The sequence below is a fragment of the Papio anubis genome, chromosome 8 (genome assembly GCF_008728515.1).
Source record: "Papio anubis isolate 15944 chromosome 8, Panubis1.0, whole genome shotgun sequence".
Taxonomy (NCBI): Eukaryota; Metazoa; Chordata; class Mammalia; order Primates; family Cercopithecidae; genus Papio; species Papio anubis.
This window is the reverse complement of record NC_044983.1, coordinates 138279293-138349418: the sequence shown is the minus strand read 5'-3', so window position 1 is coordinate 138349418 and position 70126 is coordinate 138279293. Positions and strand designations below refer to the sequence as shown.

At 54.0% G+C, this 70126-nt stretch overlaps 1 protein-coding gene and 1 long non-coding RNA gene across 11 annotated transcripts; both read left to right on the top strand.

Annotated features, from left to right (window-relative positions):
* The first annotated feature begins 29867 nt into the window (after positions 1-29867).
* Positions 29868-32656, top strand: LY6H (lymphocyte antigen 6 family member H). Of its 10 annotated transcripts, XM_017962402.2 has the most exons (6): positions 29868-30028; positions 30309-30378; positions 30864-30991; positions 31104-31337; positions 31649-31768; positions 32087-32656. In XM_017962402.2, coding segments are annotated over exons 2-6 (720 nt in total). In that variant the 5' UTR covers positions 29868-30028; positions 30309-30376; the 3' UTR covers positions 32323-32656. The 10 variants fall into 10 exon arrangements, with proteins under 10 accessions (XP_017817891.2, XP_003903281.1, XP_003903280.1 ...); XM_003903232.3 differs by lacking the exon at positions 31104-31337; XM_017962401.2 differs by lacking the exon at positions 29868-30028 and having other exon boundaries at positions 30246-30378.
* Positions 32657-45301: 12645 nt separating this feature from the next.
* LOC103887208 lies at positions 45302-50059 on the top strand. Its single transcript, XR_651202.4, has 2 exons — positions 45302-46117; positions 49741-50059. It is a non-coding gene; the product is annotated as an uncharacterized LOC103887208 (long non-coding RNA).
* Positions 50060-70126: the final 20067 nt, after the last annotated feature.

Below are 70126 nucleotides of genomic sequence, written 5' to 3'. Positions count from 1 at the left end.
TGCCCAGATCTCCTGTTGAATTGTAATCCCCAATGTTGGTGGAGGAGCCTGGTGGGAGGTGACTGGATCATGGAGGCAGAGCTCCTCCCTGCTGTTCCCGTGGTAGTGAGCGAGTGCTCCCCAGAGCTGGTTGTTTGAAAGTGTGTGGCACCTTCCCCCTCGTTCTGTCCTCCTCCTCCTCTCTCTCTTCCTCCCTCTGGCCACGTAAGCTGTGCCTGCTTCCCCTTCACCTTCTGCCGTGATCGTAAGTTTCCTGAGGCCTCCCTGGTCCTGCTTCCTGTACAGTCTGTGGAAATGTGAGTCAATTAGACTTCTTTTCTTTATAAATTACCCAGTCTTGTGGGTTTTTTTTTTTAAGACAGTTTCACTTTGTTGCCCAGACTGTGGGGTGCAGCGGCATGATCATAGCTCCCTGCAACCTCTGCCTCCTGTGTTCAAGTGATTCTCGTGCCTCAGCCTCCTGAGTTGCTGGGACTACAGCCGCCCATCACCATGGCTGGCTTTTTTTTTTTTTTTTTGTATGTTTTAGTAGAGACAGGGTTTCACCGTGTTGCCCAGGCTGGTCTTGAACTCCTGAACTCAGGCAGTCTGCCTGCCTCGGCCTCCCAAAGTGCTAGGATTACAGGCGTGAGCCACCGTGCCAGCCTCAGGTAATTCTTTATAGCTCTGCACGAATGGATGAATATACCAGGTTTTTCTAACTTCCTTTCATTATGAATTCATGACTCACCTATGTTCAGTATGGTTTAATAAACTGCAGTCATTATTTTTTCTAAGACATTTTATTTATTTAGACAAATAAAAATTGTGTATATTGTGTACAACAAGTGGCTTTGAAATATGTGTACATTGTGGAATGGTAAATTGAGCAAATTAACACATACATTACCTCATATAGTTAGCATTTGAAGCGAGAACATTTACAACTACTCTCAGCAATTTTCAAGAATACGGACTGTTTTTATTAATGGTAGTCACCATTAATAAATAGACAATGGAGCTCTTGAACTTACTATACTGACTTTTGATGCTCAAATGCTCCCATCTGCAATGGGCTGAGTGGTGCCCACAAGGTATGTCCGCGTCCTGGCCCTGGGCACCTGTGACTGAGCTCATTCGGAAAAAGGCCTTTGTGCTTAAGTTAAGGGTCTGGGGGTGAGGTCATCCTAGATTTGGGGTGGTCCCAAATCCAAGGGCAAGTGTCGGTAGAAGAGAAAGGACGAGGAGGCCACGTGAAGACACAGGAAGGATCGGAGGATGCGGCCACGGCCACAGCAGCCATGGCCACAGCGGCCCACTGCCTAAGAGCCACGAGATGCTGGGAGAAGCCAGGAAGGATTTCCCCACAGAGCCTTCTGGTTGTTTGAAGCTGGGCGTTGGTGATACGTTTGTGATAATCGGTTACAGCAGTGGCAGGAAACAAACACAGGGCGACACTCACCGTGAGAGGAGGGAGGCAGGGACCTGGGAGGGTTCCTGTACTCCCCCACCCTGGATAGGCACCAGAGTGCTGTCCTACTCACACCCAGACCTGGTGAGGAGGTGGTGGCCCAGGGACAGCCGCAGGTGGCAGGTGTGACAGGGAGAGGAGAACAGCCACCCTGCCAGCCTCCCGGAGGCTTTTCTTACCTCCTTACAGAAACATTTCCAAAATAAGGAGTGTGCTGCCCCCAAGCTAGAGAGGAGCAGAGCTGGGCTGGGGTGGGAGGAAGGGGAGAGGCTCACCCAGGCCCATCAGGACCTGCACAGGGATGGAGGGCTCTGTGCTCGGGGGCCGGCCACACGTCCCCTTCATGCAGGGCATCCCCCAAGGCCAAGGCCTGAATACATCTGTTCTGCAGCAGCCAGTACAGCCTCCAGTTCTGCACAAACCTCATCATCAACCATAACTAGGAAGCCAGTGGGAGAGGGTCGGTGGCTTCAGACCCCTGCCAGCCCCGGCACTGCCACCTCCTCCCCCAGCCACACTCAGGGGCTCAGGATGCACCTCCCCCACTGGGCCCACCTTTCTGTCCCTTCCCACCCCCCAGGAGGAGCTGCAGGGCTGGGGTCCACACCCTACCCTCCTGCCCTGGGCAGCCATGCACAAGAGAGAAGGCGGCGGGGACAAACCCTGAAGTCTGTCCAGAGGTGGGTGTGGGTGGGAGCACTCTCCAAAGGCCCTGACTGGGGAGCTTAGGGAAGATAGCCCTCCGCTTCTCCTCTGCTCTCCTCCCCCAGTGCCAGGGACCTGGCACCAGGATGAGGGTTATGAGGCCTGAGACCCCCACTGAAGTGGTGTGCGTAACATGGTCAGACAGGGGACAGGTGAGGGTGCCTGCTCCCCGAGGGAGCTGGCCAGTGATATCATCCCTGTGGGGCCTGAGATGCCTGGAGACCCTCAGCAGACACCGACAAACACCCGGGGCCAAACATGGGGCACCCAGCAGAGATGGGGAGAGGCGGCATCTGTGGGGAGAGTCCACGGGGATGGGGGTGGGGAGAGCCCATGGCAGGGAGGGGTGGGAGTGGGGAGAGCCCACGGGGGTGGGGGTGGGGAGGAGTCCTCGGCTGAGGTTATGGGGAGAGCCCAGGGGGGTGGGGATGGCCTGAGGGTGGTCCTAGCCCGAGGGTCACATCTTAGCCCATTTGGGTGCTATAACAAAACCCCCCTAGACTGGGGAATTTATAGACAGCAGATATTTAGTACTCACGGTTCTGGAGGCCAGAAAATCCAAGATCACGGCACTGGAAGTTCAAGAGCAAAAGGCTCAGCAGCTGCAGTGTCTGGTGAGGGCCTGTTCCTGATTGACTGATGGGCTGTTCCTGATTGACTGATGGGCTGTTCCTGATTGATGGGCTGTTTCTGATTGACTGATGCACTGTTCCTGATTGACTGATGCGCTGTTCCTGATTGACTGATGCGCTGTTCCTGATTGATGGGCTGTTCCTGATTGATGGGCTGTTCCTGATTGACTGATAGGTTGTTCCTGATTGACTGATGGGCTGTTCCTGATTGACTGATGGGCTGTTCCTGATTGACTGATGCGCTGTTCCTGATTGACTGATGTCCTGATCCCATCGTGGGGCAGAACCTTCCTGGCTAACCACCTCCTGAAGGCCCACTCTTGATACTTTCACACTGGGGATTAAGTTTCAACTTGAATTTTGGGTGGGAACCAATTTTCAGACCACAGCAGGGAGAGGCAGGACACAGCAGGGAGAGGCAGGAAGGCAGGGCTTGGCTTCTGGAGAGGAGACCAGGCCAGGCCCAGCCGCCTGCAGGAGCCATCAGGGCTCCAGGAGGTCTGTCTGTCTCTCCTCCTCCCCAGGGCCACCGCCTGGTCCTGGCCTAACAGCCTCTCACCTGGAACTTGGCCAGGGTGCCCCTCCCCGTGCTGGGCTCCTGACCCCTGCACCCATTCTCCTGCAGCAGTGGAATGGCCTCAGCAGCTGTGCGGGTGGCCTGGCCACTTCCCTGTTTAAACCCTTTGGGGGCTTCCCACTGTGTTCTCAAAGCCAGAGTCCTTCATGGCCCTGCCCCAGCCCCGCCCTCCTTGCCGGTCTCCAACTCAGGCCCCTTCCTGCCCCAGGGTCCTTGCTGCTCCATGCGGCCGGACTGTCTCCCCTCTGTCTGCACCTGGCCCACTCCCACCCATCCTGAGCTCCCGCCTTAGCTGAGGATTTCCTAGGAAAGCCATCCTGCCCCGCACCCCGGGCTTTCTGCTCGCAGCACCCGTGCTGTCTCCGGAGCAGCCACGCCAGTGTGGGGAAGCCACACCAGTGCGGGGAAGCAGTGAGCGGCATGGGCGCTTAGTGCCAGCTCCGGAGCCCTGGGGTCCCAGGCCGGGTCTGAGTCTGCCCGGGGGGCTCGGCGGCTGGTGCTGTCTGCGTTCGTTCACCCTGAGTGGAGGCAGGGGTGAGCCTGAGCGTATCTCCAGGCACCACAGCCAATGTGCCTGAGCATGGGTGCGGGGGATATCCTGGGGTTCATAATTTTGGGGGTTTGATAAACATTTAAACCCATGTTTGAACATTTACACCGACGGCACTGGGTTATGTACACTGACCCTCCACTCACTGCCCCCAGTGGTTCTGTCACATCAGCACAGTCACAAGGTCTCCCACACAGAGGGGCATCCAGGACTCCCTCCCCAAACCTCTTCCTGGTGCCCAACAGAAGCCCAGTGGGCCAAGTGTCCTCCTGAGACTTGGAACAGCAAGATCCCCTGCAGGACAGAGGATGTGGACTTCAGCAAGCTGGGCCACTTGAGGCCTGGGGGCTTGGGGTCCTGGCTCTGGGGTCGAATTGGGGGGGTCTCATCTGTCCATCCCCCCATGACCCAGCCTGCCCCCTCTCCTCCACTCTTTGCCAGAGACCATATCTCTCATCTTAGAGCCACCTTCCACCTCACGCCACCCTTGAAGCTGCCTCATCTCCCACCTTCCCTCACCGCAGGCAGCCCCTCTCCCCAGAGGGCTCACTTCCCTGCCAACCCAGTGCCCACCGGCCTGCATCCTCCATCTCCCATTCACTCTGTGAATAGCTTCTGAGGGTCTCCTCTTGGCCAGCACTGCAGCTGGGCGAAGGGTGGGGTGGGGCTGAGGTGTCATTATGAAGACTCAGGTCAGGTGCTACCTCCAGTAGGACAGGCTTCTGGGCAGATCCCCAGGAACCGCTCCCTTCCCTTGGGGAGCCCTTAACACCCGTATCTCTTGTCATCCTCTCTCCTCCCAGCATCTCCACCCCCTCTTTATTTCTCTGTCCTCAGTTTTCAGCTCAGGGTCCAGCACAGCAGGTGACAGAGACTATTTGTGGGTGTACCTACCACTATCTTGTCAAACTACACCTGGACTTCAGGGGTTCAGAGCTCCCCTGAATGCAGTCTTCGTCCAGGGCCAGAATCTCAGGCTTTGGGGTCGCCTATGGAACATCAGTGCTTCCCGAACACAGGTCTGTCCCAGGGCCCAGAAAAGGAAGAAGTAATGGTGCATTGGCTCTGGGACGGGGCTCCACCCTCCATGGGGCTCTCACCCAGGCTCTGTGGGGATCTGACAAGCGCCAGGGAAGGTGGGTCCCTTGGCCTCATCTTTCTCTCCAGGCCCTCACATGGCTACTCATGGGTGTCCCCCACTCCCATGTTCTCATTAGGGTATCCGTTCTCACGTATGCACTCAGGAGGCGTTGCCTGTGATCAGCCCTGGGAATCCGAGACCACTTCCCTGTGGACAGTATGGCCAGGCACTTGCCTCCTGCATCAGAGCCGGAAAAGCTGAACCCTGAGAGGAACGACGGACGGGGACACCCTGCGGAGGACTGGAGTCCCAGACAGATGATGGTGCAACACAGCCAGACCCCAGCCAGGGCTGACACTGTGACACACATACACACATGCAAACACACACAGAGACACACATGCAAACACAGAAACACACACGTGCATACACAGAAACACACACATGCAAACATACATGCACACAGACATATACAGAAACACACACAAACATACACAGAAACACACACACAAACACAGAAACACACATGCAAACATACACTCACACACACACACAGAAACACACACACAAGCAAACATACACTCACACAGAAACACACACATGCAAACTAACATACATGCACAAACACACAGAAACACATAAACATACAAACATACACGCACACAAACACACACACAAACATACATGCACACACAGAAACACATGAACACACAAACATACACACAAACACAGAAACGCACACATGCAAACACACACAGAAACACACATGCAAACATATATGCACACACACATGCAAACATACACAAACACACACATGCGTGCACACACACATACACACAAACATACATGCACACACAAGCAGCTTAGGATTTTGTGGTTTGATGTCTGCGCTATGTGAAACTCCTTGTGAGGGGGTGACTAGTGGGCAGTGGGAGGGCACAGACCAGCTGGGACCCCTGGGTTGGCCCTTCAGTGCCCACTGCACCCGTTAGCCTCTGTGCTCGGGCTCAGGGGCCAGGCTCCGTTGCCAGTAGCTGCAGGTGTTGGGGTTAGGGTTAGGGTACAAATCCTTTCTTACTGCTCTCAATTGGTTCCCAGTCCTTTGTTCCAGGGTAGAGATGCTGAGGTAGGGAAGGGTGGGGTGAGGTTTGGGGTGGAGTGGGTGCGACATGCTGGTCAGTTGCATAAGAGGGGGGAAGACGGGACAGGGCAAGCGGGGGCAGGGTTTGGAGGAGAACCAGGTGTTGGGGCGGGACAGGCAGGTGTGGGCGCAGAGCAGGCTCTCCACGGAGTGCAGGAGGTGGCGCCTGCCAGGTCGCCAGGCGTGTCCGGAGCGGAGAAGTCCCCGGGTGTAAGCGGTCCTTTCAGCGCGGGCAGAGGAGGCATGGCCGGGACGCTGGACCAGCCGTGCGGCAGGGGGAGAGGGTCTTCCGACGGAGAAGCGAGCCCTGGCGCGTGCTGGAGGAGGGAGGACCCGGCGGGAGCAGGACCGCGGTGCGAGGTGCGGGCGCAGAGGTGCGCTCCAGGGAGGGCTCCCGACGCCCAGGCCGGAGCCGGGGAGGAAGCCTCGGAGAAGACAGGCGAGCAGGGACCGAGCGCGGAGTCGGCTCCCTGACGGGTCAGTCCTGGTCCCCGCGAGCTGGAGAGGAGGTGTCCCCCCAGGCAGGGGTTAGAGCAGGTGAGAAGAGGCCGCCCCTCTGCCCCACAGTGGGGAGCGCGTCCCCAAGGGCCTCCACCGTAATTTCCCTTCCTGGGGCGCCTGGGAGAGGCGGGCGGGTTATGCAGGGCTGGATATGCAGGTTCACGAGGAAAAAGAAAATCCAGGCAGCAAAGGGCTGAGGCTTGGTCTGGAAGAGGGAAGGAGGCAGGAGGGAGTGGACAGGGGAGGGCAGGGGTCTCCTGAGCACCGAGTGGGCGCTGGGTGGGCCTTCTCTCTGTTCTGAAACTTCCCACTTCCGGCCAGGTCCTTTCTCCAGAATCACCCTCACCTCCTGACTCACTGAGAGCACAAGCATCGCTCAGGGCTCCTGGGCCTACTCCGGCTCAGCCCCGGGGACAGGCTTGGAGGCAGAGATGTGGGGGCCACGGGAGCACCGACAGGTGGGGGAAAAGGGCCTGGAGGGGAGAGGGAGAGGGAGGGAGGGACCAGAGGGAGATGTTGGCTGGGTCCACACCCACCGTAGGGCGTCCACATGCACTGTGTGGGAGGCTGTCTACACTGGTGGGAGCCGGTGGAACAGACGCCCCTGTCCTCAGTGTGAAGGGAGTGGTCAGGATGACAGGGCACAAGGATGAACAAGGAAAGGTGCTGGCTGAGCAGACACAGGAGCCAGGAGGACCTGGGATTTTGAGCAATGGGAGGGAGGTGATAGGAATTATTTGAAGGGGCATCGTGGAGCCCAGACAGGCAGAAAGCATCTAAAGATTTAAACCCCACTCCAGCAGCAGCTACATCATATATAAAAGGATGAATAAAGCCAAGTGTATACAGCCTACAAGAAACACACCTATCACATCACCCAGAGAGACAGTTAAGCACCCAGTGCCAACCAGAAAGCTGATGTGGCTGCATTTCCAGCGGGCAAAGCACTTTGGAGGTAAATGTAATTACTGGAGATGAAGAAGGGAATTTCACAGTAAGTCCAATTCAGCAGGAAGATGCTGGCCTTAAATGCATACACTGGAGAAGAAGGCTGAAAATTAATTAGCTATGCATCCATCTCAGACAGTTAGAGAAAGAGCAATATAAATCTGAAGAAAGAATGAAACACAGATGATCACAGAGCTTAATGAAATGGAAAACAAACTTAGAGTGCACAGCAGCTTGACTGATGCTGCAGCTGGTTCTTTGCACAGCCCAGGGACCCCCTGGTTGGAGGAGCGGAGGTCAGGAGAGCGCGGGCTTGGGTGAACTTGGTTCAGCTGGTTGCTGATGGCACTGGGGCCTCAGGATCTTTCCATTTCTCTGCTCTATCTCCTGTCATATCGGCTTCATCTCAAACCTGGATCCTGAAGGGCTGCCAAGGGCAGCTCTGCTTCTCTGTGGGTGTGTGGGGGCCGCTTCCCAGAGATCCTGTACGCCCCATCCCAGGGCTGCTCACTCCTCATTGGGCCGAGGGTGTATGAACCCACTGAACCGTAAGCCAAGGCCAGGGAGAGGCCCTCGATGATCTCAGACCTGAGCCCACTTCCCCCACAGCCCAGGCCCCCGTGGGGATAGTGGGTCCTTAAGAGGAGGGAGATGGATGTGTGGGGGCACAACCTCGGTATTTCTAAATATTAGTAGTACTTCTCAGTGATTCGGCCTAATTTCAAGTCAGCCTCTGTCGTGCCGGGTGGCAAACTTAACCACAGTCAATTCCCTGGGACGCACATATGCTTCTGGGATGGCCCGCCCAGACCTTGACACACCTGCCTGGCCAGTCTCCAGTGAGGTCCAGGTGGCCTCGGCCCAGACCCCTCTGCAGTGCGACAGGTCACAGCCAGACCACTGCTCTGTCCATGGAGCCCGCCTCAGGCTGGGCCCCTGCTATCCTCCCACGTCCTCGGATGGAGCAATCTGGCTGGACAGAATAGTGGGCGGTGAGACCAGGGGACATGGGTACTGCACAGCATGAAGGCTTGCCGTGCGCAGTGGCTCCATGCCTCGACTCCCCGGAAACTCCTGTCCCCTTCTCATCCAGTGCTCTCCATCCTGGCCAGGAGTGTGGGGACTGAGCCCCAGCACTGAATTGGGGGTTCCAGGGTAGGGACCCTCACCTGCAAAGCAGCCCTTGGCTGAGGGGTTGCAGGTGAGGTGGGACCTGGGTCCAGTGCCCATGCCCCTCTGCACAGGGCACCTGCACCCCCAAGTATGGCCCCTGCCACCCCGGATATCTGGGATGGGCCATGGTTGATCTGTCCACCCCACTGAGCACCTACCCTTGCAGAAGACAATGCAGGCGTGGCCCAAGCCGCCCGTCACACCCCCTCCTGCTCTGAAGGTGGGTCCAGGCTCTCTTCATGCCTGGGCCTCGGCCGGCCACAGGGCTGTCCCACCTGCCAGGGATGTGTGGGGGAGCCCCGTGGGTCTGGCCCCGCTCCTGACCCGGAAGCTCGCATACGGGGCTGGCTTCTGCTCATGGGGCGCCAGCTCAGGTGACAGGCGATGTCACCTCCCGAGCCCCAGGTGAACCCTCGGGGGCCTTCCTCCACCGCCCACCCACAGGCCCCACTGTGAGGCAAGGCTGAGCGTCACCTCCCACCTGGCCCTCTCGGCCAGCTCACTCAGCCTCTGGGTATGGCGGGGCTGCCAGTCCCTGCAGGAAATCTGACCTCTGGAAGAACAGAAGACCACAGGGAGACCCAGACCAGACCTCCCAACACCTGCTCCCCCAAACCGCCGCTTGGCCCCCAGGGCTCCCTCACAAGCTCAGCCCTCCCCACACCATTTCTCCTTGGAAGGGTCCTAGTGCCCCGGACCTGGCACCTGCAGTGTCTGTCAGGGAGCCCCTGAGTCCAGCCCCCTCCTCCACAGACATGGACTGAGCTCAGCTGTGTGCAGGCCGGTACTGAACACGCACACCCGGGGAGCCGGAGCTGGGGGCGGAGTGCGATGTCACAGGAGCAAATGCAGAGCCTGGGGCCAGGAGGTGGGAGATGGGGAGGGGGCTCAGGGAACTAGGGATGCTTTGCTTCAGGGGAAGAAGCTGCAGACTGCAGACCCAGGCCAAGGCTGTCCAGGCTCCCAGGCCCGACTAAGGCTGGAGAGGCAGGGCTGAGGAGGGGCAGGAACTTGAGGGTCTGGGGGCCCCCATAGCTCAGTGGGTGAACAGGAGCCCCCAGGGCAGTCCCTGAAACTTCACCAGCCACCCTTCCTCATCTGCAGAGGAGCCTTTGACCCAAGAGTCTGCAGACCATACACACATGCACACATTCACACACACACTCATATGCACATACACGTGCACACACACACACACACATGCTCACATGCACACATGCACACACATGCTCACATGCACACACACTTGTGCACACACACACGCACATGCACACAGAGAGACACATGCACACACACGCACACACATGCACATACATGCACACACGCACACATGCACACACGCACACACACAGACGCTCCCTTTGGTAGTAGTGAGACGGGGAGGTGACCCAGTCCAAACATGTCACAGAGCCTGCAGCACTTCTGGGAAGAGCATCAGAGGCCAAGGACGCCAAACAAAGGGAAGAGCCTCAGTCCCCAGGGTGTCCCTAACCTGCAGCATGTACACGTGCAGCGAGCTGTGCCCTCCACAGGAAGGGAGCCCTGTGTGACTGATGCGAGTGGGAGGGGAGACAAGCATGCTGAGGGTAACAGCAACAAAGGAGGAAAGGGGGAGACAGAGACACACAGACACACACACACAGAGACACACACACAAACATACAGAGAGACACACACAGAGACACAGAGACAGACACACACAGAGACATACACACACAGAGACACACAGACACAGAGAGACACACACACAGAGACACAGAGAGAGACATACACAGAGAGACAGACAATGACAGAGAGACACAGAGAGACACACACACATAGAGACAGAGACACACACACAGACACACACACAGATGCACACAGAAACACACAGACACACACACACACAGAGACACACACAGACACAGAGACACACACACAGAGACACACAGAAAGACACACAGAGAGAGACATACACACAGAGACAGAGACACGCACAGACACACACACACACAGAGACACACACAGACACACACACACAAAGACACACACAGTGAGAGACACACACAGACACACACAGAGACACACACAAACACACAGACACACACAAAGAGAGACACAGAGAGACACATACAGAGAGAGACACACACAGAGAAAGACAGAGAAAGGGAGGGAGGGAAAAAGGAAAGAAGGAAGAAAGGAGGTCAAAAGACAAATGACAAGCTGGGAGGGAAATGGAAGCTTACGAGCCAAAGGGCTGATTTCTGTGCATACAAAAAGAGTTCCTAAAAATCTAAGGGAAAATTAGAAAAATTTAGAAAACTTATGAACAGTTTACAGAAAAATCCTTACAAATATCTCTTTAACTCCACAAAAAGAGGCTCAACCACCTTCATAGTCAGAAAAATGCCAATTAAAATTGCACTGAGATGTCTTTTCTCGTCCCTCATATCGGCAAAATCCAGCAGTCTCGGCGGGTCAGCAGGCCTGCCCTGGGGTGAGGCTGTGAAGAAACGTCCACGCAGGCATGGCTGCGGGAGTGGAGAAGAATCTGTCAGTGCCCTGCAAGATTGTGTCTGGGTTAGCCTTCTGCCCACTCCCAGGATTCCATCCCAGAGGCACAGCCCCAACACACAAAATGACGCAGTGCGGAGCTTCTCGATGGGGCGCTATTGGAAATAGCTGGGGTTGGGAGCCTCCCCACTGCCCATCACTGCATGGCTGTCCCAGTGCACGGGTGCACATCCCCCGGGGTACCACGCAGCTGTCGGAAAGAGTGGCACGGTCCCTAAGCACTGATAGGAAGCCTTCTCCAGGCTGCATGAATCCACGTGAAAATCTAGGGAAGAACGGCGCTGTGGGGATCCGTGGGGATCCGTGGGGATCTGTGGGCATCCGTGGGGATCTGTGGGCATCCGTGGAGATCTGTGGGGATCCGTGGGTATCCGTGGGGATCTGTGGGGATCTGTGGGGATCTGTGGGTATCCGTGGGGATCTGTGGAGATCTGTGGGGATCTGTGGGGATTTGTGGGTATCCGTGGAGATCTGTGGGGATCTGTGGGGATCTGTGGAGATCTGTGGGGATCTGTGGGTATCCGTGGGGATCCGTGGGGATCTGTGGGCATCCGTGGGGATCCGTGGGTATCCGTGGGTATCCGTGGAGATCCGTGGGGATCCATGGAGATCCGTGGGGATCCGTGGGGATCCGTGGGGATGCCACCTTTTGTGTAAGGGGAAGAATGTAAATACAAACAACTCTTTTATATATTTGCAAAAAAGAAACAATGACAAGATTAACTTTATAGGTGAAAGGAGAGAACAGGGTGGGGGTAGGGGGACAGGAAAAAAGAAAGAGACTTCTCAGAATGCACTTTCTCAAAAAGTCAACATCAAAGCCTTGGTTTTGTAACGGTGTGTCTGTAGTTTTCTGCATGCAATAAAAATACTAAATAAAAATCCCCAGAAACTGGGAACAAATGGAAACAAAGGAACCTCAAACTGTACATCAAGTTGGTAAATTAATTTTACAGACAAGATAATTATTCTAGCATCCTCAGAACACTGCACTTTGAAGATACATCCTGGTGGGACACACTCCAAGGACGAAAGGAACTGCAAAGAAGTCTTCTTCTTAGTTCATTGCCTTCTTCTTTGTAACAATGCTAGCCTTTTTATTTTGAAACTATTATGTCATAGAATAAAGTGAGTATGTGAATATTCTTAAAAACAAAGTTTTTTCAGCATAAAAATGAAGAGATACAGGTTTAAAAAATCAAGTTAAATAAAAGCCCTGAAATCCTAGTTTTGAATTGGAAAGAGGGCGAGCATGTGATTTGTTTCCTTTTTTAGAAAGGATACTCAGCCTGGGCAACATGGTGAGACACCATGTCTACTAAAAAAAGCCAGTGTGGTGGCACACCTGTGGTTCCAGCTACTACTGCTGCTGCTGCTGCTGCTGCTGGTGACGGGGCAGGAGTTGTGGGAGCTGAGGTGGGAGAATCACTTGAGCATGGGAAGTCAAGCCTGCAGTGAACTGTGAGGGTGCCACTGCACTCCGGTTTGGGTGATAGAGGGAGACCCCGATTCAAAAAATAATAAAGAAAAGGAGACTTATGTCCTAACTTTGCTAACTGCAGAGACATAGAGGCAACGCAAACCCCATAGCAGTGAGCACACCTGTGTCTACATTATGGGATCTAAGTACCATCACCACTGAAAGAACAGAGCTGCAGAGGAATTGAGGCAGGACAGTAGGGAATTAGGGCAACCAAGGGCTAAGGCAGAAGCAAGGGAACAGCAGGTGCAGCCAGTTCTAGGCAGGACGAGACAGCATACAGGCCACATCCTCACTCCTGTGATGACAAGACGGAAGTTTCCACCTCAGCCTCTGATTGACTGTGGGTCAAGTCTCCAGCCTCTGACTGGTCACAGGCCAATCCTTCATACGTTGTAACCCGCTGGAGGCCTCTAAAGGGCACCTAGCGGTATTACTGTAGTAGGACGAGCCGCAGACAAAACCTCTCAGACACCGAGTTGTAGAAGGAAGGGCTTTATTCAGCTGGGAGCATCGGCAAGCTACTGCCTTAAAATCCGAGCTCCCCGAGTGCACAGTTTCTGTCCCTTTTAAGGGCTCACAACACTAAAGATTTCACGTGAAAGGGTGGTGATTGATTGAGCAATCTAGGGGATACGTGACAGGGGTTTCATGCACTCGTGGTTGGAGAGAAACAGAACAGGGCAGGGAGTTTCACAATGTCCTTCTATACAATGTCAGGAACATTGGTTTCTAAGTCATGGGTTGATTTTTAACTACTGGGTTTAGGCCAGGCAGACCCAGGCCTGGTTCCGGGCCTGGCGCCGGGTTGCCTGTCTTTGGTTTTACTTTATTGTTTTTTTCTTAAAACAGGTACTGAGTATAAAACAATATAAAACAATATGAGAGGGTCTCTCTCTTTCCTCATTACCAAATTCTTTCAGCTTCCTAAGAACCCTAAAAGACGTTGCAGTCAGGGCTCTTGAGCCGCTTGCCCGAGCCGCTCCCGCTCTGTGGAGTGCACTTTTGCTTCAGTGAATCTGCACTTTTCATTGTTGTTGTTGTTGTTGTTGTTGTTTTGATGCTTCATTCTTTTGCTGCTTTGTTTGTGCCTTTTGTTTAATTCTTTGTACAAAGAACCTGGACAGCATATAGTCAAGAGTTTCTATCTGGTAACATATTTTGGAGAGCCAGCCAGGAGGTAAGCCCCATGGTCTGGGGTTTAGATTTCCTTTCCTTCTTCTTGTTTATCTTTCTTTTGTCAAAGCCGCCATTTGCGGGAATGGGTTAGGCAGTTAAAAGCCACTAGGGTGCCTGCCGCTTGAAGTCTCTAGTAACCGGATAACTCGGTCATGGAACAGGAGACCTAGGTCCTGCTGAGAGCAAGACAAATCCATGCAACGGTCAGATTTGTGTATGTGCAGCAATAATGTCTTTGAGATGATTTAATTCTTCATCTTCTACTTTCTGCCCTTGCCTTGCTAATGCTTTGTGGGGACCAGGGACTGCAAAATTGTTGCATTTGAGCCCCCGTTACCATCTGCGTGCCCCTTTTGTTTATGCACAGAGAGTACAGAAAAGGACGAGCTTAGGGAAAACCCCATGTCTTGGTGGTTCCTATTTAAACATTATTTCTCCTGCTCAGACCGCAAAGTAAATTACCAGCCACGGGGATTCACATACCACTCTCTGGTGTCACTGGCTACAAGAAACACCCCACCAGCTTTAATGTTATTAATAATAGGATTTTTGAGTTTCATCCTGGAACAAATGAAGAGTTGGAAGTAAAGGGCTCTACCATAACCCTATGGAGAATGCAGGAAGATACGGTCCTTCTAAATTGGTGGGACGTGAAAAGCCAGGGATTACATCCAGGAACAAAGGGAATCACAGTGGGCCATTGGCTGTGGAGAGAAAACATCCCAAGTGGCATTGGTGCACACCTGAGGTCAGAGACGTCTGACACGGTAAGACTGGACCCTGAAGCAGGGGCCCCTAGGATCCAAGGCTAAACCTGAGACTTCCCCAGGGGGACGCCCCAGGCAGAAATTTCGGGTCCACAGATAAACCCTCCTTAGGGTCTCGTTTCTCTTCCAGACCGCTGTGGGACCCACCCCATCTATTCCACCTGATTCCCTGCCTGGCTGCACCCTCAACCATTGGAATCAATTTGACCCAGACAATCTGAGAAGAAAATGCTTGAGGTTTTTATTGTAATACTGTTTGGCCACAATGTCGGCGAGACAGTCAGGCGCAATGGCCAGAACACTGAAGGCTTCATCGTAATACTAACCTACAATTATACTTATTTTGCAAAAGGCAGGGTAGATGGTCAGAAATGCCATACAGTGAAGCCTTTGTGGCTTTGCATCAGAATCCTTCGACCTCCCAGTAAAGCTACGGGGGCTAGGAGGGCCAGCTGGCGCCTCGGAAGAAAAGTCCTAAGACCGAGCCAGACCTTGGCGATGACCCCCTCCTACGAGGCTCCTTGTCTCTCAGAGGGAACGATGGCCACCCCCAGATGACCCTTTGCCAGCTCCAACTACGCCAGGCCAGCCAGAGGAACAAACTACACCAAGCCCCTAACGCACCAGCAGTGGAACCCCCGACTCAGCAGCTCCCCGGCCAGCTGTCGCCTCCCAGGGAAGCCACGGGGACAGGAGGGCCACAGCTTGAGTGCAATCCCATTTCTCATGACCGACAGGCGACAATGTAAAGAAAAGCTGGGAAGGGACTCTGAGGACCCTGGCAGCTTTGCAGGCGGTTTCCAAATGCTGGCTCTGGCTTTTGATCAATCATGGAGAAAGGTCCATTCGTTCTGACAACCGGCTGCACCCCTATGGAAAAGGACAGGGTTTTCGAGGCTGCCCGCCGCGAGGCAGATGATATGCTGGCCTGAAATCCCCAGGGCAATCACCTGGGCCCAGATGTGGTGCCCACCACCAGCCCTGATTGGGATCCAGCAAAGTCTCTTGACACACTCCTTGGAGGAATGAAAAAGGAGATAACCAAGACTGTCGATTCCTATGAGGTTATAAAGTGTCTCTTAAAGGAATAGTCCCCTGGTTCCGGTTACCCCAGAGCCTCCAAAGTGATAAATAACCCAAGGGGTTGCTAAGGCTCTCGGAATCAAATACTGTTTACATTCAGCATGGAGGCCTCCATCCTTCAGGGAAGTAGAAAGGGCTAACCAAACTCTAAACCAGGCGTTAGCTTAGTTATGTCAGGAAACATCAGAAACGGGTCAGCTTACTGCCCGTAGCCCTCTTAAGACTCTGTAACTCCCTGAAAGCAAAAAAAAAAAAAAAAAAAAAAAAAAAATGAGCCCATATGAAATGCTATATGGGAGGCTGTTTCTAACTTATAATCTAATTAACGATCCAGAACGGCTGGGTTAATATACTACATCGTTACCCTGGTGCAATTTCAGCAGGGATTATGAAAGTTTGGAATTCAAAGGCTCCCCATGCCAGGAACTAGCCAGAAACCCAAAATCAGGCCAGGAGATAAGGTACCTGTTAAAACATGGAAACAGCCAGGTGCAGTGGCTCACGCCTGTCATTCCATCACTTTGGAGGTTGAAGCAGGCAGATCACCTGATGTCAGGAGTTTGAGACCAGCCTGGCCAACATGGCGAGCCCTGTCTCTACTAAAAATACAAAAATGAGCTGGGCATGGTGGTGCACGCCTGTAATCCCAACTATTTGGGAGGCTGAAAGAGGAGAATTGCTTAAACCCGGGAGATGGAGGTTGTGGTGAGCTGAGATTGCTCCACTGCACTCCAGCCTGGGCGAGGGCGAGAGCGAGACTCTGTCTCAAAACAAACAAACAGAAAAAAAACCAAAACCAAAAACAATCAATCAAACAAAGAAAAAACAAGGAAAGACAGTCATCCGCTCAACAACTACAACCCAAATGGAAGGGACTGTTTTCAGTGGTGTTGGCCACGCCTTCGGAGGTCAAAGTACTAGGATTAAGTAGCTGGATCCATCTTTCCAAGGTCAAGCCTGCAACACCTGGAGCTCTGGACCTGGAACCTGAGGCTCCCACCAGCCACTGCACCCATGAACCTGTGGAAGACGTGCAGTACCTGTTTAAAAGACAGACAAAAGATAAGTAAATGCTCACCAACACTCCCTGGTGCCTTTGTTGCACAGTTACTGTAAGCTGGATACTTGTAGTCACTTTTATGATTTTACAACTTAATTGCCTTCATCTGAATGGATGGAATCACTTCCTTTGTAATAATAAAACAAATGGTTTTTCTGTTTTAAAAAAAGCCACAAAAGACCCCAAATGAAGCCAGTCTGGGAAATCAGCATCATCTTAACTTTTTGGCATTTGCCTGCCATACCTTAATGGCTCTCAAGGACACTGGCCTGTCAGCAAGTGTAGAAAATGATGTACACGGTGGTCCATTTTCAAAATAAAATGCCCCAGATAGGCTTGGGTCTGCAAACTACAGAAGAACAAGGTACACTATGCCCCTGACTCAATAGCCAGCAGCTGCTGGTCGGGGCCCCTTAGCTGCCCTCACCCTAACCAAAGAGCTGAGTTTAGACTAGCTTGTAAAATAGCTAACTTTATTCTCTTCAGCTTGCCTGACTACCTGGGTCATCATTCAAATACTTGAAGAGCCCCCCAGATGACTGTAATGCATTGTGGGCTGTAACAAAATGCAGCAACACAACCTTAAAGAAAACACCTAAAACCCCAACCCAACGACTAATAGGCAACGTCCGGGAAGCTCGTGACCCCATAGTACTCAGTCTATGAGGAACCGGGGGAGAGACCTAAGCACTAGAGACAAATTGCTTGTTGTAACTGTACTGAGTGTGCCTGTCTACCAGACACCCAATCTTGCAAGACTGCTTTTTTTTTTTTTTTGAGACGGAGTCTGGCTCTGTCACCTAGGCTGGAGTGCAGTGGCGCGATCACTGCTCACTGCAAGCTCCGCCTGCCGGGTTCACGCCATTTTCCTGCCTCAGCCTCCCCAGTAGCTGGGACTACAGGCGCCCGCCACCACGCCCGGCTAATTTTTTGTATTTTTAGTAGAGACGGGGTTTCACCGTGTTAGCCAGGATAGTCTCGATCTCCTGACCTTGTGATTCGCCTGCCCCGGCCTCCCACAGTGCTGGAATGACAGGCGTGAGCCACTCTCACTTTCGCTGTTCTTCGTGCCTCTAAGTCCATTCTTTGGATTTTGACAGGTAAGCATGTTTCTCACAGCAAGGGAAATAATTAACCATACTGTTGGTTTATTAAACATAACCTTGTTGGCTTTGCATGACTACCAAAAGCCTGGGATATGCCAGACCTGTGTCCTCCTTGTTGGGTTTAGCGGGATCAGCTGCAGGAGGAGGAGACTTGGAATCCGGCATAAGGGGCCTCAGGAGACTGTGATGTCCCTTGGACAGCAGAGGGCCTCACCAGACTTCAGCAACAGCTGGACTCCTGGCTGCCGTCGTCTTACAAAATCAAAGAGCCTTAGATGGAGGAACTTGCTTGTATTGGCAAGGAGGAAATTGCTTATATTTAAAGGAAGAATGTTGTTTTTGCATCAGCCAGTCTGGTTTAGTATAAGAAAATACTAAAAATATAATTTCCCAGGCAAATAAAATGGAGTCTTTGGGAACTCCCACAGAACCTTGGCAACACTGGTTGCTATCTGCATTACTTCCTTTGGTAGTACCAGTTATTGCCATAGTTTTGGCCTTAACTTCTGGTCTAACTTTGTTTAAATTGTTAACTGATTTTTTTTGCTCTTTCATTTTCAGCAATTCCATGTTTGTATGATACTTGTGCGAGGGTTTCAGCCACTTTGGGAACAAAATCCAAAATTGGGCCAAAATACCCAACCATTGTGACCGGGTCAAGTCAGCTACACCCTTTACAAGCAAGTACAAGGCTGCTGCGTCCACGGAGACCCACCTAACTACCTAGGGACAGACAGCCAGAACCCCAGTAGGCAGGGACAGGGAAAAAAAAAAAAAGATTTCTGGGGATGGTGTCTCTCGGTTGGAAATGAGGCAGGAGAATAGGGAATTAGGGTCACCATGGGTTAAGGCAGAAGTGAAAGAGCAGCAGGTGCAGCCAGTTCCAGGTGAGACGAGGCAGCACACGGGCCACATCTGCTCCTGGGATGACGAGACAGAAATCTCCACTTCAGCCTCTGACCGACCAACAGCAGCGCAGGCCAATCCTTCGTGAGACGTAACCTGCTGGAGGCCTCAAAAGGGCACCTAGGGGTGTTACCAAATTCTTTTAGCCTCATAAGAACCCTAAAGAACACTGCAGTCGGGCTCCTGAGCCGCTTGCCTGAGCCCCGAGCTCCCATCTGTGGAGTGCACTTCCGCCTCAATGAATCTGCACTTTCGTTGCTTCTTTTGATGCTTCGTTCTTTCATTGTTTTGTTTGTGTGTTTTGTTCAATTCTTTGTTCAACGTGCCAAGAACCTGGACAACTCACAGTCAAGACCTCCCATCCAATAACAGAACGTCAGACTCCAGAGCAGGAAGTGTGTGGGACGGCCTGGGAGTGCTCAGGGCCGTTCAGCTCAGCACCACGTGTCTGTGTGACGTGCAGCAGCTGGTCTGTGCATGCGCTGTGGGAGTATGAGGTGGGACAGCTGCTCTGCAAAAAGTCTCGCAATTTCTTTCTTTCTTTCTTTTTTTGAGATGGAGTTTCACTGTCATCACCCAGGCTGGAGTGCAGTGGCGCAATCTCTGCTCACTGCAACCTCCGCCACCCAGGTTCAAGCGATTCTCCTGTCCCAGCTGCCTGAGTAGTTGGCATTACAGATGTGCCACCACGCCTGGCTAAGTTTGGTATTTTTAGTAGAGGTGAGGTTTAACCGTGTTGGCCAGGCTGGTCTTGAACTCCTGACCTCAGGTGATCTGTCCACGTCGGCCTCCCAAAGTGCTAGGGTTACAGATGTGAGCCGCTGCACCTGGCCTGGCAATTTCTTAAGGAACGATTTACTTGACCTTTGGACACAGCAACTCTGGACACAGCAACTCTGTACCCCGCTATTTACCTAAGAGAATGGAGGACTCAGGAATGCACCCATGTCAAACACGGCACACAGCCCAGGGTCCACCAACAAGGAAGTGAATAAGCAAATGTTGTAACACTCACGCGTGGGACGCCACTCAGCCACGCAAAGGAACAAACTGCCACTACCCTGGCGGCACGCATCACACAGAGCCCGCAGGAAAGAATACAGATCCCATGGTGTGACTTACGTGACGTTTTAGAGCAGGACAAAGTAACCTATATGGTTTTCAAGTGTCAGAACAGTTGCTGCCTTTGCAGAAGGGAGAAGATGGGGTTTACCGGAGCTGGGCTGGGGAGGATGTGGGTGGGGGGGTTAGTAATGTCTACATTTTGTTAGGGGTTTGGGTTACAGGGGTGTATGCATTTGTCAAAACTATGCAATGGCACCCTCGAGGTGCATGCATTTCACTGAATGTGGTTTCACCTCTGAACATAAGGTTTGGTGATATGTTAAGTAGTTGTGAAGTGTAAGCTAGAGTCTCTGTGGGAAGCATGCAGGTGGCTACAGCTTACTTTGAAGTCCATCAAGAACAGGAGATGGGTTGGGATGAATATATGATAAAGCAAATGTAACAACATATGAATTGTAGGATCCAGGTGCCAGGTATATGGGTGTTCATTGTAAACTTCTTTCCATTTGTCCTGTGCTCTTGAAATTGTTTATAATGTGTTGGGGGAAGCCATGGGGTCATGTCAGAGGACACAGGGGTCAGCCTGAAGAGGACCCAGTGCCAGAGGTGATGGCTCGGGCCCCTGGGGCTGCCGTGAGAGCTCTCCACAAACCTCATGGCTTAAAACATGAGAAATGTATTCTTTTGTGGTTCTGGAGGCCAGAAGTTTGAAGTCAAGGTTTCAGCAGGACCTCATTTCCTCTGAAGGGTCTTGGGCAGGATCCTCCCCGACTTCCAGCTTCTGTGGCTTGAAGGGTTCCTTGGCCTGTGGCCATGACTCCAGTTTGCTCTGGGGCCACATGGCCTCCTCCTCTGTGCTCCTCTCCTCTTCTGTCTCTTGTAAGGACCCTTGTCACTGGATTTAGGACCCAGCCCAAATGCAGGATGATCTTGAGATCCTTAATTATATCTGCAAAGACCCCTTTTTCCATAAGGCCGCATTCGCGGGTACTGGGAGCTGGGCCATGGACGTCGCTGTGAGGCCCCGCACTGCACACTGCCTCCCCCACTGTCCTGGAAGCCTTGGGGATCAGGGGCTTTTCTCCTTATCTGAGCACTGCAGCTCCTCAGGAAATGCTTACTGTGTGCATGAGAGTCTCTGTCCTACCCCAGCAGGCCGCCTTGGAGGGTAGGGCCTGTCTTTTGGGAAACGCCGTCTTCTCTGTAACTCAGGTGTAAGCCCTTGGGACAGGTGCATCTTCTCTGAGACTCGCCCAGGTCCCACCTCCAGCAGCGCGGAGGGTGCTGACAGTGCTGTGCGGCACCTCTCCTGTGGGCCCGCCCCCACGCCTCCTCCATGGCCAGTCCCCTCTGCGTCTGTCGGCCTCAGAGCTCCCAGATGCCCGAAGCCAAATAGCCCAAGAGCAGCAGCCTCCGACACTGCCCCTGGTTCTGGCCCTGCCTCGCCTCTGGGAGGTGGTTCTGGGGTGTGAACAGCTGGCGCGCCAATCACCGCCAGACCTTGAGCATAGAAAGGAGGCTTGGGCCACGGTTGCAGGGTGCTTGTTGGAGTGTCCCCAGACAGGGTGTCCAGGCAGCCCCGTCACCCTGTCGCTGCCCTACAGCCCTGGAAACAGGGATCCGGGCCGGGTTAGGCTGGGAGGAGGAAGGTGTGGCCCCTGTCCCCAGGTCCGTGCAGGGCTGTGCAGACTGAAAGGGCCAGGGCCACACCTTGACATTGGTTTGCTCTGTGTCATTAAAGACCTTTCTTCTGCTAATCATGACCACGGTTGTTATTCTTGTTTGCAAAAATCCTGATAGGTTGAAGCCGACCCACGTGCATGGGGAGGACGGCAGAGTAGCCTGGAAACCGGGTTAGGAATCTCCGTCTCCCTGGCAACCGAGCCCAGTGTGGGGAGAGCCGGGTCTCTGCTCCAAGAGCAGCCCAGAGCCAGGTCTCAGCCTCTGGCATTCGTAGGGGCTGCCCCTTCTTAGACATCATTCTTTGGGTGTGCTGGCACCCCCTGCCCCACCCCAGGTCATGGGTCCTACCCACCTGTGCTGTCTTTTGTTGTGTGGCAAATTGCCCCAAAACACAGGGACTTAAAACAACACAGTTGATTCTCTCAGCGTCTGTGGGGCGGGAATCCAGGCTCTGCGGTGGCTCTGGCTTGCCGTCTCTCGTGGGTTGTGCCGAGCCTTCAGGTTGGAGCTGCAGGCTCATCTGAAGGCTCAGCTTGGGGGATCTGCTCCCCAGCTCCCTTGCACGGCTGTTGACTCAGCCCCTCATCACTGTCACCTGGGCTTGTCCACAGGGCTTCCTCCCAGCACAGCAGCCGGCACCCCCAGGATGCAAGAGAGAGCCAGAGACCACAGCCAAGACAGAGCCACAGGCTTTGTAACCGGATCTCGGGAACCACATCCCGCCACTCTGCTGTGCTAGCTTCATCAGAAGCATGTTGGCAGGTGCAGCCTGTGTGTAAGGGGAGGGGAGTCCCTGAGGGTGAGAGCTGCAGGGGCGTGGAGCACTGGGGGCCCCCTGGAGCCTGTCCACCATCCCACAGGCCTAGACACTGGAAGGTGGGGCCTGCCTTGCTCTAGGCCTGGCCAGGGACCTTTCAAGTCTCTGAAGGGAAATTTGGCAGAGATTCCTATTCTAGGAGTGGACTGGCTGTGGTCAGCAGGGACCACCACTGAGTGCCACCCACAGTCTCCCCCCAACTCTTGTACAGGGACCTCTACTGAGTGCCACCCACAGTCCCCCACTCTTACACAGGGACTCTGGGTCCAGCTAAGAGAGGCAGAGGCCAGCCTTGTGCCAGGGCACTGGGGACAGACTGTGCTTGTCCGCTGCCCCATGGCAAAGGCAGTGTGAAATTTGAAACGGACACATCAAACACAGGTGAGCGTGGCTGGACCCGAATACCACCCTGCCTCAAACACTTCCCTGGTCCCTGTGGCCTTTAGTATAAAATCCTGCCCCTTTTCCAGCACACAGCCTGAGCCATCCCTGCCACTGCTGTGACCTCAGCTGGACCCCGTCCTCTGTCCCCCTTACCCTGCCCTCACTTGGCTCCATCTCCTGCTCTCTCCTCCCTCCAGGACCCACAGACTCCTCAGGCCTGGCTCAGTGTCCCCCAGGAGGGGCCTTCTCTGACCGCCCAGGTCTCTCACTGCCTCACCCATCCCCACAGCCCCTTTCCAGGGGATGGAGCCAGGTGCCTGGTGCTGGCTCACGGTCAGGTGGCAGGGAGAGGTCCACGGTTAGGCTGACTGTCCAAGTGTGAGAGGTTCTGAGAGGGATGGGACATTCGGGGAGGATGCAGGGACCTGAGATCTGACCCTCACTGCGTGCCCAGGCCGCCGGAGGGTGTGCTCGGGACTGTTCAGTGTGGAAGGAAAGGACCGGCTGGGAGGAGTTCCCTGTGTCCTGACTCTGGAGGGAAGGATGTTGCGGAGGGAGGAACTGCCTGAGCCAGGGCTGAGAGGGAGGAAGGCGTGGGGTAGGGGGTGGTGGAGATACAGGAGGCAGTGGCAGTTGTGGGAGCACGTGTGAGACTGTGGCTGGTCCTGGTAAAACTTACTCTTCAGGCCTCTTCTTTTATGGCCTTGACCCTGGACCCAGTGAGGGTGAGCAGGAGGATGGCAGGCGGGAATGGAACCGGGAGAGGTGTCAGTGCAGCCAGGGGCTCTGCGTCAGGACCTGCCCTGGATGCCGATGGCAGCAACGTCCACAAGATACCCACCTGCAAGGAACCGACGGTCCGCGGTGGGACAAGATCCACATAAAGGGGCTGCACCCCTGCAGCCTCCCAGAGCCCCTGTGTCCCCCCCATGCCCCTGTGCTCCCCAGAGCCCCTGTGCCCTCCACACACCTGATCCGGGGGTCAGAGGGAACATTCAGGCTGAGAGGAGAAGCTGAGGAGTTAGAGGGGTGCAGGGTGAGGTGGGGTTGGGGAAGGGAAGAGGGAGTGCTTTGGAAAAAGGAGGCTCAGCAGGGCTTTGCTGGAGGACACCTGTGGGCCCTGCCTGGGAAGATGTGGCTCTGGGACCCTCGGGAGTGGCTGGGCTAAAGGGGAGGGAGGTGGCTTGGCAGGAACAAGAGGAGCGGAGGTGGGAAGGGCCCAGAGCGTGAACCCTTGCTAGGATTCCAGCCAAACTCTGTGGATGACAGAGAACACCCCAGCCTGAGAGCAGCCCTAAGACTCAGCCCTGCGTGGTCGGTGTCACACGGGGCAGGCTCAGAACTGTGGTAGGTGTCAGGTGCCCATATCAGGGCCTGGGTTGTGCTGTGCCCTTGGCAAGAAGTGCCCGCGCCGTCTGCTACTCAAGGCAGGACCCCATGGCCTCCAGGAGTGCGCCTGGGGACCCCTTTCTTCCCCTCTCCACTTCCTCCCTAGACGATCTTCCTTCCCCTCTCCACTTCCTCCCTAGACAACCGTGTCTGCTCTCTTCCTTGTGCTAGCAATGCCCACGTCTTTGTCACCAGCCAAAGCTTCTCTTCTGCAACCCTGATGTCCTTGAGTTCTCCTGCTGGAGGCCTCCCAGGCATCTCACCTCTCTGGTGACCATTCCTCCTGGCCCTACACCCTCGGCCCATCTGCATCCCCAGCTCCCGGCCCGGCTCCTGCACAGAGACATTGTGAAGCCTTGCAAACCCACCCACTTACTCCATTTCCACGGCCATTGCCCTGGTCTGAGCCATGTCCTCCTCACCAGCTTCCCTGTTCTGTTCTAGAACCTTCCAGTCCATTCTCCATAAGGCAGTCAGAGGATCTTCTGAGATGTCGATCAATAGCGTCTGTCCCTCTCTTCAACCCTTTGCGTTTCCCATTTCTGCAGACTTCTTTGATCGTGTACCTCAAAGCCATTCCCAAGCTTTTCTCTCTGGTCAGTCGTCTTTTGATATGGGGGGCAGGACGAGGAGGATGGAAGGAAAGGGGCCCCGAGCCACGACTCCCTGAGTGACTGGCAAGCCCTCTGCTGTAGGACCCTCCTTGCATTGGTCGGAGAACAGAACCAACGGGACGCACATGTGCAGAGAGGTTTTTGAAAATTGGCTTCCAGGATGAAGGAGGCTGGTAAGTCTAAAACCTGCAGGGCTGGCAGGCTGGAGACCCGGGAAGAGCCGACGTGCCGTGTGAGTCCAAGGACTCTGCTGCAGGGAGGCCAGTCTTTCATTCTATCCAGGCCTTCTGCTGAACAGATGAAGCCCACCATGACGGAAGGCAGCCTGCCTTCTCCAAAGTCCACCCATGTAATTTTAGAGATGGAGTCTCGCTCTGTCACCCAGGCTGGAGGGCAATGGTGCAATCTCAGCTCACTGCAACCTCCACCTCCCGGGTTCAAGCGATTCTCCTGCCTCAGCCTCCTGAGTAGCTGGGCTTACAGGTGCCCACCACCACGCCCGTGTAATTTTTGTATTTTTAGTAGAGATGGGATTTCACCATGTTGGCCAGGCTGGTCTCAAACTCCTGACCTCAAGTGATCCGCCCGCCTCGGCCTCCCAAAGTGCTGGGATTACAGGTGTGAGCCACTGTGCCTGGCCAGGTACTTTTTTTTGAGACAAGGTCTTGCTCTGTTCCTCAGGCTGGAGTGCAGTGGTGCGATCACAGCTCACTGCATCCTCAACCTTCTAGGCTCAAGCAGTCTTCCCATCTCAACCTCCTGAGTAGCTGAGACTACAGGTGTGCACCACCACACCCAGCTAATTTTTAAAATTTTAGTAGAGATGGAGTCTCCCTTTGTTTCCCAGGCTGGTCTCAAACTCCTGGCCTCAAGTGATCCTTTCACCTAGGCCTCCCAAAGTGCTGGGATTACAGGTGTGAGCCACCACACATGGTCCTAACCTTCTCTCTGTGACAAATTTTCTTCTTGAAGTACATTCTTTAAAAATGTCTTTAGGAAAGTGCTGTTAGTGGTAAACTCTCTAAATGTCTCCGATTTTTATTCATCTGAAAAAATTTATCTAAAGTTAAAAAAGTTTGACACATAATAATTATACATATTTATCGGGTACACCGTGATGTTTTGATATATGTATACATTATATAATGATTAAATTAAGCTAATTAACATATTCGTCACCTCACACACATATCATTTTTTTGTGGCCAGTGGTTGTTTGGCTGTTAGAGAAAAAGAAAAATCCTTGTGGTTAGAACATAGTTTATTCTTTAAGTTTAGGGGTGTGTGACTTAATTCCTGCCTGTCACAGCCTTAGGTCTTATTTATAATTTGGAGTATTATTGCCACAAAGAGTGCATCCCATCAGTTTCATAATCTTTATTTTAACACTTTATAGATCTACATCTCTCTAATATTTTTATTTATTTATTTACTTATTTTTGAGATAGTCTCACTCTGTCTCCCAGGCTGGAGTGCAGTGGCGTGATCTTGGCTCACTGCAACCTCTGCCTCCTGGGTTCAAGCGATTCTTCTACCTTAGCCTCCCTAGTAGCTGGGATTACAGGTGCACATGCCACCACACCTGGCTAATTTTTGTATTTTTAGTAGAGACAGGGTTTTGCCATGTTGGCCAGGCTGGTCTTGAACTCCTGACCTCAGGTGATCCCCCGCCTCAGCCTCACAAAGTGCTGGGATTACAGGTGTGAGCCACCGAGCCCGGCTTATATCTATCTAATCTATCTCTCTTTCTCTCTCTCATTTTTTCTTTCTTCCATTCATCTGCTGTTGGACCCAAGTGGATTCCATGTCTTGGGTGTTAAGAACAATGCTGCAATGGACATGGCAGTGCAGGCTCTCTTCAAGATACTGATTTCTATTTCTCTGGCTATATATCCAGAACTGGAAGGGCTGGGTGGTAAGGTAGCTCAATGTTTAATCGTTTCAGGAACTTCCATACTGCTTTCCCTAACGGCTGTACTAATTTACCTTTCCCCCAACAGTGCACAAGTATTCCCCTTTCTCCACATCCTCACCAAAAATTGTTATCCCTGTATCTTTGATGACAGGTATTCTAACAGGCAGGAGGTGATCTCTCGTTGTGATTTTAATTTGCATTTCCCTGCTGATTATAATGCTGAAGATTTTTTTCATACACCTGATGGCATTGTATGTCCTCTCTTGAGAAAGCTTTATTCCACTTCTGGCTCATTTTTAAATTGGCCTATTTGTTTTCTTGCTATTGAGTTGTTTTCTAAACTTTTAATTTTCTGAAAATTCTGTTTTACACTTATTTTTGGAAGCTCCGTCAAGTTCTTAGTGACAGTTATTTCCCTCTGAGCCCTTTACAGCTCTGATTTTCCTCTGCTTTGGCTGTCACTGGAGCTGCTGGAATTCTGCTGTCAATCTTATTGCTGTTTCCTGGGAGCTGGTCTTCCTTTTCTTTTTGGCTTAAAGATCTTCTGCAATTTCACTATGTCATCTAAACTTTATTTTTCTTTATTCTATTTAGTCCATGTTGTGCCTCTCTGTGCATACTTATTTTTTATCCGTTCTGAAATATTCTCAGGCGTAACTTCTTCAACGATTGACTCTCTTTCCTTTGAGATATCAACCACACTTCCACAAGCTCTCTGCACACCATCTTTTTGTTTTGTTTTAGTTTTTTCTTTTCTTCTTTTCTTGCTCAGACTCAAGTGGCCATCAGAAAAACACTATCTTTTATGTTTCTTATTTTTCCTGTTTTCTATTTCCTTATCCTTGGTGCTATATTCTTGGTAATTGTTTAAAGATTTATCTTCTAGTTTATGAATTCCCTCTTCAGTTGTGTCTAATTTGATGTATAATCTGTTTGCTGAGTATTTTTTAAAACACCTTTATTGAGATATCATTCACATACCGTAACATTTACCCTTTTATATATACAAGCCAGGAGTTTGTAGTATATTCATAGAGTTGCGTGACCATAATCACTATTTTTAGAATATTTTCATCACTCCCAAATGAGTGATTTTATCACTTTATTTATTAGTAGTGCCCATTAGCAGTTCCTAAGGAGGAACTGATTCCCCTATCCCACCCTTCTACCACCAGGCAACCACTAAGCTACCTCTGTCTCTCTTGGATTGTTTATTCTGGACATTTCATAAAAAGAAAACCACACAGTGTGTTTTCTTGTTACCATAATTCTTTCAAGGTTTCTGCTGACCTTTTCATTTCAATGAAAAGTTTTTCATTTCTAGAGGTTCTGTTTTTTTTCTGATAAGCATGGTGATCGGTTTCATAGTGCTTTGTTTCTTATTTTATCTTAAGCATAAGAAATAGGTTAATTTTATATCCTATATTGATATTTTCCATTTAGAAAGTTTGTGGTGATTTAAATCTGTTGCTTGTCACTGTCAGCTGAATCTCACTTGGAGGCTTGCTTTCTTTAGATATGTGCTGATTTTTCATTTTGAACTTATATTTGATTCAGTTAAATCTGTGGGAACCCCATTCCCTAAGTTGGGGCTTGCTTTCTCCAGAGAGGATTAATTGTTGGTTTTGCTTTTGCAAGCAGGGATGCTGCTGACCTGGGACCACCCTGGCTCCCCAGAGGGCTCTGTGTGAGTGCCAAGTGGAGAGTGTAGGAGAAGGCACCCCTCGGGGCAGCCCTCAATCAACGACTCTTGGGCATCACTGTGAAAATACCTGTTCCCTCATCCCTTGGGTGAGCTCACCCGAGGCTCACAGTTTGCACCACTTCCCAGAGTCCCTCTCTGGGGTCAGGCTCCAGTTCCCCACCACGTGGGTTCACTGAGTGCCACATGCTTGCCAGCCTCCTTCCCCACCTTGGACCAGTTCCCCACTGCCAAGGGCTGCTACCTGCACCTCCAGCGAAATGGCGAAGTGGCTTGCTCTGGAATCCCTGCCTCAGGCTCTGCTTCCAGGACCTCAGACCCAGTGGGGGTCCAGGTCTGCCCAGGACCATTGTGGCTTTCACATCTGCCTTCTGCTCAGTGGCCAGACTTTGGGGGTCCATTATTTTATTTACTTCTTTCTTCATGGACTCAGATTTCTTTTACTTTCTTGAGAGCTCTGTATGTTTTGAAAAGAACTGTGTTTGAGCCTTGATCTAGCTCTTGCCCTCTGCACCTTATGAATCTCAACTCCTCATTCAGGTCTCGGTTAAAATGTCAGGTCCTGGGAGAAGCTTTCCCTAACCCTGAGGCAAAGCGCGCTCCTGTGGTGGTCTCTTGTCTATCTCATCCTTGCCTCCACCCCTCTACAGCCACACATGGAGAGGAGGTGTGCAGTCCCTGTAGCCCAAGTTGCTTGGGTTCCCAGCTCAGCTGTGTCACCTGTCACCTGCGTCACCGTGTGACCCTGAGCAGGGAGCTCCACTTTTCTGTGTGAGTCTCCTCATCTGTGAGATGTAAATGATACTATCTGCACATCAGGGATGTGGTGAGACTGTAACGAGATAATAAATACGAAGTGTCTCGAACAGGTGGAATCCATAGTACATGCTCAATAAATGTTAGCTCTGACTGTCACATCCTGCAAAGATATGCTGCAGTAGGGATCATCATTTATCGAAAGTGAGAGTCAGGAGGGCAGAAACTAGGTCTCTCTCTTCATGCCCTTTCCCAGGGCCCAAGGCAGGGCTAGGCCAGCAGGGAGCACGCAGTAAATATTTTCAGGTCAAATGAAAGGGAGCAGGACCAAAGATCGGGGCTTCCCCAGTGCCCCGGGGAGGCGGATTTCAGGCACAGGGACACGTGCAAAGGCACAGCTTTTCGGGAGCTGGAGGGCAGGGTGGGAAGGCCAAGGAAGCCGAGAAACAGGTCCAAGGCTCGGATGCTCTGGCCAGGATTTATGCCTTTACCTCCGAGTGTGGGAGTGTTTGACGACAGAAGCCCCTGGGGCTGCGGCTTCTGGGGGGGGTCTTCATGGATGCTCAGGGGAGGAGAACGGCCTGGAGCCACTGGAAAACGGGGAAACGGGGATGAGGTTGGGAAGGTGGGGAAGAGTGGGAGTTTGACCCCAGGGGTCTGCGAACCCGGACCTGCGCGAGGCGCCGGACCGGGTACCTCCCCGTCTCTGCGTCTTTGTGCATTTTGCTTCCTTTCGCAGTAAACGTTCTTCCGAGAAATTCCAAGGGGATCTCAGCCAAGCAGAGGGGGAAGGGATCCTGCCCACGCCTGGGTAGGGGGCCGCGGAGGCGGGGGAGGAGCAGGGGGCGCCGCGAGGGAGGGAGCGGGAACCGGAGGGAGCGAGCGCGCGCGAGCAAGGGGGCGCGGAGGGCCCGGGCCAGCTACCTGCGTGGGGGCCGCGAGCCCCGGGCGCCCCCCGCCCCGCGCGTCTCCCAGCCGCCCCCGCCCCCCGCGCGGCCCCCGCCCCGGCTCCGCCCCGCCCCTCGCGCGGGGTCCGCGTCTGCGGCTGCGTTCCCCGAAAGACGAGGCTGCGCCCGGATTCCGGTCCGCAGGGAGACCGAAGGGCACAGCTCCCCGCGCCGCGCACGCCGCCCGAGCCCGGAGTGCGGACACCCCCGGGATGTGAGTGCGCCCCCCGACCCCGAGGCCCGCGCTCCACGCCCCATCCGCGGTGAGCGCTGAGGCGCGCGCGGAAGGCCAGGGGAGGGGACTCGGCCCGGGGTTCCCGGCCCCCCAGCCCAGGGGTGGGGGTGGGGACCTGGCACGCGCCCCTCCCCCCAGTGGCAGGTCCCACCCGTTCCCGCCCCTGCCGCTCATTCCTGTCCGGACGCACCTGCAGCTCCCCGGGGAGAAGAGGACGCCCCCCCCCGCTCCCCCACACAGGTGCCGGCGCGGGGCGGGGGCGTCTTGAGCTGTCACCTCACCCCAGAGGCCAGACCTCTCCCGGCGGGGATGCTGTGACGGCGGACACTCTGGGAAGGAGCTGGGGGTGGGGCTCTGCGAGCTCCGGGCGGACCCTGGCCTTGGATTCCGGGGAGAAGGTTGCATCCAGAGGCTGGGAAAGGGGAGGGTCTTTGGGTCTCCTGACCGATGCTTCTCCCCTCCAGGTTTGCGCCCCAAAGGACCCGTGCCCCAAGCCCCCGCGCCGCCCCTAGGCCCGCCCGGAGCATGCTGCCTGCAGCCATGAAGGGCCTCGGTCTGGCGCTGCTGGCCGTCCTGCTGTGCTCCGCGCCCGGTGAGTAGGGGGCCCGCGGGCTGGGTCAGGTGCGTGGGAGAGCCCGAGGCGCCGCGGGAGAGCCGGGTATGGGGCCGTCACCCTCTGACGGTTCCCACCGCACTTCCCATAGAGCCCACGCCCCCTCCGGGACCCCAGCGACCCCAGCCCGGCCCTCGGCCCCTCTGTCCTGGCACTGGGCTCTCTCCAGCGCTCTTCCTCCAGGGCCTGGAACTGGTGGGCGGCTGGCCCCGCACGGAAGCCCCTGGTCATCCGTCACCTCTGAGAGCCTCCCGGACCTCTCACATCCAGTTTGGTCCTTCACAGCTTGGAGCCCACAGAACTCCTGGGGGATATGTGAAGCAGGGTGGGAGTGGGAGGGTGGCACGGTCGGTGTGGGGTCTGTATAGCCCGTGTGTGTGTGTGTGTGTGTGTGTGTGCACGCACGTGCATGGGGGCCAGGGAGGGGCCATAGGGGCTCCCCTCAAACTGCTAGGATGGGGCACAGTTGTTCCAGGGCCTCTGCTCCCCCTCCAGGGGTCATGAGGGCCTGCTCACTCCTGTGGGATAGGGCTCTCCCAGGAGTGCCTGCAGCAGGGGGATGGGTGAGGGACGCAGGGGGTTGCCTGGGTTTGGGCCCAGTGCCTCTGGTCACCCTCCTCCCCATGCCCTGCCCAGCTCATGGCCTGTGGTGCCAGGACTGCACCCTGACCACCAACTCCAGCCATTGCACCCCAAAGCAGTGCCAGCCGTCCGACACGGTGTGTGCCAGTGTCCGAATCACTGATCCCAGCAGCAGTAAGTTGGGACTTAGGGTAGTGGGGAATGTGCTGAAAGCCAGGCTCTTGGGAGAGGTCAGAGGTGTCCTCTGAGCCCCTTTGGCCTGGGACAAGAGCGAGAGCATGGGGCTACGGGCAGGATACTGCCCCGCTGTCCCTCCCTGGCTCCTTGGTGGCCTTTTCCATCTAGTTGGGGCCAGCGTGGGAGGGTGGAGGGACTCGAGTCTGCCTATCTGGGGCCCCGAGCTGACCCGGAGGGGCCTGGGCTGGGTCCTCGGGAGGAGGCAGAGAGGGCCCAGGAGGAGCCCCCGTCGCAGGCCGTGCTTTCTCTTCCCAGGCAGGAAGGATCACTCGGTGAACAAGATGTGTGCCTCCTCCTGCGACTTCGTTAAGCGACACTTTTTCTCAGACTATCTGATGGGGTTTATTAACTCTGGGATCTTAAAAGTCGACGTGGACTGCTGCGAGAAGGATTTGTGCAATGGGGTGGCCGGGGCAGGGCACAGCCCCTGGGCCCTGGCCGGGGGGCTCCTGCTCAGCCTGGGGCCCGCCCTCCTCTGGGCTGGGCCCTGAGGTCTCCTCCTTCCCACGGGGCTTCTGAGCTTGCTCCCCTGAGCCTGTGGCTGCCCCCTCCTCAGCCTGGCATGGCTGGGGCTGGGGGCAGCCTTGGCCCAGCTCCGTGGCTGTGGCCTGTGGCTCTCATTCCTCCCCCAACATGAAGCCTCCCTGTCTCTCCGCCAGCTCTGAGTCCCGGGCAGCTGGACATCTCCAGGAAACCAGGCCATCTGGGCAGGAGGCCTGGGGATGAGGGTGGGGGGACCCCCAGGTCCCAGAGGGGAAGTGAAGCAACAGCCCAGCTGGAAGGGCGTCTTCTACAGAGAAATAAAGTCACTTTTGAGTCCTGAGACCCGGGTCTGAGCCTGGGTGTCGGGGGCGGGAAAGGGGTCCTGGCAGAGAGCTGGGAATGAGGTGCTGAGGGATCTGAGGAGGTGAGGACAGGGCGGGCGCTCAGCCATGGTCTCGGGCTCTTGGGCTCAGGGCACTGGGGTGGTGGGTGCTTGTGCTGGGGCTGCTTGGTCCTGGTGAGGTTCAGGAGCCCTTGGGGTGATGGGGTGAGAGCTGAGATGAGCAAGATCACAGGGTGGGCTTGTGGGAAGATGCCGGAATCCTGTGAGCACACCACAGACACCAGACATGCCCACAAACGGTGGTGCCCACGCAGCCAGCATGTGCACACACACCCATGCCAGCCCTGCTCACTCCTTCACACAAGCAAACCCCAGGTGTCCTGCGCACATGTGCTAGGGCATGCACGTAACTGGCACAAATTGGTGTGTCCCGGTGCACGTGTGCATGCCCACTGTGCACTCCCACCCTCGTACACTCAGCGTGCAGTGCACATGGGGCCCTCGCAGACTCACGGATGAGACCATGCATGCTGGGCTTCTCTTGCCCCCCACCTCGGCTGTCTCTGCCCCTGGGGGCTGCTTCAGGCCGAGTGGAGCCCACCTGTTCCATCACCCTGCGTCTTTGCTGCACATCCACTCCGGCCACTCCTGGCTCTTGAGTTGGGCTTCTGAGGTCAGTCCCTGTGGCCAGGGGTTGAGGAAGCCCACCCATCTCTCTGGGCTGGTCCAGAGGGACTGGATGCCGTGGGGTGAGGGGGCAGGGAGGACTCGGCCTGGGAAATGTTGGAGTGATGTCCTGATCCTTCCCGCTCCAGTTTCAGCCCTGCACCCCTGCATCCAGCCCAGCCTCCCACACCCACTGGCCACCACACTGGATGCTCCACCAGCAGCTCGTCTCACGGCCCAGGCTCAACACACAGCGCTTGGCAGGCAACACAGGGTTTCTCTGAGGCCTGGGCTCTGGCCACTGCTGCTTCATGCCACCTGTGGCTGACCGAGTCTCCTGGCCACTGATGGGTCCTGGACTCCTTAGGGAAAGCGGTGGTTCCTATAAGGGCTGGCCTTGCATGAGGGATGGCGAGAAATTGGGTCCAGGGCTAGTGAGCCAGAAAGAGAGAGGAGGCCTGAGGTCCTGGGCATTGGCGCCGATTCCCTGCTGGACACGGCTGAGGGGCTTTTCTGTAGAAGGCTGTCTGCTCTGTGATGCACCCTCGCCCCCGCCCCACCCCTCAGTAAAGTGTGCTGCTCTTGCTTGTGCCTGGTGTTTTGGGGGCTGGGGGACTGCAGAGAAGCTGAGAATTCCCAGCAGGTAGGAAGCCCTGAAGCAATGGAACCCCCCAGGGAAGCCTTAGCCAGCTAGGGAGGCCGTGGACAGGCCTCCCACGGGGGTGAGGCTTGAGCCAGTTTTCTTTTTTTTTTTTTTTGAGACGGAGTCTTGCTCTGTCCCCCAGGCTGGAGTGCAGTGGCGGGATCTCGGCTCACTGCAAGCTCCGCCTCCCAGGATCACGCCATTCTCCTGCCTCAGCCTCCTGAGTAGCTGGGACTACAGGCGCCCGCCACCGCACCCGGCTAATTTTTTTTGTATTTTTAGTAGAGACAAGGTTTCACCATGGTCTCGATCTTCTGACCTTGTGATCCGCCCGCCTCGGCCTCCCAAAGTGCTGGGATTACAGGCGTGAGCCACCGTGCCCGGCGAGCCAGTTTTCATATACATCTTTGTATGCTGAATTTATTATTTGAAAGAGGTATTTAAAGGCACAAAAAGGAGTGAAATGCTCCCACCTCCTTAAATAATCATATACAATCAGAAGGGCACGCCCTCACCTCTCCCTCGCCTCCCACCCTGAGGGGCTGCCAGGGCGGGACAGGCAGGAAGGCGGCCGGCTCCCAAGCTGCCGCCGGCACTGGCTAAGTCGGTCTCTCCTAAGTCGGTCTCCCCATCTCGGAAGGAGTTCAAGTGTGTGGTCCCCACCTGACGAGCTGTCTTCGAAGGGCTGAACTTCTCCATCGGCGTGAAGCCCTTGGTCTGGCGGGGCACGTGGACGGTGCTGAGACATCGATCTGCTACCAGCCCTTTCTACTGAGCAATTCACCGGCGATGTCACCCCAGGGCCCTGTGTCCAGGTCGACCGGCTTTAACGTCTGCTTGGGGTCCCCCGGATGAGGGAGTCGTGCATTTGTAACCGTCCCTTATCGGTGGGTGTAGGGGTTTGTTCTCAAATGTCTATTGTCAGCAACACTGAAGTGACCGCCCTTGTCCTCAAACCTCCATGGGCTCAAGTGGTGATGGGTGTGGGATGGATGCTGAGAAGGGAGCGGAAATCTGATGAAGTTGCTGCTTCTGAAGGTTCCAGACACACTTACTAGCAATGAGCGTTCTTCAGCTTCAGGAAAGTTTTGCCCACCTCGTGGACAAAGAGACTCTCCACGTCCTCTGTGGCAGCCACGTGTGCTTCTCCTCTCTTGCCTGGTCACACCCTTTGCCCATGCTCCTTGTCTTTGTTGCTTGTCTTTGTCCTACTGACTCTCACCGCCCTTTTGTATATTCTGGGGACACGAATCTTCCCTGCATTATACGTCCTGTGGATATTTCCTTGCTGTCTGTTGCTTGTGTCTCGTTTGTGGTGTTTTCAGTGTGCATTTATGGATGTTTTAACGTTGGATGCAGTCAAATCTGTCTAATTGTTCTTTTGTGGTGTGGGGGCTTCATGTCTTAGGAGAATTTCCTCTACCTTTATCTTATGGAAAGAGTTCCTTATTTTCTTCTAATATGTTTACAGATTTGGTTACTGTGCGCAGACAGCCACAGTATCTGGGGTTCATTACAGTGTAGCAGGAGGTAGGAGTTTCTTCCAAATGGCCACTTTTCCTCCATGTCATTTATTAAATAACCCGGCTTTCGCCTGTTGATCTGAGATACCACCTTTATAATAGAATGCCTTCCCACATGTGGCAGGCTGTTTCCGAGCCGCCGCCCACTGGGATTGCACTGGCTGGTTCGTCACGGGTCATTTCGATGTGATGCCGCTTCAATGATGGTAGCCGGACGGCGTGTTTGACACTTGCTAAGGCAAGGGTCCCACGTTATTCTTTTTAAACACTTACTGCTACTTCTCACAACGTATCCTTACAGATGGGTTTTGGGATCCATTTTTCCGGTTGCAGAAAATGCTAACACTGTTAGCACTTCAGCGGGACTGTCTCTTGCATGTGTGGCTAGGGGAGCTGCAGTCTTGGCTGCTTCAAGTCTCCCGCTCGGCTGCTTGGTGTCCGGCCTCTTCACTCGGCCTCCTGAGCGATGCCCCACTGAGTGGGACTGAGTGATGGGCTGTGCTCCTTCCTTGATGTACTTATTACTGGGTAATTTATGGTTTTTTGATGTTGCAAATGGGATTTCCCTTCTTACCTTTACATTTAACCTGCCATTGTTGGTGTGATGAGTGGATGCTTTTTATTTTCTCGTGATTTCTCTTTGAAAGTCTCCCACTCTGTTGAAGCAGGTGAACTGGGCCTGCTTGCTGCCTGAGAGGAGGGGCTGATAGGACAGAACACCGAGGTCCCCCGTACCCCTGGCCTGGTACTTCCAGAAGCCTGACCCACCTGGCTGTGGGCCTCTCGGAGACAGACAGTGAGATAGAGGGAGGAGTCTGAGGAGGAACCTTTCAGAACATCTCAAGACTCTCCCAAGTTAAGAAAAATCGCGCTTTAAAGGATGGAAGTTAGTTTTATTCAGAAGCCTTGCTGAAGATTGCAACCCGGGGGTCTTTCCTAGCATTTCTAGGAGGCTGCTCCAGAGCTGTTCCAGCCCACAATCCGCGTGTGGGCAGTGGCTCTGCACGTGCCCAGGCGTGACAGTGGGGCAGAGCCTCAGGGCTGGGTGTGAGGCTGCATCTGGCCACGGATCCTAGGGGCATAATAGAAAATCCTGTCAACATTGTCTTTCATGCGGGAAGAAGCAAGAGTCAGGATCATTGAATTCGTCTTTCTAAAAACGCCGTGACTCAGGTAGGAGAATAGGGACCCAGTCTGCAGCCCGCTCATGGCCTCCGGGGCACCCTTCCACAAGCTGCACCCAGTCCCGAGTCAGGGGCTCGGGAAATCCTGCCCACAGGCGGGATGCACACACAGCTTCCTACATTTCCTACTTTGTCTCACAACACAGAGCGGGAGGGAGGCACTACCCTCCAACCAGGATGAGAGACCCCTTGGCCCAAGCAGGGGAAGGGGAGCTGCTGAGGGCTGAGGCTGGGATGAGTCCCAGAGAGGTGGCACCCGGCATCCTGGGCAGCAATCCCAGAGCACCAAGACCTCAGAGTGGCCCCGGGTGAAGGTGGTCAGGGCAGGTGGGTCCCTGGCAGCTTCAGAACCAACAGAGGATGGGGTTAGGATGCAGACAAGGGAGAAGCCATTTGGTGGCAGCCGGTGTGCACCGGGCATTAGCCAAGGGCTGAAGGCCCAGGGCCCAGGGGTGTCTCCACAAACACCCTGTGTGGACAGATTTGCCATCCTGCTGCCCACAGCCCCACACAGACACAGCCCTGGGCAAGAAGGCATGGAGGGTTGCAGTCACTACAACTACGTCCCTGCCAGCCAGTAGGGTGGAGAGGTCTAGGAATAGAAATTGTAGGAATAGTAAAGTCGTGTTTCTCGTTCAGCTGTTTGTGGGCTGTGCTCCACTACCCAAATGTCCCCTGGCCGCCCAGGCCAGCATCCACCAGAGTGAGTTTAAGCAGAGGGCTTCGCAGGGGGTTTGCAGGGAGGGCTGGGGCCTCTGGCTGCAGGCATGGCCTCCGGGAAAGACCCAGAGCTGGCCTGGCTGGTACGGCCACTGGCCCTGGAGCAGCATGCTGCCCCTGCCCCTGCCCCTGTCCAGGGAAGGAGGCCTGCACCCCACCTCCATAGCTCTCCTTAGGAGTTCTGCCTGGATGTGTCTCTCTGGCAGAGATGAAGTCGCATAGCTACACCCTAGGGCCTGGGAGGTGGCACGATGTAGTTCCTGAATTCTGTAACGGGAAAGTGAGATTGACGATGCAGAACTTTCAGAATGTTCAGAGCGTGTTCAGATGACTTGAGGCAGCCACAGATGACACCACAGGTACAGTAAGTGAGGGCTGCTTACTTCTGAATGCATATCTTCCTGAATTCCATGATGAGCAGAATCTCTTAGATCTTCAAGGGATATAACCATATAATCGGCAAATAAAGGTAATTTGGTTGCTTCTTTCCCAGTACTTACATTGCCTGTACAGCTTTTGTTTCTATTGCCTGAGCTGAGCCCTCCAAAGCATGGCTGAAGAATAGCAGTGACCAGGGTGTCTGTGCTAACGGGAGGCCTTTCATGTTATGCCACAAATTAGTGTTTGCTGTTGGATTTCAAAACCAGTCTTTATTCAGTCTAGACTCTTTACTTATTCATATTTCATTTAGCTTTTTCTTAGGAATGGCTGATGAACTTAAAAAGAAATGCCCTTTCATTATCTATGGCTCTAAGTCCATATTTTCCTATTTAATGAATAGTTAGTGCGGCGAGCTCCATTGCTAGATTTCCTTGTGGTGAGCTGCCCTGCCATTTGTGATGTGTTACTCATTTAAACCACTGCCAGATTCAGATAGCCAATATTTGGTTAGGATGTTTGCATCGCAGACACCTGCATCACAGTCAGGCTGAGATGTGTCTGTAGCTTTTCTTTTGATATCTTTATCAGAGCACAGACAGCCATTTCCCACCTCCCATGCTCTGCAGCAGTCTTGCTGCCTGGGGGTCTGTGGGGTTCACCTTCCCCAGTGGGGCCTCTGTAGACCTCCTGCCTCCCCTCTTCGGGGGCTGGGGAGGTAGCTGGGCCAGGGAAGCTGCTGTATCAGTGGGTGCTGGGCCCCCGTGTGTGGGGCCAGGGCCTGTCTAGGCCATTTCCTCCTTCCCTTGTGTTGGACCTCCAGCTGGATTGAGGCCTAACTGTGCCCACTTTATCTTGGGAAACAGGTAAGAGGTCAGGCACTGACACTCCAAAACCTTCAGTGGATTCGCAGAGGACATCAGGCTGCCTGGATTCCAATTGCTCTTCTAGCGCCTTCTGGCCGTGTGACCCTGGCCAAGTTCTGCAGCCTCTCTGGGCCTGGTCCCGCGTCTGTGAGGCAAGACACACCCAGCTCATGGGGGTGCTGTGGGTGTGGGGGCGGGGCTGATCCTGGAGCCCACCTCTGGCCCTCTGTTCCAGGCTGGCAGAACGCTGGTCCAGGCAGGGTGGACGGAAGGTGGTGGGGAGTGGGAGAATGAACACTCCTCCCTCCTCAGCTTTATTCCTGGGGCCTGTAGCTTTCTCCAAACTGCCCCAGCTACTTCGTGCTGTATAAGACAGACGTTTACGTGTGTGGTTTTCAGACATCCCCAGGCCTCCCCGTGACATCCGCACACTGGAGACTGGAAATTCCCTGAGTTTCGTGAAGTGGGGGAGGAAAACGGCCCTTCCCTTGAGGGAGGCAGGGAAGCAGGTGGGTGCAGGAAGGCGGCCTCCTCCCTGCACACCCCCCTCGGGCCGTCCGCTCCCAGACTCCAGGGCATCAGGGTCTCCTCCCTGCACACTCCCCTCGGGCCGTCCGCTCCCAGACTCCAGGGCATCAGGGTCTCCTCCCTGCACGCCCCCCTCGGGCCGTCCGCTCCCAGACTCCAGGGCATCAGGACCTCCTCCCTGCACACTCCCCTCGGGCCATCCGCTCCCAAACTCCAGGGCATCAGGATCTCCTCGGAGGCGGGTTCAAAGGCAGATGCACAGGGCTTGCGCCTAGAAGCCCTGATGTAAAGGGCCCAGCATTGGCTCCAGGAGTCAGTACCAGCCTTACCCCTAAGAAGCAGAGGGTGCCAGCGTCGGAGTGGGGGGAGCACAGTTTTATATGCGGACAGGCTCAGTTTTCTGCTTTCTGGGAGCTGAGTGCTGGGCTCTGTGTCCTGGGGACAGAGCAGTGGATGAGTCAGAGGAGATGGCTGTCCTCTAGGGAGCACGCGTGTGCGTGCGCAGGCCTGTGCTTGGAGGGGCGGTGCAGATGGTAAACAGGCACACGACCGCTTCGATGGGATAATTTGGGAAAGCGATGGCTGCTGAGAAGAGCCCTGTCCAGGGAAGGGGAGAAGGCGAAGGGCAGAGCCCACGAGCTGCACAGGCAACCTGAGCTGCTATTCATGGCTCACAGGGAACCGAGCCTGTGGGCCTCAGGGGGCTGAAGCAGTGGGTCTTTCAGGTCAGGCTGGGGCCCACTGCAGGGCCAGCTCCAGCACTTGCTGCCGAGGCCACCTGGGAGGGAGGCTGCTGGGGACGGGTGTGGAGCAGGAATGGGCAAGGAGGTTCAAGGGCTCCTCTGGTGGGGTTCTTTTTAAAAAACAGGTAAGAATGCTTGCTTCGATTAAAAAAATAAGTCTATCTTGAGAGGTGTGTCTCCTGTCCTGTCATTATCTGCCCAGTTTCCTGTGTATCCATTCAGGATGTCTTTATACAAGTACAAGAAAGTGCGAATCGCTAGTCCTTTACAGCTGAGGTCGTTTACTCTTCTGCCTCTCCATGCAGCCTGGAGATCCTTCTGTGACGGTGCGGAGCCAGCTCCCCACTCATTCTTACAGCAGCATCGCGCAGCACACGCACCCCTGCGGGGCAGCATCGCTCGGCACACGCACCCCCGCGGGGCGGCATCGCACGGCACACGCACTCCTGTGCCTGCTTATCTATTTAGAGACAGAGTCTCACTCTGTTGCCCAGGCTGGAGTGCAGTGGCGCGATCTCGGCTCTCTGCAACCTCTGCCTCCCGGGTTCAAGTGATCCTTGTACTTCAGCCTCCCAAGTAGCTGGGATTACAGGTGCGTGCCACCACGCCTGGCTAATTTTTGTATCTTCAGTAGAGACAGGGTTTCACCATGTTGGCCAGGCTGCTCTCCAACTCCTGACCTCAAGTGATCTGCCAGCCTCGGCCTCCCAAAGTGCTGGGATTACATGCGTGAGCCACTACGCCTGGCCTGGTTCTGCATATTTAGATGGTCTCACTCATGCTCCTGTTACAAGGCTGTAATGCATAGCCTCAGACATGTCAGCTAGCAGCCGTGTGTGGGGACACGTCCCCAGAGTCAGCCTTGCTGGGCCTGTAACTGATGAGTGAGCGTCGTTGCCCTGGGCTGCACACTTTCACACTTCCAGTAGCGATGCCTGAGACCACAGCTTCTCTGTAGCCGTTGGACTTCCGCGGATCTGGTCAGCACTGAAAGACGGCATTGCAGCTGTGTTGTGAATTTTGGAGGTTGGACCACAGGTGTGGGGACCTGGAGGCGCCGTCAACCTTGGCTCCTGGCACGTGCCCTTATTGGTTTGTGGCACTCCCGTCTTTTCTTTCTGGGCATTTTGATTTCTTTGTCTTTTGTTGGGGGCTGGGGATGGTTTCCATTTCTCTGGCCTCTCTGCTCATAACCTTGGTCCCTTTGCTGTGGGATGGTTGGTCTCCTTACTCTTCTCCGGGAGCTTTCTGCATAGCTGGGAAATAAGCCCTTCATTTATAATGTGAGTGGCACACATTTCCCCCTTTATTTTGCTTATGGTGTTTTGTGGGTTTTTTAATTTTATTTTTTTGGCCACATGGAACCTTCTTTTCCTTGAATTTTTATGGAGACCCTATTACCATTATTTTTTATAGCTTCAGGATTTGAGTCATAGAAAAATCTTCCCTCCTCCAATGCTTAAAGGGAACCTCTCCTGCTTTCTTCTTGGGCGGGGCGGGGCTGGCGATTACCCGGCGCCCGATGGAGGAGCCCGGTTGGAAGCTGCGTGGTGCCCAGGCCTGGGGCTCAGCCCTGCACTTCGAGGCCCGTGTGCCCCGGAGCTGTGTTGGCGCTGTGGGCTGGGGGATTCAGGACTCAGCAGGATAGGGGTGCTGTGTTCCCACACCCAGCCTCCAGTGAGTCCTCCCTCCACTGGGGGCAGGAACCTGTGGCCCCTGCAGCCTACGGGCCTGTGGACCACGCCTCGCCCCCAGGGGGTCCCAGGCCCCCCAACCCTGCTCCCTGTGTTTCCCGCAGGGACACAGAACATGCTGACCCAGACCTAAGCTCACAGCTGCCGGGGACGTCTCCCATCCCTGGAAGGGCACACACGAGGGTGTTTCCAGGGATCGCCCCTCCCTGGCGTTTGTCCCTCAGCCCTGAAGCGTTTCTGGGGCCCTCCCTGTGCTGTTCCATCCTGGGTGCCCGGGAGACCCAGGCCTGGTCTTCTGTCCCCTCGCTGGCCAGGGAAGGCCCGCACACACGGGTGGCTGGTGGCCCCTGCTCCTCCTGGGCTCTGCGGTCCACCCTGATGCTCCGGCCCCGAGCCCCTTTCCACTGTAAGGCTTTAGCCCCCACTGGCGGGTGTGGGTGAATTGGAGGGGAGGGGGCTAAATTGTTCATTGATTCCCTCCACTCGGTGGCTCATTCTGTCTGTTGTTGGTTTCTGCACCTGTCCATGCTTGCTGACGTGAGTTTGAAATGCATCTGTCTGTGCCCCTCCGCACAGCTAAGACACACAGAGGGGAGTAGGTCAGAACCAAGAGGCCCTGAGCGGGAGAGAGGGGCTGCAGAGCTGGGATGGGGGCTCCTGCTGCTCCCTGCAGTCTTGGTGCCTGAGCTGCGGGGCTCATTCCCCTCCCATGTAAGCTCTTACGGGCGAGGCCTGTGCCCCGGGTCCTGAGCATGGGGAGGGCGCGTCAGGTGGTCATTTCTAGCAGTGAACATTATTAGGGGACAGAGAGGACAGTGATGAACAAAGCCTGGTGGCCCAAGAAGCTTGAATCCAGGAGGACCAGGCCGGCCTTAATGCCTTTGAGCCCCAGCTATGGGCTCAGGTCTGGGATCTTAGAAAGGCTGGCCAGCTGTAGTCTGCAGTCCGTGATGGAGGTGGGTGCCCATCTGGGAGGCCCCGGTGGGAGGCGGGAGGTGAGGCCTGACAGGCATGGGGTGGATGGAGGCGCCCAGGAGGCCCAGGATCTGGCCTGGGGAAGGTGGGCCTGGGCCACCCAGCGAGGGCATAGGTGAGGTATGGATGGGACAGGGTCCCCCGAGGCTGACTGGGCTGAGATGGGCACCGCAGGGGTGTCCTGGAGAACTGGAAGGTGGGAGTGGCTGAGAGTCAGGCCCTCAAGGACTGGGAGAGTCTGGGGCTGGGGGCCTCCCCATGGCCCCTCCCCTGACAGCGGCCCTCCTGGTTGAAGCTTCAGAATCCTCAGGCTATAGCAGAGCCTCTCTGGCCTCCCCACCTGTCCCCAGGTTCCCCTAATGTCATGGGGGCTCCTTCTCTCGGCAATGGGGGCTGGCTGGGGGCAGCCATGCGTCACTGGCTCAGCAATGGAGAATGAGATGCTCTGGGAAAACGGCTGAGTGTCCCGCTGGGAACTCTCCGGGTGGGTGAGGGAGGGTTTTGAGGCAGTGGTGAGGCCAGGCCCCAGACTTCTCTAGCCCATGGCTCGGAGGCACATGGCTTGGCTGTGGGTGCTGGGGCCAGGCTCGCACCCTTCCTCCCCAGGCGGCTGACTCTGGCCTTCCCTCCCCTGTCCCCACACTCCCAGGTGAGATGGGTGTTGGCAGGTCGTTCTCTGGAGCAGGGATCCCTGGAATTCAGGTCTGTCCAGCCAGTACCTCAGCAGACGATCGGTAATTTTGTTGAATGAATGAATAAAGTTAAAAGAAATGGTGAGAGATAAAGAATGATTATTGAATCCGCCATAAATCATGAATTCATGTGTTTGATGAGCGGGACTGGATAGCAGGGGCACGTGCCCAGTGGGTGGTCCATGAGCGGTGGATGGTGATGGCAGAAGAACCCCCTCTCCTTGGCTGGACCCCCCTCCCTGTGTCAGCAGGTCCTATCTATCCCCCTTCTCTCCAAACACATCCATCCCCCTTCTCTCCAAACACCCACCTCCCCAAGTCGACCTGGGGTCCCTACTCCAATCCCTCCTGGGTGCTGGGCCTCGTCTGCTACCTGAGGGGCTGAGCACATGTGGCCACTGGGGGCACTGGAACCTCTGCACCGGGCCCCCCAGCACCACAGGACTAGTGACCTTGATCTGGGGGAGGTCTTAGAAGGGGTGGGCCGTTCATCGGAGGGTACGACTGGGAAGCAGAGCTAAAATCAGAAAACCAAGTCGTCCTTTGTTAAATGTCCCCGGTGCTCTCACAGTAGTCGCCATGGTTACCACGGCTTCAAGTCCTCTGTGTCTTCCGGAGCTCTCCGGAGGGGCCGCTCGCTGCTCTAGCTGGGCCTCCATCTCGGTCTGATGGAGGTGGGGGGTCGTGCAGGTTTCACGGGGCCAGGGTGCGTCCTCAGCCCCTCGACCCCGGCCATGTCTCCAGAACTGTGGTCCAGGGCTCAGGCTGAAGCGGCTGCCATCGCCTGCCTCTCCCTGGGGCCCTGGGCAGGCACCTTTCCCCGGGTGGCCCTCCGAGCTGTGTGTGTGGGGGCCGGGCTTACACTCTGGCCCCTGCTCTGCCTGCAGGTTCCTTCCCTCACTCCTGGGGGGAGGGGCCTCGTTGCGAGGCATCCCAGAGTTTGAGGATGTTGGAAACAGCTTCCCTGCAGGCTGTCAGCTGCCAGCCTCTGTGCCTCAGTGTGTTTCTGGCAATGGAGACCTGCCGCCTTCAGACACTGGGCCTTCAGGGAGCTTGGTGTTTACCCCAGATGGCCAAACACTCTTGTGAGAGAAGGAGTATTTAGGGACCGAACACACCAGAGGCATTTGTGGGGACATCACCATGCATGCGTTTCCTCTCCAGCTGCAGCTCTACCCTGGGTGGAGGCCGCCACGTGGTCCCTGTTTCCCAGGGAGAAATGGGCTGGGGCAGTGGGCTGACTTGCTCCAGGTTCCGCAGCTGGAAAGGGGAGGGGGCTGAGAATCACAGCCAGGCAAAAGCTCATGGAGGAGGCAGACCTGGGCCAGCAGACACCACACGTCCTGCTGAAGCTGTGGCAGTTAAGAGAGTGCAGCGTCCTTAGCGGGATCCACAGTTGCCTGGCGAGGCAGAACCACGCACCCAGAAATAGGCCTGCTCACCAACGCAGGAGGGCCGGGCCAGATCAGGGTTGCGAGGGCCTCTTCAATACACAGAGCTGAGATGGGAACTGTCTGCATGGGAAGTCCCACTGGGTACCCACTGCACACCATCCACGAAATAAATCCAGGATCAATCAAGGGCATGAACGTCAGGAGCAAAACTTGAAAATCTTTTTTTGTTTTTTGGTTTTGAGCTAGAGTCTTGCTCTGTTGCCCAGGCTGGAGTGCAGTGGCACAACTATGACTCACTGCAGCCTTGATCTCCCAGGCTCTAGCAATCTTCCTGCCTCAGCCTCCTGAGTAGCTGGGACCATAGGTACACACCACCGTGTCCAGCCAATTAAAAAAAACATTTTTTTTGGTAGATCGAGAATCCCTGTGTTGCCCAGGCTGGTCTTGAACTCCTGGGCTCAAGTGATCCTCCCGCCTCTCAGCCTTCCAAGGTGCTGAGATTACAAATGTGAGCCACCTTGTCCAGCTAATTGAAAAAAAAAATCTTTCTGTAGAGACAGGGTCTGAATAGGTTGCCCAGGCTGGTCTCAAACTCTTGGCCTCAAGGGATCCTCCCACCTTGGCCTCCCAAAGTGCTGGGATTATAGAGTGAGCCACCTCACCAGGTCCCTGAAAAACTTTTACAAGAAAATAAAAATGAATTTCTGTGTGATTTGGAGAATTTCTTAAGACACAAATAGAAAACCTCATAACAAAAAAATTGATAAATTTGACAAGAAAATTAAAATTTTTTGTTTGTTAAAACATATCTTAAAACAAAAGGTTGAGTTACAAACTGGAAAAAGAGACGTGCAACAAACATACCTGATGAAGGGTTGGTACCAGAATAGATTAATGACACCCAGAGTCACAAAGAAGACAGGCAATATCGGGGCCGAGAGCACGGACCTGCGCACGGGAGAAGCGCTCTGTGTCAGTAGCTCCCAGGGAGCGACAGATGCAGATGAGCAAACGTTTAGCATCTGGTGATGCCACGTGCGGTAGAGACTGTTCTCTGCTGGGATCTCGTGGACTCTGCAAGTTGGAGATAAATTGGCACAGCCGTGTGGGGAGACAGCGGGGCGGATTCTGTGGAGGTGAATGTTTATGTCCCTCATACCCGAGCAATTGCCTTCTGGCACATCACCCAGAAAACCGTCTTGCATGTGAATATCAGGAGACGTGGGTGTGAATGTTACTGTGAACAGTTGCACTGTTCACAAGTCCAAAAGTCTTGAAACAGCCAAAATGGTCTTCAGCAGAGAATGGGTTAAGGAAGTGCTGTGGTCATGCAAAGGAACATTGCACACAGCGGTGAGCGAGCCACAGCACGGAGCAGTGTGGCCGCGTGCTGGCAGCGCTAAGCAAAGTAGACAAGGGGGTCCCAGAAGATCACATCGAGCCAATGCTCTGAAGTAAGTCACTTTACCATGCTTTATAGAAATGCGACAGGAAAACTACAGCTTTACAGGCTTAATGAAACTCTTTAGTCATCTACTTAGCTACCTCTCCATCATCTGTCCACATCTCCATTTTTCTGTCTCTTTATCCCTCTTATTTTTCTCTTCTATCTCTCTGTCATCTATGTATGTATGTCTCTGTCTGTCTGTCTATCTATCTATCTATCTGTTATCTATCTATCTATCATCTGTCCGTCTATTATCTATCTATCTTTCTATCTATCATCTTGTGAGACACAAACTTACCCATCCCAACCCAAAGAATGGACTTAGAAACTTGGAGAACAGTGAAAGTGAGACTTTTAATGACGATCTTGCAAGGTCGAGTGTCTGATGCACAGGCACACCTAGCATGATTTCAACAAGCAATTTATCCCCTAGTGCACAGGTCCCTCCCCCAGTTCCTCATAGACTGAGTACTGTGGGGGTCACAGTCTTCCTGGACGTTACCTGTTGGTTGTTGGACAGGGGCTGTAGGTGTTTTCTTTAGGGTTATCTTGTTGCATTTTGTTGCAGCCCACAATGCACTGCAATCCTAGTCAGCTCGGGGGCTTTTCAAGTATTTGACTTATGACCTAAGTAGCTGGGCAGGCTGATAAGAACAGAAAAACCGAGCTATTTTGCAGGCTAGTAAACTTTCATCTTAGACCAAACTTATTTGGTTTGGGTGAGGGCAACTAAGTGGGGGTGAGGGCAACAAGTAAGTGCTGGCTGTCCAAGCAGGGGCCTAGTGTATCCTGTTTCTTCTGTAGTCTGCTGACCTAAGCTGATTTAAGGCATATTGTCTTGGAAATGAACCACTGTATGCATTATTTCCTTCAATCTCTATCCAGCTATCATCTATCTATCTATCTATTTATCTATCTGTCTGTCTGTCTGTCCATCCATCCATTCATCCATCCGTCTGCCTGCCTGCCCACCCACCCGCCTGCCCACCACCCGCCTGCCTACCTACCTACCTACCTACCTACCTACCTGCCTACTTACCTATCAGAGGAGACCGAGAACGATCAACTCAAGATTCCGGAGTCTGGTGTTTGGACCCTAGGAGGGGAGGCTAGAGGCTTGGGGTCTGACACCCCACGGGCAGCAGCACGTTCTAGTAAAAGCCTAGGGTTTACGTTGGTGAGAGTTCATGGACGGTTGTTACACGTTCTTCTAAGAAGGAAGAAACCCAGTGATGAGGGTGTCCCAGACCAAAGATCATGACCCGAGCTGTGAGAAATGCCCTCGCATGAAGACAAAGCAAAGCCGAGCCCCAGTGCTGTGTTCGTGTCAGGCCCCTCGGCATTGTGGAAAACTGGGGCCTGGGAACAGAAGCTGACAGGCCCCTCCTCTGGCTCTGGGCACCGCTGCAGGACGGTCCTCAGGAGGCCCCTTCGTGGAGAGCTCCTTCCCTGAGGCCTGTCCTCCCCTCACACACGAGTCATCGTCCTGGGGGACCAGTGCTGTGTTCAGTGCCGAAAATGCCGTCTCTGGGGAGACAAGCCCCCACTTCCTAAGTGGCGTGGCTGACCTCCCACCAGGGCCCGTCAGTGTTGGCAGGATGAATGTATTTCTGCAAGGGGGAGATTTGGAATGTGAGAAGAAAGAACATTTCCCCAGGGAGGAGGGGAGCAGGGATTTGAGGCGCCTGGACCTGCAGAGCTGGAGATGGGAGAAGGGGCCCTTGGCAGCAGTGTGAGGTGTGAGGGCCTTCCAGGGAGGGAGGGGCAGGGTCTCAGGTCCCCCTGTGTGAGGGCGAGCTGATCTCCCGGGGAGGAGGGACAGGGTCTCAGGTTCCCTCCTGTGAGGACCTCTGGGGAGGGAGGGACAGGGTCTCAGGTTCCCTCATGTGAGGACCTCTGGGGAGGGAGGAACAGGGTCTCAGGTGTCCCGTGTGAGAACCTCCTTGGCAGGGAGGAGGAATTGGGTCTCAGGTCCCCCATGCGAGGTGAGCTGGCCTCCCGGGGAGGGAGGGACAGGGACTGAGATCCAGCGGCAGGTGCTGCCCATTTTGTGGGTCCCCCATGTAAGCTGTGGCACGTCACCATCTGCCAGTGGCATTAAACAACAGAAACGTATTCTCCCACAGCCCTGGAGGCCAGCAGTGTGAAATCGAAGTGTGAGGGGTGGGAGGGTCATGCTTCCTGTGAAGGCTCCAGGGGAGGCTCCCGCCACCTCTTCCAGCCTCAGGGGTCCGGGCGTTCCTGTGGCCATGAAGCTGCAGTCTCTGCCTCTGTCTCCACATGCCTTCCTCTTCTCCTCTTCTGTCTCTCATAATGACACGTCATTGCATTTAGGGGCCCCTGGACCATCTGGCACGGTCTTACGTCAATTCTTACCTTAGTGGTCTCCTCCTGAGGCTCTGGGTAGATGTGAGCTTTGGGGACCCTGCTAACCCCAGTGCTGTGTCCCCCTCACACCTGCCTTCCCTTCACCCTGGCCCCTCCCTGCTCAGTCTCCTGCAGAGCTTTACTCACCTTCGCACTGAGAATCAGGCAGCCCTAAGCCTGAGCCTGACCCTGACCCTGAGAATTGGCCACACCACGTGCTCTGCCCAGTGGGTCAAGGGAGGGCTGTGTGCTGTGTGGGGACCAGAGGGCGGGTCAGCGGCAGAGGGCAGTGAGGACTGGGGCAGGCATTTGGAGCCCACGTGGACAGGCGGCCACTGGGAGAAGCGAAGGGTCCGAAGGGTCTGTGGGAAGCCTCTGGAGCACTGGAGGTTTCTGTGGCTGCAGAAGGCGGGGCTCGAGTTCATTTCTTTGGTCACGTGAACGTTGTCAGATTCAAAGTGGAGCAGGGCGCGGTGCCTCACGCCTGGAATCCCAGCACTTTGGGAGCCTGAGGTGGGTGGATTGCCTGAGGTCGGGAGTTCCAGACCAGTACGGCCAACATGGAGAAATCCCCGTCTCTACTAAAAATACAAAAATTAGCCGGGCGTGATGGCGGGCACCTGTAGTCCCAGCTACTCGGGAGGCTGAGGCAGGAGAATGGCATGAACCCGGGAGGCGGAGCTTGCAGTGAGCCAAGGCCAGGCCACTGCACTCCAGCCTGGGCAACAGAGTGAGACTCCGTCTCAAAAAAAAAAAAAAAAAAAAAAAGGAGTCGCTTGTGTCAAACCCTGGCAAAGCCGGGAAGACCATGAAGGGGGAGCTCTCTCACCCACGATTTGGCCGATGACAGGAACTATCTTAAGAAAAGTTCCCACACCGCAGCTCACTCCAGGAGTCACACAGGACAGCCAGTGGCAGAACAGCCAGTGGCAGAACAGCCAGCCACTTCCCCCTGGTCTCACGGCCTCGGGTGCACCTGTCAAGGTAACGCATTCCAGGGTCACAAGTCGCACTCAGTAACTCCAGACGCTCACTAGTCCGCTCTTGTAAGTCACTGCCGGTGCCAGTGCTTCCTTTTAAAACGACTTGCATAGCCTTCTCTTTCCTTCATAAAACCCGAAACTTCTCCTTCGTTCTCCGTCCACACCGGAGGGCACCCCCCAACCTGTATGTATGTCCCGAATGGCAACCCTACTTGTATATTACTCTCAGATAAAACCGTTTTTCACTTAGATGTTTTGCTGTATGTTTTTATGTCGACAGTCACTAACGGGGAAGGTGTTGCGGAGGCTGGAGACTGTGGACCTGCTGTGTAGGAACTGGAAGGCGGCATTGCTGACTGTTGCTATGCTTCTGCTCTGCGGACAAAGCAGTTTCCCTACAATGCGTGTGGAGCGGGGAACGGGTGCACCTTCCCTGCCGAGTTGGGGAAAGTGTTACTTGAATGGCGTGTGCTTAGAGCAGGCCGGGAACCCTTGCCCCATCCTGGCCTCTTTGCCTCCCCGTGAGGTGCCGAGTGAGCGAGCTCATCAATGTTACTTATTGGTGAGAGTTAAGCAATAAACAGCCAGTTTAAAAAAAATCTAGATAATTGATTTTGAAGTTGAATTTTCGTGGCCTACAGAGGAAGTCCGTAATGTGAATTACAGGCTTTCAAATCAAGGGCCGCTGACGGGCACAGGCTGGTATCACATAAATAAAATAAAACCAAATCACTTACAATTGTGTTGTGTATGCTTTCCACTGTTTTAACCCTATTAGCCAAATCAAAGCTGCAGCTCTGACTAAAACGTGTGCTGTGAAATCACAAGTTTATCCTACAAGGAAGCTGGAAAACACTCAGTGCCCATCTGGAGCCTGGCTTGCGGTCACCATGGGAGAGGCTCTGCTCTTCTCTCTCAACGCTGCAACAACAAAGAGAAGAAATGGGCAACCAGAGGCTCAGGAGAACAGGAAAGTCAGAAAGTAGCTCTCAGGACCCGAGGGCCCTGCCCTGCCAGCTGCACTTCCCCTGGCACGTGGGCAGTGATGGTGATGGCACTGCGTCTCTGTCTGCTGTGAACTTGTTCCATCCCAGGGATGGGGAAGGTTACTCACTCCAAGGCCAGTGTCTTGAGATACCACCTCCCCGTAAGAAGCTTTTGAAATACTCAGAGGCTGTTGATGATCAACCCTGGTTTTTGTGGCACGAGAAAGAAGTGAGCAGAACCAGGTTCAGTTTTAGGGGTTTTGCAATGTTTTTGGCTTAGGTAAAACACTGCTATGGATCAAGGTTTTAGGGCCGGGTGTGGTGGCTCATGCCTACAATCCCAGCACTCCAAGAGGCTGAGGCAGGTGGATCACGTGAGCCCCAGAGTTTGAGATCAGCCTGGGCAACATAGTGAGATCCCTGTCTCTACAAAAAAATAAATAAGTAAATTATCTGGGTGTGGTGATGGGCTCCTGTGGTCCCAGCTACTTGGGAGGCCAAGGCAGGAGGATCTCTTAAGCCCAGAAGTTTGAGACTAGCCTGGACAACATGGTGAGGCCCGTTTCTATGACAAATAAATAAATAAATAAGCCGGGCATGGTGGTGTGCACCTGTGGTCACAGCACATGGGAGGCTGAGGTGGAAGGATTGCTTGAGCCCTGGAGGTTGGGGCTGCCATGAGCTATGATTATACCACCACACCCAGCCTGAGCAATAGAGCGAGACTCTGTCTCAAAAAAGAAAAAATTAAAAAATGTTTTTGTGAACCCGACTTCCCCGGGGCTGTGGGCGAGGCTTCCTCTTGGCCGTATAGGCTTCAGTTCAGTGGAACCAAAGGACGGTTCCGAATTGGCGATGGCAGGAGGGTTATGTTTATTCAACAGATCTTTATTGATCGCTGTTTCAGATATGTATTGCTCGGTAACGAACCACTCTAAAGCTTGGTAACTTTAAAATGACTGTCGTATCATTTCTCACATTCTGCGGGTTGATCGAGCCGGGTTCAGCCAGGCAGGCTCATTTCTGCTGCAGGTGGCACCAGCCAGGGTCACAGCGGGGAGGCTGAGGCGGGAGGATCGCGGGAGCTGGGGAGGTCGAGGCCGCAGTGAGTCGAGATCGCGCTCTGGTCTGGAAAGCAGAGTGAGACCCTGTCTTAAAAAAATAAAGTAATGGCCGGGCGCGGTGGCTCAAGCCTGTAACCCCAGCACTTTGGGAGGCCGAGATGGGCGGATCACGAGGTCAGGAGATCGAGACCTTCCTGGCTAACATGGTGAAACCCCGTCTCTACTAAAAAAATACAAAAAACTAGCCGGGCGAGGTGGCGGGCGCCTGTAGTCCCAGCTACTGGGAGGCTGAGGCAGGAGAATGGCGTAAACCCGGGAGGTGGAGCTTGCAGTGAGCTGAGATCCGGCCACTGCACTCCAGCCTGGGCGACAGAGCGAGACTCCGTCTCAAAATAAATAAATAAATAAATAAAGTAATACATGCTTTTTGTACCTCCATGGTCCTAGCAGCATTATTCATAACAGCCAAGAGCTGGAAGGAAGCGACCCAGTGCCCACTGACAGATGAATACACGAAATGTGGAATGTACATTCAATGGGACACTGTTTAGCCTTAACAAGGAAGGACATTCTGACACCTGCTACAGCAGGGATGCACCTTGAGGAGTCTCTAGAGTAGTCAGATCTTTTTTTTTTTTTTTGAGACAAGGTCTTGCTCAGTTGCCCAGGCTGGAGAGCAGTGGTGCAATCACGGCTCACTCCAGCCTCAACCTCCTGGGCTCTGGTGATCCTCCCACCTCAGCCACCTGAGTAGCTGGGACTACAGGCAGTTACTACCACACCCGGATACTTTTTGTAGTTTTTGTGGGGATGGGGTCTGGCCATATTGCCCAGGCTGGTCTGGGACTCCTGGACTCGTGCGATCCTCCTGCCTTGGCCTCCCGAAGTGCTGGGATTACAAGCATGAGCCACTGCACCCCAGCCAAGTAGTCAAATCCATAGAGACAGAGAGTAGAACGGTGTCTGCTGGGGCTGGGGGAGGGAGGTGTGGGGATGAGTGTTTGATGGGGACGGTTTCAGTGTGGGAAGATGAAGAGAGCCGGAGATGATGGTGGTGATGGTCGTGTAACAGTGTGAAGATGCTTAAGGCCACTGAACTGTACACTTAACAAATGGTTCAAATGGTAAATTCTATGTTATGTGTATTTTACCACAATTTAAAAAATTAACACATGCTATAAAAGAAAGAATAGGCCGGGAGCGGTGGCTCACACCTGTAATCCCAGCACTTTGGGAGGCTGAGGCAGGTGGATCACCTGAGGTCAGGAGTTCAAGATCAGCCTGGCAAACATGGTGAATCCACGTCTCTCCTAAAAATAATAATAAAAAAAATTAGCTGGGCGTGGTGGCGGGCGCCTGTAATCCCAGCTACTTGGGAGGCTGAGGCACAAGTATTGTTTGAACCTGGGAGGCAGAGGTTGCAGTGAGTTGAGATTGCACCACTACACTCCAGCCTAGGCAACAAGAGTGAAACTTTAAAAAAAAAAAAAAAGGACAGAAAAAATAGCCTTCACGGTAAGGATTGAGGCTACCCCTCTGGTGTGGTCAGCGACAGCCTCTCTGAGGGGCACCGTGTGACTTTATGGATGAAGGCTAACGGAGCTGGGGGGTCAGAGGTAACCACAGGGCAGGAAGCAGCAGTGCAGGGGCTGGTGGGTGGTGTAGAGCTGGTGGTGTCAGGCCCGAGCACCCACTAGGGCCAGCCCAGGTTGGTGGGCGGTCCAGGGCCAGGGGTGTCAGACCCGTGCACACCCGCCAGGGTGAGCCCAGATTGGCCACAGGGGATGAGCCACCGTCAGCAAAGCAGGCAGCAACTGCAAGTTTTTATTACAATCACACTTTCAAAAGACATCCTGTAATTTCAGTTTGGACTTCTCCTTTCACCCAAGAGTTGTTTTTAAACGTCCAGGTGGAAGGGCCCTTTACAATAATACTGTTGATAAATTCTCATTATCTTTTCATCGTGACCAGAGTGCGCGGTGTCCAGTTTCTTGCTTACGGGGTTTCCTGGTGTCTTCTTTGTGACCTTCTGTGCTGATGCCGCCTGTGGGTGGCCGGGTCAGGTTCCCGACTTCTTTGCACAAAATAATTTGAGATCGAGTCCACCGAAAGAGGGGGCAAAGGAGTTTTTTTTCTTTCTTTTTATTTTTTCTGTTTATTTTTTGAGATGGAGCTTTGTTCTAGTTGCCAAGGCTGGAGTGCAATGGCACGATCTTGGCTCACCACAACCTCTGCCTCCCAGGTTCAAGTGATTCTTCTGCCTCAGCCTCCCGAGTAGCTGGGATTACAGGCATGCCCGGCTAATTTTGTATTTTTAATAGAGATGGGGTTTCTCCATGTTGGTCAGGCTGGTTTCGAACTCCCGACCTCAGGTGATCTGCCTGCCTCGTCCTTCCATAGTGCTGCGATTACAGGTGTGAGCCTCCGCTCCTGGTCAGGAGTTTATTGCAGAGCAAAAGTCCACCCTGAGAGACAGAGTGACTGTTTGGCGGGAGAGCAGTCCCTGGTGCCTTGAGGGGAAGTTCCCTTTGTGGGAGCTGTACCTGCATCTTCATACAATCCTGGGGAGTCAGGTGTGCAAAGGTGGACCTGCGGCCGGTGAACGCATTGCACGGATCACTAGCATTTAACATCTCCGTCCAGGGTGTGCTTTTTACTGCAAAAATGAGGGAAATGTTACTATGAGGTTGGTGCAAAAGTAATTGCTGTTTTGGCTATTTCTTTCCTCCCTCCCTCCCTCCCTCCCTCCCTCCCTTCCTTCCTTCCTTCTTTCTTTCTTTCTTTGAGACGGAGTCTCGCTCTGTCGGCCAGGCTGGAGTGCAGCGGTGCGATCTCGGCTCACTGTAAACTCCGCCTCCCGGGTTCACGCCATTCTCCTGCCTCAGCCTCCTGAGTAGCTGGGACTACAGGCGCCCACCACCACACCCAGCTAATTTTTTGTATTTTTTAGTAGAGACGGGGTTTCACCGTGTTAGCCAGGATGGTCTTGATCTCCTGACTTTGTGATCCACCTGCCTCGGCCTCCCAAAGTGCTGGGATTACAGGCGTGAGCCACTGCGCCTGGCCTGTTTTGGCTATTGCTTTCAATGGCAAAACCCACAATTACTTTTGCATCAACCGAATACGAGGTAACCTTGAGCGTAGCTGTGCGTGCAGGATCCCTGAGGCAGGACTGTGTCGCTGACGGCTTCATGAGCTTTTGGTGCTGATCAGCTGGAGACTGGCGAAGCTACATTGGGAATAAGGGGCTTTTGTTCTCTTTCCCGCCATATCAGGTATCAGGAACTTGTAAGCACCTGGTCGTCTGCTGGTGTCCGGCAGGGCTCTTGACCTTGCAAAAGAGCTGGGTGCTGAGCACAAGGGGTAAGGGACGGGGAACCCAAGGGGCTTCACACAAGGGACAAGTCAGTGTGGCCTCCTGACCTCACCTACCCCGTATCAGTGAGAGTCTGTGTTTTCTGTGCACGTGAGAAAGTGTGTTTTTGATGCATTTATCTTTTTTTTTTTTTTTTTTTTTTTTTTGAGACTGAGTCTCAAAAGTCTATCACCCAGGCTGGAGTGCAGCGACACGATCTTGGCTCACTGCAATCTCTGCCTCCCAGGTTCAAGCGATTCTTGTGCCTCAGGCCTCCTGAGTAGCTGGGAATACAGGTGCGTGCTACCACGCCCAGCTAATTTTTGTATTTTTATTTTAGTAGAGATGGAGTTTCACCACATTTGTCAGGCTGGTCTTGAACTCCTGACCTCAAGTGATCCACCCACCTCGGCCTCCCAAAGTCTTGGGATTACAGGCGTGAGCTACCGCACCCAGCCTAGGATTGCATTTATTTTTAATGTCTGTATGATACGCAGGTCTTCAGAGCTCTCACCTACTCTTCGTCCACTTGGCCTCACCAGTATAATGCTAACAGTGCTATGTTAAAGTCTCTCGTGACTAGTGTTTTTGTACCTATTTCTCCTTTTGTCTCCGGAGTTTCTGCTCTATAAAAGTGGCTGCTTTATTATTTAGTGCATAGACAGTCATAACTGTTATTTTTACATTATGAATTGCGGATTTTTGCATTAAAATATGTATTGTCCCATTTAATGTTTTATTTATCATGACTCTGGCTTTCTTATCGTCCATTTGCCCACATTTTTAGTTTTGACCTGTCAGAATCATTTTTAAGGTGTATATCTTTTATTTGGTATATAGTTGGTCTTGTTTTATGACCCAAACTAAAAATGTTTTTCTTTTCTTTTTTTTTTTGAGACAGAGTCTCGCTCTGTCGCCCAGGCTGGAGTGCAGTGGTGCCATCTCGGCTCACTGCAAGCTCCGCCTCCCGGGTTCACGCCATTCTCCTGCCTCAGCCTCCCGAGTAGCTGGGACTACAGGCGCCCGCCACCACACCCGGCTAATTTTTTGTATATTTAGTACAGACGAGGTTTCACCGTGTTAGCCAGGATGGTCTCAAACTCGTGACCTCATGATCCACCTGCCTCGGCCTCCCAAAGTGCTGGGATTACAGGCGTGAGCCACCGCTCCAGGCCCTAAAAATGTTTTTAACAGGTGAATGAAGCCCACTTATTTGTATTAATATGACTGACATTTTGGTCTGAACTCTACCATATTACCCACACGAGCAGGACAGGGGCCCATGTGGCTGGAGCCTGAGATAGGCAGGAAATGTGGGAGGATGGAGCCCAGACCGCACAGGACTGTGCCTCCCTCAGCGTCACCAGGAGACAAACCACACAGCCAGCAGGCAGAGGAAGTTTACTGGAGTTATTAACAGGTAGTAGGGGCTGGATATTGGGAGCAGCTGTGAAGGGGCACAGAGCCCTCTAGGAGGCAGGAGGGGCGGGCCCAGAAGCAACCACAGCTTGAGGGCTGGGTGGAGCCCCCGGGACCAAACGCATCTGGGAGAGGTCCCTCTTCAAGGCTGAGCTTCAGACCCTGCTGGAGCAGGCGGTGCTTCAGCCAAGGCTGGCAGGAGAGCGCCCTTTGGGAGCTGCAGCAGGAGCCGTCCACACTGGTAAGGAACCGTGCCACTGGCAAGGAGCTGTCCACACTGGCAAGGCCCTCAGAGGCCACTAGGAGCTGTTAGCTGGGCACCACTGAAACTGTGGGCTGGGAGCTCCTCTGGGTGTCCTGAGGGCCAGGCCAGTGAGTGCCGCAGGGGCAGGTAGGAGGCAAAGCAATAGTGTGGGATTGGGAGGTGGCTCCCTGAAGCGTCCTCCCCTCTGAGGAAGGGCCAGTGCAGGAGCAGCACTGGAGGACAGGACTCTGCGGCTGTGGCTGGACTAGAGGCAGACGGTGGATTTGGAGCACAGAGTCACAGGGGTCCCCCGTGCCAGCTGCTTCGCAGGGCGGCTGGACTGTTTGGTGACTAAATGAAGCGCTGGGGAAGTCATTGAAGGGTTTTAATCGGTGGCATGACCTGGTCTGTATTTCAAAAAGGTCACTGCAGATCCAGTCTGGAGGGTGGAGTGGACTGGAGACCCTGGGTGTTGGTTCCAGGTGATGGTGGCGGTGGGGGTTGGGGGGGGGGGGTGGGAGGGCTTCACAGGTGTGTTTTGTAAAATTGTAATGGACACGAGATAGACGCCCGGCATCCTGATCCAGGAGAAGTCTCAACAAGGGACAGCTGGTGTGGCTGAGTGTGTCCGGAAAGAAGGGATATGGGTTAAATAGTAAAAAATATTAAGACTTTAATTTTGGTAAATGCTCCTAATCATTTTCTAGATATTATTATTCCAAATGTTAATTATCTTCATGACCTTGGTGTGCAAGGCCTGGCTGGTGTCCTGGAAAGCACTCTTGTAGGTGCCAGGGTGCCGCTGTGCTGTGCCCCACTGAGATTTCCTTAACAGTCCGTCCTCATCATTCCCGGAGTCTGTATGCGGTTCTCCTCCTTGCTAAAATGTAGCTGTAAGGCCAGCACTTTGGAAGGCCGAGGCGGGCTGATCACGAGATCAGGAGTTTAAGACCAGCCTGACCAATATGGTGAAACCCCGTCACTATTAAAAATACAAAATTAGCTGGGTGTGGTGCCACGCGCCTGTAGTCCCAGCTGCTTGGGAGGCTGAGGCAGGAGAATCGCTTGAACATGGGAGGTGGAGGTTGCAGTGAGCCAAGATCACACCACTGCACTCCAGCCTGGGTGACAGAGCGAGACTCTCTTAAAAAAAAAAAAAAAAAAAGGTAGCTGTACTCCCCAAATCAGCGCTTAGTACTTGCTCGCACAGAGTGGCAACAATTCTGAGCCACCGAGTGCGTTCTTGGCTGGGGTCGGGCAGGGCAGCCTTCTTGCTCCAGCTTGTGCTGCAATCAAGAGCCCTCTGCATGGTCTATCTGGTGCCAATTTTTTTTTTTGCATTTTTGTGCTTTTTGTGGGTGACTTTGCTGTTTGCAATGTCCCCGAGCATTGTCCCGAGATGCTGCCTCATGTCCTAAGCAAGGAATGCCTGGGTCAGGGAAGCTTCGCCCAGGCTTACGGGGCTTGAGCAGCAATTGCAGACGTTAATGAAGCCACCACGTGCATTCAGTAAAGTATCTTCAAATAGAAACACGGAGAATGAGGCGATGTATTGATCGGCTGATGGAAATGGAGCCAGAGGCTCTCGGGACCCTAACCCTGTGTGTCTGCCAGCAGCAGGGGCTCCGTGTTCTCTGACTCAGCCTTCACAGGGGCTCTGCAGACTGGAGCTAAACGGTGGTTTCTTCCTTGGCCAGGAGAGGAGGACGCACCGTTAGGTTTTTCAGTTTCCTAACAGTTGTCCAAAGAGAATCAGAACTGCCAGTGGGAAGAGGAATATTTAGGGGGAATAATCCCAGCTCTGATTATCCACACGTAATAAGGATAATCCAGTCCGGCCAGCTCAGGGGCTCAGGTGGGTTCTATCACGGTCTTTATTTGCCAATGAGAACGTGGCTGAGGGAGCAGGGGCCTCATTCTGGGCACACGTGGCACACACAGCTGTCCTTTTACATGGGCGGCACTCAGGCCGCAGGAGAACAGCGATGGGATGGGGGCCGTTGTCAGCGCTGCTCCCCCAGGACTCAGGCTGCTGCCCAGCCCTGACCTGGCCTCTGACCTCTAAAGCATCAGATGCCAGGGATGAGAGTGTCCAGCAGCCCCTCCTGGGTGAGGAAGGATGCACACTGGCCCAGGTCTGGGGACGGGTGTCCGATTTCCATCGGCTCCCATGAGCGGCCTTTTCAGCCTTCCGGGCCTGTGTCGGGATCCTGGAAGACGCCGCCCTCTGCTGTCCCTACTCGGGATAGCGAGCCTGCTCTTGAGCGTGCAGGGACACTGTTTCTGCCGCACTCAGGGCCCAAAGACCCAATTCTAAAATCTCCCCAAACCTTCAGCAGGGTGGAGCCAACCCTCATGAGGCCAGTGCATCTGTTTCTGCCTGGAGATGGCTGGAGCTGGTTCACACTTGGCACATTCGGACTCGCAAATCAAGCTCTGAGGCAGGGGGGAGGCAGCAGTGCCCCCTCCACATACAGGCAGCGCCTGGCAGGTCCAGGGCCACCCCAGAGCAGAGGCCAGGCTCCCGGGCGTTCCCCACCCTGGGCTCCCTGCACTGTTCTCATGGGTCCTCCGAGAGTGGCAGACGGCAGTGACAGCTGGAGGCCGAACTCATGGGCACTCAGACTTAGAGAAGCCAAAGTGCGTTTTATTTTGAGCCAAGAGTGAGTGGCAACCCGAAACACAGATTCCATCAGCTGAAGAGGCAGGAGGGGCGGTTCTGCAGCCTCAGAGGGGCAGTGTGCTCGGGGGACCCTTGCAGGCCTGCCTGGCCTCGGTGCCTGGTACACAGGCAGAGTGGACATGCGGCTGGTGCACAGGGTGGAAAGCTAGCACCCATGCGGGGCCTCGGGGTCTGCAAGGGCGACTGTTCTGTCCTGCCTCATCTGACAGGCGCGGCAGTGACCGGAACATGTCGGTGAGATAATGCACAGATTCCAGCCTCATAGGCCAGGCCTGCCTCCTACTACCCGTGTGGCCAAACTGCAGCCATCTTGGGCTGCTTTTGAAAATGTTTCTTTCGAATCTTTCTGGCTGGTGCCTCTGTTGCGGAATAGCAGCTCCAGTGGGTTACCCGTCAGGAGTGCCCCTGGAGGTGCAGTTTCCCTTGTGCTCTGAATTACTCAGGTGAAGTCAGCAGGAATCCAGTTCCCATCTCTGGGAAAAGCACCTCTGGCTTCTTTATCGTCAGCCTTTACTTGGCTCCAGGTCTGGGAGAGGTGGCAAGAGTATTACCCTCTTGCTCTACGGCCGTCATGGAAGGAGCCGCTTGTACCAGTGCAGGATCACGGGCCCCTGTGGGTGTCCCCCTGCCTGGAGGAGCCCCCCATTTCCGCGGTTCCCATTCTAGCTCCGCCTTCAAGCAGGCACCCGGCACAGCCCCGTGGTGCTCCTTCTCGGCCTGCTGCTGCCGCCACGGGACTCGCCGGTGAGGACCCACGGGGCAGCCCTCCTGCTGGCCACATTTGCAGGAAGTCCCGCCATGGGGTCCAGTCATGACCAGTCTAAGGTCCCTTCTGGAGCCTGTGCCGCCCACTTTAGTGCTTGGGTATGAGGTCCTGGGACCACTGGCTCAGGCAGAAGAAGAGAAACATTCGGGAGGTGGGGAAGGTACAGAGGGTCCAACTGCACACCCCTCCTCCTTCCCCTAGCCCAGAAGTCTGTGAGTGGCCTGTCTTCCTTTCCCTCAGGCTCAGTCTGAGGACACCCCAGTTCAGTGACTCCACCAACTGGTCACGTTTCTCACACCTGCCTGAATAACCTGTCTTCCAGTGGCCCATTGCAATTTTCAGCATGGCCACAGCTGGACAGCGACGAGCAGTGTGGCGCACACGTATGTGTGCCGTGTTTCCTGGGCTGGCGCACACGTATACGTGCCGTTTCCTGGGCTGGCACACACGTATGCGTGCCGTGTTTCCTGGGCTGGCGCACACGTATACGTGCCGTGTTTCCTGGGCTGGCGCACACGTATGCTTGCCGTGTTTCCTGGGCTGGTGCACATGTATGTGTGCCGTGTTTCCTGGACCGTCTCAGTGTTCTGGTGCCAGCAAGAGTGGGTACCTGGATCAGAAGAAGTAGGTCCAAGTTGGCTGAAATTGATAGAGGACTCACCGTTCCAAACACCTCACGCTGTTCCCAAGGTTGCTTCTGTTACAGATAAGCCAGGTCCAGAGTAGAGTGTTGTGAGAGTGAGAGACACAGCTTTGCTCCCTCCTGGAATCTCTGGAGTGACAAGAGTCTCTTGTGTAGCGAGTGTGATGAAGGTTGGGTTGATCATCAATAGCCAACGATGTAATCAATCATGTATATGTAATGAAGCTTCCATAAAAACCCGAAAGGAGCTTTCAATAGCTGGACGCATGCAGGTGCCTGGAGGATGGTGCCCGGGAGGGCACAGGAGCTCTGCCCTTCTCCCCTGTGCCTTGCAAAACCCAAGGAACTTCCCATCTCCAATGTGCGGATGTTGGGTGGAGGCCTGGGGCTGTCTGGAAGCCGTACGTGTACATGCCTGTCTCCTCTACCTCCTGTGCATCCTCACCTTCGTCACAGCCTGTGTCATAAATGGGTAAACGCAGGTCAGCGTGTCACTGAGTCCTGTGAGCCACTCCAGCAAGTCATCAAACCCAAGGCGGGGGTCGTGGGAACCCTGATTCATGGCAGTTCGGTCAGAAGCCACACCCGGGGCTTGCGACTGGCATCAGAAGTGGGGCCCCTCGCGTGGGACTGAGCCCTCGACCTGTGGGATCGGACGTGACCTCCAGGAGGATGGGGTGGGAATTGACTTAAACTGTAGGATGCTCAGTGTCCTGCAGCGCTGCTTGGTGTGCAGGAAACATGGCCCCGCCCACACCTGGTGCGGGAGTGCCTGTGGCTGTGTTGGGTGGGGGGACGAGCTCCTTGGTGCTTCCTGTATTGCTGGTGCTACTTCCTGGGAGTGCTCCCTGGATTCTGGGCCTCCTGATAGACCATAGGCATCCAGGGACCCCCTTGCCTGCTGTGGCCAGGCCTTGTCCTTGCGGGTTGCCACCCAAAGCTGTTTGTAAACGGTTTCTGGTCAGCGGTGGATGTGGTTTCTTCTCACGTTAGCTGTTGTGCTGGGCACAAGGGAACCCCATGCTCCCTCCTGCCGGCTCCTTCCCTAACCTGCTGGGCGCATTCCGGAATCTCACCAAGGCGCCACCCACATATTCAACCCCTTCTGAGCTGGCAACCGGAGGTTTTGGCAGGAATTCCCATTCCTGAGGGCGTCGTGGGGGTTTTCCAATTGTCCAGTTCTCTGGGGGTGCATCTACTTGGCGTCCTGCAGGGCCGTTGTCCAGCCCGAGTTGGCAAATCCCTAAACGTCCCCGGAGTAGGGGCCTGACTCCTTTTTCACTACCTTTCAGCTCCTGCATTAGGGAGGTTGTCTGTCCTGCCTCCACCTGATCCAGCACCTGTGTGGCCTGGGGAAGCTGATTTACAAACAGCAGAAGGGCCCGGCATGGGAAGTGTCCGGCTCTGCAGGCCGGGAGACCACCTGATGCAGGGGCCAGGAGGTCCAGGCCTGCTCTTCAGCCCTCTGGGCAGCAAAGCAACCTGGTCACTTGTGCAGCCCAAGCCCCGCCGTTCCCCACCATGCCCCTCCTATGTCCCTCCCATCTCCGGGCCATGCCCTCCCATTCCCGGGCCATGCCCCCGACGATCTCATGAGAAACCGACGAGAAAAATTCTCGTGACGATAGTTCCGGCCTTTATTTGCCTGATGTTCGAGCCTCTTTCCATTTCCTGGCGTGTTCTCTGGCGAAACCGACACTTTATCGAGCTCTTCCGACTTTGTTCTTTCATTCTTCTGTTGTCCCGACGAGATCCGTCCGGATTCTCACTATGTTCTCGATTCTTTCATTCTCTTCCGATTCTGCCACTCCTTTTCACTTGTTCCCTTTCATATCCTGAGCGCGATAGTTCACTGTCCTCACTGTCGCCGTTGGACATTGCACCAGCCGAGGGGCCTTCCTGGGCGGCCCTTCTGTCCGGTGCTTCTTCCCGCCACCTGGGACGTGGCCAGCTTTTCTGGTGTCGGGATCATCTAATGCTCTTCCATGCACGAAGAGTTCCAGTGACCCCCCAAGATTCCTCCCCTATCCCCACCACTCCGTGAATACCCGTGGGTGCTGCCGGGAAGCGGCCTTGCAGATGTGCTGTGTGTCCCAGGTCAGCCGACCTTAGGGTGCATGGATGCAGGTGGGCCTGGTCGAGTCACACCAGCCCTTTAAAGGCAGAAGAAGAGTCAGAGGCCAGGGAAGAGTGCTGTGGGGCCGTTCGAGACGACAGCCTCCATGGTGGAGACCAAGTCCTGCTGACCGCCAGCAGGGAGACAGAGAACGCAGCTCTGTAGCCGGGAAAAGAGTCTGGCATCCGTCTGAACAGCCCTGGGCCTCCACCGAGCTCAGTTGTACCTCGACTGCAGTCTGTGAGACCCCAGCCCAGCCGAGCCCTCGCACTCCCACCCCTCGAACTGCCAGGCAGTCACCAGGCACTGACCCACACTGAGGAGTTGTGGTGGCTTGCAGGGCAGTGAGGGCCCCAGCAGGGGCGTCTCCCCAGCACAGCTGCCGGCTCACAGTGGTCTCCCAGACAACATAAAATAAATGCACCAGGTAGCCCCTGGGTCCCAAATCTGATTTGCGTTTCTGCCAAAAGCCCATCTCTTCTGACCATGACCTGGGCCCTCCCAATAGCGCCTGAGTGGCCCCGTGGGCTGCCTGGGCCCCGTCCCGGCTCATTTCTGGGCAGGGCCCTTTCACATCGAGGTCTTCCCCACAGTGACATTGTGACGAGAATCGCAGGATTTCTGGATGAGGAATTTAATTTTGCAAAAACCCATACAGTTTCAGTCTTGGGGGCTTCTGTTTAGTGGCAACGTTGGTGTCGATGGCATTAAATTAGGTATCCCCTTGTTCACCGTAAAGCCAGCCTAGGGTTGCCTGAACTTGTAACTTCCCAACTGCTTTGGAAGCAAGATGCCATTTGTGGGTTGGTGGGGGGCAGTCACTTCTCTCAGGATAAAACCCCCACCTTCGCCCACCGCAGCAGGTGTGGTGTGGACCCGCCTGGAAGCGTTTGCTCACAAGAATTTGCAGCCTTGGGCCGGGCACGGTGGCTTAAGCCTGTAATCCCAGCACTTTGGGAGGCCGAGACGGGTGGATCACGAGGTCAGGAGATCGAGACCATCCTGGCTAACACGGTGAAACCCATCTCTACTAAAATACAAAACTAGTCATGGTGTGGCGGCGCCAGGTAGTCCCAGCTACTCGGGAGGCTGAGGCAGGAGAATGGCATGAACCGGGAGGCGGAGCTGCAGTGAGCTGAGATCCGCCACTGCACTCCAGCCTGGGTTGTGAGCGACTCCGCCTCAAAAAAAAAAAAAAAAAAAAAAAAAATTTTGCAGCCTCTGAGGACTGGTTCTTGGCCCTGACCATCACTTCCTCGTTCAGCAGTATCTAGAATCAGTGGTGTGCCCTCCCCTCCCACTGATAATTTAAGAACCTGTGCCCATAATGAGCCATTGGGCTTCGCCTGACACTCTCCCCGAATATCCTGGCTCTTCTCAGAGGACCCTCGGGTTTGCGTGGCCGCTTGCCATGCCCTTCCACCAGCAGCATGGGTTTGCAACCAGTCAGGTTTCTCAGCTGAGTCACTTTTCAGATGAATGTCACATCTGTTTAATTGGCCACTGGAGAGAGGAGACTGCACTGACCCGAGGGCCGGGTCTGGTTTCTTTCTTGTTCCCCAGCTGCGGCTTCCAGTGGCCTTGCTTCCGCCTGGGTGTCAGTGGCACCCACCACAGAAGAGCTGTTTCTCTTGCCTCCCTTGTGCCAGTCCTCGGCCAGCTCTCCGCCCCAGGTCGGCCTCCTCTCTGTCCCCTCGGTAAGGCGCGCTCCCCGTGCCCAGCCTCAAGGCTGTCAGTGTTTTGTATCAGGGACAGGTTGACAGCCAGCTGGAGCCTGGTCCTCAGCAAGCTTCTCCCCCACCCCCTTGTCTTGCCTCGGAGAACCTCAGCTTTGATAATAAACAGCTGTGCTGCTCGTGGTGCCCACACCCACCGGAGACAGCACATAGAGCTGGATGGTCTCGTTTGCCTGGGAGCCAGGGGACCACTGGGACTGCCCACTCGCCCACCTCCCCCCTCCTGCCCCCATCCCTGACACAGGGAGGTACCCTGCATCAAGGTTTAGGGTAGCAAGCTCCCCGTGGTGCACGAGGGGCAGCTCTTACCCAAAAGGGACTCTTTCCGTTATGAAACTTTTTCCCTTTAAACTCCAGAAATTGCCAGAGGCACTGACATTTTCCAGTGGGCCGTGTGCCATAAGCCCAGATGTGTTTAATCCTGAACAGAAGGCTCTTCCGTGCTTACAGTCGACACCTCCAAGAGTTCTCATTAGCGTGTTTACAAGGACATTCTTTTCTTTTGTCTGATTTCTTTCTCCAAGAGCATCCCCAGGGAAGAATGGATGGGTTGCAAATGGTAACACTTTCCTTTCCATATGTGTGTGTATGTGTGTACACGTGTGTGCATGTGTGAGGGTGTGTGAGAGGCGTGTGTGTACATTTATCAGGGTGTGTGAGGGTATATGTACATGTGTGAGGGTGCATGTGTGTACATGTGTGAAGGTGTGTGTATGAGGGTGTAGATGTGTGAGGGTGTGCACGTGTGTGTGGGGGTGTGTACATGTGTGAGGGTGGGTGTGTACGTGTGTGAGGGTGAGTGTCTACATGTGAGTGTACTGTGAGGGTGTGTGGGGGTGTGCGCACGTGTGTGGGGGGGTGTGCGTGTGGGGGTGTGCATGTGTGGGTGTGCGCACATGTGTGAGGGTGTGTGTATATGTGTGAGGGCGTGTGGGCGTGTGAACATGTGTGAGAATTACATGTGTGAGGGTGTACGTGTGAGGGTGTGTGCATGTGTGGGTGTGTGTGGTTGTGACATGTGCAAGTGTGTGACATGTGCGAAGGTGTGTATATGTGCGAGGGCATGCATGTGTCCCTGTGTGAGGGTGCATTTGTGTGCATGTTTGTGCACATGCATACGCTCGTGTACCATATTGTGTTTGTTGATATGGGCCATGATCAGAGAAGCTGAATGGCTGCTGGCTGAAAGGGCTGAGCTCAATCTGATTTCCCAGTGTTATGTCTGGCTGAACCCCAGTCATCAGCAAGGTGTGTGCCGTGACCTCACTACTGTCAGCTGCAATAGAATCATGTGAGAAAATGCCGTGGAGCTCCTTTCGCTGAGCTGGACTAGGGCGTGGCGTCCAGAGGCCTATCCGAGTATAGTCACAGGAGCCCATCTCTCTGTGGACTGCATTTTGATATCCAGGGCATGTGCTCTGCTGGGCTCATGGGCAGGAGCAAGGGTTTCCTCTCGGCTGGGCTCCGCTGCTGGGAGCTCAGATTCCTGTCCCACTCCCGCCCCGTAACCCCCACTCCGCCCCCACGGGGCTGCCGGACTCAGCCTTGCATCGGCTCCTTCCCGACTCTTCTCCTGGTCACACATGTGATTTATTTATTTCCCTCACCCTTTTCCTGGACTCCTGGAGTGTTTGTTGATGGGCTCTGTGAGCCTTGATTCTTTGGCTATAGAATGGGGTCGGTGCCTGGCACCCTGGCTCTCCAGTTCGCTGACTTGTGTACAGGACCACGCTCGCCCTCAGTTCTGACCGTGTGGACAGAGCTGTCTGGTCCAGACTCCTTCCAGCTGTGCGATGACACAACCAGGAAGAGAGTTGGAAAAGCTGGGTCTCAGGGTGTGCAAGGCACCCTGGGCAGATGCAAGGCGGGGCACAGCTGCCTGAGCGCGGCAGCCATACCCCAGGCCCTGCGGCAGGTTCCGGGGCTCTAGGACTCTTGGGTGGCTCCACTGGCTCTTGATGAATACAACTTAGCGTTTCAACTTCACATCTGGCAAAAGGGAGAGGATCCAGTGGTTCCAGGGGTGCCTCTCAGGCAGGTTTTTCTCCCTCTCCCCACCCATCTGCAACATTAATCATCTCACAGGCAGCTGCAGAAGCTTGAGTTGTGCGTTCAGCACTTTCATCTCATTCTAATGGCCCAGATTCCAGCGAAATGCCATGTTTATCACACGACACACTGTAGTCACCACCCCCAGTCAAACATTAAGAAAAGCAGATAAGACGGGCGCGGTGGCTCATGCCTGTAGTGCCAGCACTTTGGGAGGCTGAGGCGGGCGGATCACGAGGTCAGGAGATCAAGATCATCCTGGCTAACAACGGTGAAACCCCGTCTCTACTAAAAAATACAAAAATTAGCCAGGCATGGTGGTGGGCGTCTGTAATCCCAGCTACTCTGGAGGCTGAGGCAGGGGAATCGCTTGAACCCGAAAGACAGAGGTTTCAGTGAGCCAAGATCATACCACTGCACTCCAGCCTGGGCAACAGAGTGAGGCTCCATCTAAAAATATATATAGGCCGGGCATGGTGGACCACGCCTGTAATCCCAGCACTTTGGGAGGCCGGTGGCAGGTGGGATCACGAGGGGTCAGGAGATGGAGACCATCCTGGCTACCATGTGAAACCCCACCTCTGAAAATACAAAACAAAATTAGTCAAGCGTGGGTGGCTGGGCACCTGTAGTCTCGCAGCTACTCAGGAGGCTGAGGCAGGAGATCGGCGTGAACCCAGGAGGCGGAGCTTGCAGTGAGCCAAGATCACAGCCACTGCACTCCAGCCTACACAGAGCCGCACTCTCAACAACAACAACAACAACAAAATATATATATATTTATTTTAATATATATTACATATTTTAAAATTATATATATACACATTTTTTAAGAGGCTCCTTTATTATAACTTTAGAGAATATATATTAGCTAGAAAAAAATAGAATAGAGACTGCACCAATTCTCCTTGTGATAAGAATGTCCTGTGTGTGGTGTGAGTGGAGCCACGCTAGTTTTTTCTTGGTTTACATCGTTTGCTTTTCTCTGGGGTTTTACTCTTGCTCTTTCTTGAGTTCTTATATTTTCTCATAAGCAGCTTTGAAAATCTTATTCTTCTGCTTCCAGTACTTAATTTGTTTAGATTTAATGAAATTACTGATAGTAGGGTAGTATCTACCTTTGTTGTTTTTTTTTTTTTGGGGGGGGTATTTGTTTCATCTGTTTTATGTTTCTTTTCTCATCTTTCTTTTTTTAGATTAATCAAATATTTTTATTCCACTTTTTTCTGTTACTCAGTCACATGGCTTTTACTTTTAACTAGTTGCCCTAGAAATTACAGCATAAAATTTGACTTATTGGAAGTAGATGCAATTACTTTTTTCATATTTCTAGTACTGCTAGAATCTTAGAACTTTAGGCTATATTTACTGGAACTTACATCTGATAATGGCTGAAAAGCTCCTATTATACCAATCTTCCCTTAGATAACAACTCTAAATTCTAGACAAAAGATTAACAACTATCTGAGGGTCATCACTGGAGTGTGACAGAAGTGGGCCAGGCCCGGGGGATAGTCAACACCTGGGACAGGAGAACCCCGGGGGTGGGGGGAGAGCGGGTTCCTGGTGTCATGGATTTTAGCCTGAGGATGGATTCCAGTCTGGCTGTTTTAGGGCAATCGAGTTATCTTGCATATAATTAAAATTAACAAAGTGTTACTGTATCAAACAAACATTTAAAAACAACAAATGTGTGGCAAGCAGGGATACCACACCACACCACGCCACGCCACGCCACGCCACACCACACCCCACCACACCCCACCGCCCATGGCGTCTGTGCCCAGGCCCAGGTGGAGAGGCTAAAACTCAGGTGGAAAACCCACAGCCTGATTGACTTGAAGAACCAGACAGCAGAGTTCAAGGCAACAGCAGCAGCTGGAAAGTGAGGGAGAAAAATCCAAGACAGAGACAGAGAGGGAGAGCCAACATCCTACGCACACAACGTCCTCCTATTTCTGGCTAACCTCTGGGAACCTAGTATCCCCATATTTCTAAGAAATAAGCTTTTAAAAATTGTTTTTTTCTCTTCTCCTCCCCTGCTCCTTGTTTCCTACTTAGCCCTTTAGAAAGGCAAACAAAACCACATATTCCCTACAGAGCAAGTTCATCTACCTGTGTGTTCCAGGACGGAACTCTCACCTCCAGGGGCTGCCTTGAAACTGGAACTCACGCCCACTAAGACGGCATGTCGAAAACATGCCCACTTGGCCACTTTTATAACCTACTCTGCCCAGGAAGGCTCCGACTCTAGATAACAACTGCCTGGTAGATACCAACTTCCCAGTAGCAGGGCACCCCTGCCCTTGCTCATTTCCTCCCTACCTTATAAAAATGCCTACATTCAGCTCCAAAGGAGAAGCAGCACATTTAAAGGCAGGATGCTGTGTGCCCCTTCCCCCAAGCTAGCTTCAGCGTAAGCTTGCTTCTCTGGTACCAGAACTTGCTCTTGTTAATTGGACTCTGCGTGTGGTGAGCAACGAACCTGCTTTTCAGTTTCTGAACAATATTCAGCAAGGGTGGACTCCAAGTAGCCCAGCTAAGGGTGAATTGAACCAAGTAGAACTGAGCTGAAATTTCAGCTACCATCCACGCTTGGATGACAGAGTGTACAGGCTGAGTTCAGCCAAGTTGAAAAGCCTGGTTAAGAAAGGAATGCCCGGCCGGGCGCGATGGCTCATTCCTGTAATCCCAGCACTTTGGGAGGCCGAGGCAGGTGGATCACCTGAGGTTAAGAGTTCGAGACCAGCCTGACCAACATGGAGAAAACCCCGTCTCTACTAAAATACTCAAAATTAGCCAGGCGGTGGCATTACGCCTGTATAGCTACTCAGAGGTTGAGACATGAGAGAACGGCCAAACCCGGGAGGCGAGGGTTACAGTGAGCTGAGATCGGCTCCGTTGCACTCCAGCCTGGGCAACAAGAGCAAAAACTCCATCTCAAAAAAAAAAAAAAAAAAAAAAAAAAGGAATGCCCTTCAGAGGAACATGCACATCACTGTCAATGTCCAGAATTGATCTAAAATCACCCATCTGGGCATGGTAGCTCACACCTCTAATCCTAGCACTTTGGGATGCCAAGGCAGGTGGATCACCTGAGCCAGACCCCGGCATCCCACCGGCCACAAGAAACCCCTGCCTCACCAAACAAAACGAAACCAAAATACAAAAATTAGCCAGGCATGGTGGCACGCACCTGTAATCTCAGTACCTGGGAGACTGAAGCAGGAGAGTCACTTAAACCTGGGAGGCAGAGGTTGCAGTGGGCTGAGATCATGCCACTGCACTCCAGCCTGGGCGACAGGGCGAGACTCTGTTTCAAAAAAATAAAATTACTTGACACAAGAAGAAACAGTAAACTATGACCCATCCATTAGAACAAAGATAATGAATGGAGATAATCTCTGAGATAACTCAGATTTTGTAACGATCACACTGGGCGCTTTGGAAGCAGGAATTATATCTATGTTCAAGGATGTAAAAGAAAATGAGCTTTTAGTGAATGAAAAGATAGAAAATCTCAATGAAGAAATAGAAACTGTAAGAAGAATCAAGTGGAAATTCTAGACCAAAAAATTAAAATATTTGAGGTAAAAATTTGCCAG

Bases quoted from the DNA above. Each gene is read 5' to 3' on its own strand.
- LY6H (XM_017962400.3), top strand. From the start codon at position 30,847: ATGCTTCTCCCCTCCAGGTTTGCGCCCCAAAGGACCCGTGCCCCAAGC. The intron at 30,992-31,103 runs GTGAGTAGGGGG...CACTTCCCATAG, and splicing joins CCTGCTGTGCTCCGCGCCCG to AGCCCACGCCCCCTCCGGGA. The intron at 31,769-32,086 runs GTAAGTTGGGAC...TTCTCTTCCCAG, and splicing joins AATCACTGATCCCAGCAGCA to GCAGGAAGGATCACTCGGTG.